At 38.6% G+C, this 72,089-nt stretch overlaps 4 protein-coding genes across 6 annotated transcripts in view; 2 read left to right on the top strand and 2 right to left on the bottom strand.

Annotated features, from left to right (window-relative positions):
- The window catches only part of LOC306869818 (A disintegrin and metalloproteinase with thrombospondin motifs 15-like), a 21,982-nt gene extending 11,728 nt beyond the window's left edge, over positions 1-10,254 (bottom strand). The window contains exon 1 of the mRNA XM_079416738.1: positions 9,128-10,254. Coding sequence (XP_079272864.1) covers positions 9,128-10,066 — 939 coding nt within the window. The 5' untranslated portion in view covers positions 10,067-10,254. The remainder of the gene's footprint in view (positions 1-9,127) is intronic.
- A 1,377-nt stretch (positions 10,255-11,631) lies between these two features.
- Positions 11,632-24,364, top strand: LOC306869936 (A disintegrin and metalloproteinase with thrombospondin motifs 8-like). Its single transcript, XM_079416896.1, has 9 exons — positions 11,632-12,574; positions 14,365-14,604; positions 15,235-15,367; positions 15,962-16,129; positions 18,112-18,410; positions 19,547-19,733; positions 19,906-20,078; positions 20,534-20,709; positions 21,908-24,364. Exons 1-9 carry the CDS (start codon positions 11,864-11,866, stop codon positions 22,641-22,643), a joined length of 2,823 nt encoding a protein of 940 aa, XP_079273022.1. The 5' UTR covers positions 11,632-11,863; the 3' UTR covers positions 22,644-24,364.
- Positions 24,365-24,850: 486 nt separating this feature from the next.
- Positions 24,851-53,983, top strand: LOC306869935 (zinc finger and BTB domain-containing protein 44-like). Of its 3 annotated transcripts, none has more exons than XM_079416895.1 (6): positions 24,851-25,196; positions 38,696-39,816; positions 41,818-41,902; positions 43,769-43,920; positions 48,088-48,171; positions 51,205-53,983. In XM_079416895.1, exons 2-6 carry the CDS (start codon positions 38,727-38,729, stop codon positions 51,228-51,230), a joined length of 1,437 nt encoding a protein of 478 aa, XP_079273021.1. In that variant the 5' UTR covers positions 24,851-25,196; positions 38,696-38,726; the 3' UTR covers positions 51,231-53,983. The 3 variants fall into 3 exon arrangements, with proteins under 3 accessions (XP_079273021.1, XP_079273019.1, XP_079273020.1); XM_079416893.1 differs by having other exon boundaries at positions 48,088-48,388; XM_079416894.1 differs by lacking the exon at positions 24,851-25,196 and adding an exon at positions 36,439-36,575 and having other exon boundaries at positions 48,088-48,388.
- A 17,784-nt stretch (positions 53,984-71,767) lies between these two features.
- LOC306869229 (mitochondrial import inner membrane translocase subunit Tim8 A-like) overlaps positions 71,768-72,089 on the bottom strand; it is a 1,279-nt gene continuing 957 nt past the window's right edge. Inside the window, exon 2 of the mRNA XM_079415903.1 lies at positions 71,768-72,089. This exon is cut by the window's right edge and continues 678 nt beyond it. The gene's annotated coding sequence lies outside the window, so the exon portion shown is untranslated.

Below are 72,089 nucleotides of genomic sequence, written 5' to 3'. Positions count from 1 at the left end.
AGAAGAATGTGCTTTTAATTGACATGGAAATATTTCACATTCCCAAAATAGCTCTAATTACTATTGGTATAAAATACAGTATCTCAGTCCAAAAGAATTTCCGACTGACCTATATTGTGTTACTACTTTTTAAAATGGATTTGCTCAAAATATCTGTTGCGCCTTACTGAATCAACATCATAATAGCAGGTTTGCTGGTCAACCTTGTCCCATGGTGCAACACCCTATACCAATTCCCAAAAAAGGACTAACTTTGACGTAACCTTAGCATTAAACATAGAGTTTCTCTCTGGCCACAACACACTTAAAGGGAACAGAAGCTTCACCACATTTAGGAGAAACAGTATAACTCATTTAACACACAAAAACACATTGTGCTCTCAGAACCCCAAAGGCTCTGACATGTTTGACTACATAAATCACAATGTCTAGGATGAAGCTCCAAGTCAGTGTGACATGTTACTCGTACATAACCATCAAAAAGGTTTTTAGTAAACACCCATGCGTACTAGGACACAGTGTTTCATCTGGTATTCTTATATTTTACTTCTCTAATTCTCTCTGCATTTCTTAATGTTATGTGAATCCAGCTGCTAACTCCCAAGAATCATCATGGGGCTAATCATAAAGTCTCCCTAGTCTTTTTAGACCTTTTGATGAAGGATACCTTGACATTCACCACATCCAAGTGCTTCCATGTAGTCAGCATATCAACATATTGGTCGGGAGTGTATTCTTAAGACATAATTTTGTGCGGATAACAATTGCAATAATATTTTTTCCCAAGACAAAATAAATTGTTAATGAAACAAACACAAGTCTGTAAAAAAGTCATCCACCAGTAAATTCTGTTTAGTTTAGTTTAGTTAGGCAAAATGTGACTCACTCTGAGACCTGACTCTACACTCACAGGAAGAAAACACAGCAACATTGCCAAATTTTCGAAATGTAGGCTTTTATTAAATGAAGGCAACATGATCTCTTCCCACAAATGCATGTAGCAGGAAAGGTGTGAGCTCTCTTTCTAAATAACTCTAGTCATCACTGCCTTAACACCAGCTGCTTATAGCACAAGAGTTTTTAACTTTACATTAGTGCTCATTACAAACGTACACAAACAAATCTAGAAGCAGATGGCTTGCTGATTGTATTACTAAAGAACATGGACCATTGTGGTTGTTCACAGCTATGGTGTTTAGGTTGTTACTTTGGTCATATGTAGTCCAGAAACTTCTAAACGTCTAGACTACTATCCAGAAACTATTACAAACATTCATGGACAATTTCATGAACAGTTCCTTTTTGGCCCAAACTCTGCATCTTATTCATACATCAACAGCAGTTCAGCTGTGAGGATAATAGTTTAATTTATTATTAGAATTTGGAAGTTCTTAAATCAAATGAAAATGACATTGAAATAACATGATTTTCTTCCCAGGTTTTGTTTAGTGGAAACATTAGAAATAAGAAACACTGTAGACCCGGACCCTGTCCTGACAAACTTGTACTTATGTGACCGGGATTTAAAATGTTATGCATTGTTGGATGGAATAGGAAGAAAAAAATCAGATGCGATTGATGTTTTTGTTTTTTTTCTATGTAATATATTTAGCAACTATTTAAGATGTTATCTGATCAATTTATTACTCCATTGTACCCAGTGAATTCATTTTACAATTTTCCACATTTATTCACTCCCTTCCCCCAGAGTTCAGACTCCAAATGTCTGATGACATGCTTGGGTTATAAAATAAGGTATGGGCCTTTTGGATTGTAGCCATCTGCCTGTGCCAGGTGGAGGAAACTGAATCAGACCATTTCAGGTTCTGGTTTAGCTAATGGTCCTGTGCACCGATAATGTTAGATAAGCAATGAGAGCAGACTTCCAAGTCATTTCAGTTAACTTATCTATCAATTGTTTTTTATCCAATCTCCATGTTTGGGAAGAAAGCTCTTTATCCTCTGCAAAACAGGAGGGGAAACTTGCCCATACTCTCCACAAGCAGCGCTGACCCAATTGGCATCCAACATAGCAAACATACGACTTTCATTATGCCTTTATAAAATCCAAACTGTTCCATATGTGCATTTCTCTCTTTTCCCCTCTCTCACTAACTCTTGCCTTCCTTCGCACTTTCTGTCTATATCGTTGTTGTACTTTCTCTGATAAACTATCTAACACTACCCCTGTGGGGAGGTAGTGGTTATATGGTTGGCCACCCGGGTAGATGTACACTTCCAGCAGAGTGTCTGTGCAAACAAGCACATAATTAAATACAGGCCGCATAGCAATTTACATTGTAGTTCTTCAGTATTTAAAAAAAATGAGATGTTTCTTCTAATGATTGCAACAATCTTTGAGGCATTTAGTTTTTGCAATCTTGTTATTTTATGCTGTTCCAACAAGCGCAATGAGAAAGTTTATTTCGAATTGTACCATGTGACAAACTTCAGAACCACATGAACTGCAAAAAAACAAACTCACATGGCAGTCAACAAGCCCCAAGCTAGTGATCATTTTCAAATCAAATATGTTGTTATATAAAAATAGGAGAAGGCTGTTGGTTACTTTTAGTTTGCCAGCCAAGGAATGTATTGAGAAGGCAGATTGTGCAAATGTGATTTGTTGCTGGTAACTTTAGTTGGAACTAGCATTGATATACAGTATTTTGCAAATAAATGCTATAGACTCGTTGTTGTGTCTGAGATAAACAGATGTGGTTGGGGGTCCTATATTTTAATTATTTTTTTTAAAAGTGAAGTGCTGTAAATGCTTAACTCTTAAAGGATAATTCATAGGCTATCAACTCAAATGCTTCATTATTTATTAGTGCCTCAGATAAAGAACAAATGCCTATGATAATGGCTGTATTTAGAAAATGCCAGTAAACTGCAGATGTGCCTTTCTGTCTCTGTGATGAACAGCTGAGTGAAACTTTTCAACTGGCTTGCTGTTCCCAATTACCTAAATTACATAACACAAGGATCCATTATAAAATACCAGTAATGCTCTACATGGAACGTCAAGTATATGATTATACATATATTTACAACCAAACAAAAGCCCTCAATAGAATGTGCAATTTGCATATTGAATGTACACAAAAAGCTAATTTTACAATATAAAGTAGATTAAATTACATCAGCTTGTTCAACGCCAAAGGAAGCAATATTTTCTGGGTGGCTAACAACGGTAGTTCATTTGATTCTTTGAAGCAGGTTCATTAATTTTTGATACTATGAATTTAATGCTATTACACATGAACACTGTGAACTGTATTTCTTGTGCTGCAGTTGCATGTAGAGCTTTGTAAATTTATCTTGTGTCACTGTTGTAATGGTTACATTTCATGTTGCCATAGCATGACTCTCGGCCTCTCTCTTGCAACAGTGGCCTAGTTACAATTCTTGCTCTGGTTTTTATTAAACATGAACTGTTGCATTTTTGCATGACTGGCCAGCAGTGACTCATTTTGAGACTTTTCTTGTTTCTTGCAACAAATGTACTTATTAAAAAACATATTTGCTGCCATAATATTTAATTGGTGATTAAAAATATGCACAATAATCCACTGCTGGTTTTGATGCCACTACATCATTTGACAGAAAATGAGGTCATTACTGAACAACCTGAATGGAAAGATATGCTGTTTTACTCTCAAGCTGCAGCTGGGATTGGAGCTCTGCAGCAGGTGGGCCTGGACACAGCGAGCACATAGGTTCTCTTCCAGGAACTCAAGCTGCGTCGAAACGCTAGGGGAACGTCTTCAGCGTGACCGCGCTCTGAATCACGTATGTAATCTGTCCAATGGAAGGGCGAGACGTCACGGGCGGGTGACGTAATCAACCAGGAAGCATAAAACCACGTGCGGTGGAACCGGCGTTTGCTTTTTGTCATTCAGCAACCGCTACTCTGTGTGTGTGTCTGTCAATCTGTGTTGTGACTTTTATTTAGTGTTGTTTGTCCCTAAGCACAATCACTTGAAATAAGCTCCACAATGGGCGAGTGTAGATCGCATTACAGTGTAGATCACACTTGGGCGAGTGTAGATCGCATTACAGGCTGTATGTTCCTCCCTGCAAATGTTATATCACTGCTGGGGATGCACACAGTCCGTGTGTGGTCTGCTTGAGTGCAGAGCACGCATAGTCAGCTCTCGAGGGAGGCACTTGGCGATGTGAAAAAAAAGCATGCCAAGCGTGTCTCATTGAGTCCTGCCTTGCAGGTTCTGGTTCTATCAGCCTGATCTTCCTAGGAATGATGCGGGTCTGAGGACCGTCGTTCAATAGGAGGTTTCAACTGAGGCAGTCCTGATGCTATGGCCCAGGACTTATGAGTGCAGGTCCCTGGGGACGAGCGGGTTACACCTCATTTTACGGTGTCCGTCTCCCCCAGTGCCCCCCGGAGACCAGTCTGCCAACCCTGCTAGAGTTCCAGGGTGCAGCTGGCTAAAGCGAGCGCTGCTTTCAGTTATTTCCGCCCCGAAGTGTAGCGGAGCTGAGAAGCTCGCCACCCCCGCAGGGGTCTCTAGAGCTCCTGGTTCGGCCGTCTCCTGCCGGTCCTCCTCTTCAGGGCACCGACTCAGCAGCTCTGAGTACATCAGAGGCCAGTCTCGAGAGACTGGTTCCCTTAGTAGGCCATCTGGCAGCCTGGAAACTACTGCTAAATGTGTCTCAGTGGGTCCTGTGTACTGTAGAGAAAGGCTATCGTATTCAGTCGGCGCTCTGCCGCCGCCTTTCAACGAGGTGATTCCCACCGTTGGTGGGCCCCGAGCAGGCTCTGGTCATGGAACAGGAAGTAGACACACTTTTGAGGAAGGAGGCCATCGAGGTGGTCCCTCCTCATGAAAGAGAGCCCGGGTTCTACAGCCGGTACTTCATTGTTCAGAAGAAGGATGGAGGGTTGCGTCCCTTTTTAGATCTGCGTCAGTTGAACCGCTCAGTCAGCAGACTGAAGTTCAAGATGCTCAAAACTCAAACAGGTAAGTATCTCAGATCAAGTCCGAGGACTGGTTTGTCACATTAGATCTAAAAGACGCATACTTCCACATCTCCATCCTTCCCACTCACAGGAAGTCCCTGAGGTTTGCTTTTGGGGGCAAAGCTTACCAATATCGGGTTCTTCCCGTTGGCCTTGCACTCTCACCCCGCACTTTTACATCAACGATTGGTTGATACTAGCTCAATCGGAGCAGTTGGTGATTTGACATCGAGGTGTCGTTCTCACCGGTTTGGGAGCGGTCATGAGTGGCCACCCTGCCCGCGGTCTGTGGAGTGGTCGCCATCTCAAGAGGATGGCAATGCTGGCCATGCTTCAAGCACTCAAACACTTTCCCCCAGACCTAAGAAACCACCATGGAGAGCAGACATCCTGTCGAGGCAGGGGCTGAGGCCCGGGGTCATCCAGCTCCACTGGGTCTGGATGCTATGGTACAGACTTGTCCGAGACTTCGTCTGTATGCCTTTCCCCCGATTGCTCTGCTCCCGGGAGTTCTGGGGAGAGTGCGCCAGGACGAGGTCAGTCTACTACTGGTAGCACCGTTTTGGCCGGGCCGAGTATGGTTCTCGGACCTAATTTCTCTCCTCGACGGCTCTCCATGGGAGATTCCTGTCAGGAGAGATCTCCTCTCACAGGCGGGCACTATCGTCCACCTTTAGCCACTCGTGGCCTTTTTTCTCTCGCCCTCGTTGTGCTCCTGAGGGACACACACAGGGCAGGGACTTGGAAGTCTGGAGGTGTGGGCATCTCGTTCCCCTAGCGTTTCGACGCAGCTCGAGTTCCTGGAAGGGAACGTCTCAGGTTACGTATGTAACCCTGGTTCCCTGAAGGAACGCTGCGTCTCGAGGCCATATTCCGGCATCCCTGCGAGCGGTTGCTTCATTCCTAGAAGCAAACGGCGGTTCTACCGCACGTGCTTTTATGCTTCCTGGTCGATTACGTCACCCGCCCGTGACGTCTCGCCCTTCCATTGGACAGATTACACACGTGATTCAGAGCGCGGTCACGCTGAAGACGTTGCCCTAGCGTTTTGACGCAGCGTCTCGTTCCCTTCAGGGAACCAGGGTTACATACGTAACCTGAGACGTTTTTTCTCATGCTTTTTTCATGCTTTTCCCTCTCTTCACCACCCTCAGCCTCTCCCTCATTAAATACTAGTAATGGGAAACAGACTGAAAGGGGGTAGGAGGAGAAAGAGGGGTAAAGAAGAGTCAGATCGCTTGCAACTGGGACTGTGGTTAGGGGAAGCTCCCCACGAAACTGGACACTTCCCATTAGTGTATCTCCCATAGTCCTGTATGAAACTCCCTTTACCTCTTTTGTATACATTGGCCTTGCTGACATAAACAGCTTAAAGAAATAGTTCTGTCATCATTTACTCACCCATTTGACTTTTTTCTTCAGCTGAACACAAAAGTGTACTGGTAACACTTTTCCATTAAAGTACAAGGCACTTTAAAACTTCAACAAGGATGCAAAATAACCATAATGTACAATTTATTTTAAGTCATTTAAAGTTATATAATAGTTTCATGAGAGGGCCAGTCCAAAATGTTAGTCCTCGTGAAGTCAAGAACTGGATCAATCTCATTTGTGATCACATTATTAAAAACCTGCTTTGTGAACCTGATCAACCGATTTATTGATGAGATCTGACTCAAAAGAATGTTTCGCTCACAAATCAGTACTTCTCTCTCTCATCAAGTCTCTCAAGAAGGTGAATAACAACTTTTCTTTTTCTTACTCGAAGCTATGTCTTAAGAAGACATGAAAGGCATGAGTCATAAGAGCTACTTTTCATGTCTTTTTGAGCTTTAAAACTGTCCCCATTTATTTTAATTGAATGGAAAACAGCAACTAGCACATAAAAAAATTGTCTGTTTGCTAATATTCCTTTTTAGCTATTTAATACAATAGGTTGCAGTGCATTAAATGAGTAAACAATGTGAATCTACATTTTTATATCCGCAATATATCTTAGTTTACATACAGTTTACTTATCTATCCATTAATTCATCTAACCAATCATCATCCATCCATTCATTCATTTGTCCATCAATTTATATGTGTAATTTCATTCATTTTCTCTCTGTATTATTTATGCAGACTTGCATAATCACACCATACTCAGATTGGAAACATTTATTTTATATAGGTTAGCAGATGTACAAGTCTAGCGCCTCTCCAACTCATCTTGAGTCATCCAAGACCACGGAGAAACCCGACAATCTCTCTCTGTCCGCAGGGAGTAATGAACATAATGAGTGGAAGAATGTAGGGAGTAACTGTGCTCTCTTGCTAAAATGCTTCATAAGTTCCCTTTGGAGCAGAAAGAATAAAACATTTACTCCCCTCAGAATGATTCACTACAGCTGTCATCCAGACTAGGCAGACATGACTGGTCTGGATGTCCAGCTCAGGTCATGTGTAACTGCAGCAGATTACAAGAGGATACAATGGTTGTGCTCATCTGGCAGTTTTGGAGCTGGAAATGTTTTCACACATATGAGTGTTCCTAAAAAACAGCTGACAGCATTCATGGGTGAATCGGTACAAAGCAGGGGTTTATGTGTGAGTAAAATCATAATCTGAGGACTGAATACTAAGCTTTGTGCAGCCATTCCTCAATATTGCCCTGGTCAATGTCACTGACAACCAGCTAATAACAGTACCAAAATAAATTGAAACAACTCACCATTTATTCTGTGGTGAGGTTAAACAAGGCCAGGAAGATGTCAATTTGAAGGAAGTTGATGCTATCAAAACTAATCAACAGAATTATATACAAATTTGGTGACCAGTAAAGCCAGTCAGTCATATCAAAATAGTGTATGGTTTAGTTTAATTTAAGCATTATTCTTCATTCTAGGTTTACTGGAAAACAGTGCCAGTGATTTTTCTGCAAAATAATATTGCATTGTTTCTTGTATGTTTTGCAACACTTTCAAAGTGTTTCAAAGTCCACTGAGTGCTGCTAAAAGTGTGTTCAGTTTTACTCTAAACAGATGAACATGAATCTGGCTGTACCAGGTGGGTCACCGAGCAAGTTTACTACATCAGAAAAGTCATATGGAGCTGGTCATGTGATGCAAATGTTGAATGTTTTAGTTTACAAACCATGCGCTATGGTAAACTTGTAATTTGTAATTTAATTTGTCCCAATAATCATAATGTGTAAAAAGGAATAAAGGTTGTTTGTTCAATGAGCCTATTTAAAAAAATATATATATTACTAGTGCACTATATTCGAAATCAATCAATCAATCAATCAATCAATCATATGGCTTCAGAACTATCCCTTTACCTCCAAATGATCACACTATTTCTGTTTACCTCCAAAAGAATCTTCTCAAACCTGCCAAAACTTCACTTTACTCTACATCTGATCTTGTGAAAATGTTGATTGCACTGTTTAAGCCTGTTTAAATGTTCTACATCCAATCTCAAAACTTTATAATGGCTAATCCTGCTTAAAACACTATCAATTAAAAATAACACTCCAAAAGTTCAATGAGATCAATATGCAAAATATTTTAGCACTCTGCTAAGTATTCTGCATACGTGAGTTGTATCTTTGATGATTCAGAGCACACATTCCTACTTGCAGTGCCGATACAAGACAATAGCTCAAAGGCAGGCCTGACCCATGACCTTAACAACACTAATAAACATGATGGGAAGCCTGTGGCAACTGCAGGTTAACTGGAGAGGCCACTCTTGTTGCAACCTGCCCATTACTCTGTGAGATACAAAACATATTTCAGAGTTTAACCACGCTTTATGTACCAGTGCTCGGATAAAAACTTTTAGGTTAGAGTAAAAGCACATTGAAGAATGTGTTTTTTTGTTTGTTTTTTTTATAAACACAATCAAAACACCATATTTATGCTTATGCAGTTCACCATTGGACTTAAAAGCTGTGATTACAGTGTCATCATAAATCATGTCTAAATTGGTTTGATTATTGGGTAAGTAAATTGCAGCAGCCTGTGTGGTGTTCAATTTTTTTTTTTTTTTCATGTTGCCAGCCATCTTGATATAATTACCAAAGATACATTAGCCGGATCATACTAGGATTCGTTGATTGTAATACTGCCCCCTATTGACGAAAGACGCATTACACATTACCTGTTTTGTGAATAGGATGGCCGTATCCCAATACTCCGCATGCTTGTCGCTGTTTTTGTTCAGCTTCTTCTGCCAGGTGCAGAAATTACGCAGGGTCATCGCCGCGTTCCCGGAAACCTTGGGTCCTTTCTCTTCCTCGTTAATCACCATAAACTTGACAACCACGATGTTGATAGAGTTAAGAATGGTGGGGTGTTTGTAAAGCTTAGCTGCCACTGACATTAAGGTCAGCACGTAGTGCTTGAGGTCATCACCGTGGAATTTGGCCATGGATTCATCGGCCACCACTAATGTCTCTACATAACGCGGAATGGAGACAAATCTCTTCGATCGGTTTTTCAGAACTGACATAGTGACGTTAGTCTTGTGTTGTTCCTTTAGGTGCTTAAACTTCGCCAAAGACTGTGCAACGGTTTGGGTCACACCGCTGTCCACGCCGCATCTTGACGTGGAGTTTCCACTCAGATTGGCGTTAGATCTGCGGCTGATGAGATGCGCATGCACACCGTGCCAGTCGGTGTCGTTCAAAGCCGGCTTGATGAAATATTCCCAGCCATCGTAACCAAATGCGCCCTGCAGCCCCTTGCACAAGCTGAGCGCTGCATAGGAATAGGAATCATAATTCACCTCACCGGCAAAAAAACACCGGCTCAGATCTTTACTGTGCGCGGAATTTTGAGCAGTTGCGTCAGTGTGCGTCCAGAAAGCTGGAGCAATGAAGCTGGAGTCAGACTGCAATTCGAGTACAAAATCTTGTTCAAATGCACTGATTTTGAATACAACTGTTTGCGGCAAAGTGTTGTCTTCAGAACTGACTAAATTGTTCTTGACATGATCCAGTCTGACAGGCACGCACAACTGACTCTGCATTGAATTCACAATTTCCCATTGAACATAGAACACGTTAACAAGAAGAACTGACCTTAGCAACAAAAACATGATTGTGCGCGAGAAAACTTTGATTCAAAAAGCGCAAAATGAGAAAGACTGCGAGATGTGAACGCAAGAATATTCCAGGAAGCGGTTGGACTAAAATGTTGCCTTTGCGCGTCCACAAAGTGTGAAATCCGCCGGTCTGTGATCCATGGCTTTCTTGTACCTGTATACTGAAGCGGCTCTGCTCATCTGTCGCCTTTATGCGCGCGCGGCAATTGTAAACGTCCAGCGCTTGCAATCAGAAGATTTTGGGGAGGTGCTCAAGTGCGCTCATTGGGTATGCCTTTTGTCTTAAGGTTAAGCCAGCAACTTGTGGCTCAGCGCGCAGCGCTCCACGAGCCGGGTTTCCCTCCCACTACATCTACAGCATCCAAACTGTGATTTGAGAGGGCAGCACATGAATGCTTAGCTATGGCTAAGGTACAAAGAGGGTACCTCTGGGGATGTCGTCCTGCTCACAAATAATTTCTCCATGATGCTTCTGTAAGGACTTCTGAACGTAGAAATTGTCAATTTGACATCCTTTCTCCATTGACCCCCATTCATGCACTGGTGTAAGAGCGACATCTTGTGGAGAAGCCAAGCCAAATGAAAACATTCCAATACAGCTTGCAAAATATTAACAGCCATTTAAATATTAAACTATACGACTAATAACAAAATAACGCCCTTCTATGCTATGTGCAAAAAAAATTAAAATAAAATAAAATCCTTATAGTATTGGACAATGTGTTTTCACATTGCAGAATCCCATTTGATCTCCCGTTAGATTGTTATATTGGTAGAAAAATGTCTAGTTTCTAACTTGATCCTGCAAATGATACAATGCTGCCCCTCAGCGGTAGTTTTCAAATCAACCTATTGTCCGTCTGTGTACGTTCCGCATGTAGATACTCAACACCACGCTGCAAATCTCTCACTGTGTATATTGTAAATAACCTATTATACATTCCTCTGTTAACTCCTAAAGTGTGTGTACTTCTGTTTGTTCTTTTTTAAGTTTAAAACGTGCTCGCTTTAACTAAATCAATGTCACCAATAGAGAGAGTGAGGAACTCAGGGGTGTGAGTCAACTACTTGAAATAACATGAAAAAAATATATTGCAATTTGATGTGCACCATACGTGATTTGCACGTAGGCTAAAACTTTTTTGAATGTTTTGATTTGTGGTTATAACCTCAAGCCAGGATATATTCAGATGTCACCTTTACAGCCCGATGCTATATAGGTATGAAGACACCATTTGCTCGTGGGTACATCGCGTTTCTTCCAAGATTTTCACTGGTTTAACACGCTATCTAGCATCTGGTTGACACTCAACACATACTTCGAGTGTCCTACAGCATTCCAGCCGGCTGTTATAATAATAGCTGTAAGCAAGACCCGCAGTAGTGAAAAGGGGCCGTGCCGGTAGCCCTATTGGATCAAACCAGCTTTTTTTTTTTTTTTTTTTTTTTTTTTGCTTTGGCGCACGAGGGGAGGAGAGAGAATGAATATCAAAAATAAACCGCGTACGCTGGAGAAGCCCAAGACTGTATAAATACCAGCGCAAGAACATTCTTCGCTTATACAGTGAGCCGGATGATGAGTATTTTCTTACAAGACTGTTTCTATGAACTCTCGAGACTTAAACTGAATTCTTATTAAAACAATACTGCTATTGTTTTTTTCTTTTATTTTTCAGTGGATTATGTTCATCTGTATCTTTGTTTTAAAACAGAACTAGCTATTAGTGCTTCCAGTGCCGTTTTATTATTTTTCAACATACAGTTTTGGATATTTCTGTATTCACCATTAAAATGGTATCCACAGTTGTTTGTTATATATTTTTCTTAGTAAATCTTATGTCTCAGTTAGCTACGGGTGAGCTAAACGAGGAAGAGGAGACCGTGCCAGTAAACCTTACATTTAGAAAAGGTGTCTTTTGGAGGAATGAAGACAGACAACGTTTTAAGATCAGTGCATTTGGTCAAATTTTCCTGCTTGACCTGACGCCGGATAGCAGGTTCGTGTCTCCATCATTAAATGTCCAGCGCGTAAGCGCAAAAAACCTCCCAGCCGTTCTAGACGCCTCCAGGAGCGGAGGTGTCTTCAGGGATGAGACCCAGTCCGGAGACAGCGGCGCGGACCTCAGAGACTGTTTCTACAAAGGAACGGTTAACTCTGATAAGGAATCGGTAGTTGCTGTCAGTTTATGTCACGGCATCCAGGGTTCTTTCATAACGCAAGGGGACGAGTACTTTATTCAGCCTAAAGCAAGTGCCAAGACCACCGGCAAATCTTTTCCGCAGGTGCACGTCGTTAAAAGGCCCAGCAGTCGCAGAGCGTCAAATATGGTCTTTGATCAAGAGAAATTTGATAGTTTTGTGAAAAAGAGCAACCTGAACTCTAATGAAGACGAAGATGGCAAAGCGAGACGCGCGAAAAGATTCGTCTCAGCTGCGAGATACATCGAGACCCTGGTAGTTGCTGACGCTTCTATGACACGTTTCTATGGAGACGAGATAAAGGTGAGTCAAGGTGACTCGTTTTATTTTGAAAGGCATGCGCAATTGCAATAATATTATTTGCTCCTTAGGGTGCACCAACTTTTTAGTTATTTAATTGATTCTGAAGCATGTAATTTAGCTACTGACCGACCTTTCTATTAATTTACTGAAGGCGTTTCACCACTCATCCGAGGGGCTTTGACAGACCACCTGGTGAAATCACTTATACAACATGGATAGCAATATATTTTACAAGCTAATATTTTTAAGTCATTGCCCAGTTGTTGTCCTTATACGGATAATTGACTGCGATAGCCTGCACAGAATATTTGTAGAAATTTTTACACGCGTTTTAACGGTTGCTTATTTGCTACACCCACCTTTAATAATAAGGTACCTAAATAGAGAATAATTCGTCTCACAAAGACCCATCAAGTCTTCTCAGTAAGTTCTCCAGGTGACATTCGATCTGACATCTCTGAGCACGCGCAAGGAAAGTGTGCGTAAAACTGAATTTACCAAGGAGGGCATTTTAGGTCAATATACTGAAGTGTTGTAGGGAGCAAGGATCCTGTATCGACAGACTTTTTGAAAGTTTAGGCATGGTTTCTCTCACAAAAGGTAGCGGATTTGCGTGATAGTTGCATGCAGGAGTTTGTTTTGGGAAGTCAAAGCGTCGGAGATTTATTTCTCCTCACGGTCGCTTGCAGCGGGTTTCTCTCATGGAGATAGAAAGCTTTGGTTGGAGTTGGATTGGAGTTACAGAACGCTTTGAACGAAATCTGTCAGTCCATTCAACCTACATTAGCCTATATAGTGCGGTTTTAGGGCTATGCGAAGCTTTTTGTAAATAGAAACATGCTAACTGGTTTAACAGAAATCCATCTTTCTGGATATGAATTACTTATTGAACTATAAAAAACATGTTGTTCACTGCTACCCTTTAAGAAGTAAACATTAATAGTAGGGAATAGGCTATGTGTTGATCCCTTTAACTGATGTGCCTATGAAAACAGCTGTCATATGTGCTGTTTTACATTATCAAGGATTTCAGAACAAAACTATCATTCAGAGACATTTCCTTTCCATTCTAGTCGGTCTTTATTCCAATGTAAAACTGCAGCTGTATTCACAAGTCGAACATGAAGTATCAATTTTTAATAAAGGCTAAAACGAATTAGCCCTTAATGATCGGTCTATGATTTAGACATGAAAAGTAACATAAATCAGGCAAACCACTAAAAACTTGTGGTTTGAGGGTGACGGGTTGGTTATACAGAGTGTAACATAATACGAAACGTGTCTGTGAATCAGTGTGGGAGAAGATAAAATACAGAGGGGGGAGAAAAGAACATCTGGAAAAGAAGGACATCCAAGTTGCTTGCGGCCCATTTTATTGATAGAAAGAAGAACAAATGTTTAAATGTCTTGGTCCCATATAGGCCTTCAGATTTGGGCCACCTCTTTATCCTCCACCCCACCCCCCCAAAAAAAATGTAGTGTCAAGTTTAATCAAGAAAAAACTCACTGAACAGCTGTCTTTACTGGTCCTACTATGGAATTTGTGACAGCTGTATTATTTTAAAGCTTGTATTTAGCATGGAACCTAAAATATTGTCAAGTCATAATCTCCCAGTGTATGAAACTGAAAACAGTCAAATCAGATCTAGTTTTATTGCCAAAAATACATCATGTTTTTGGTACTGTATATCCAGGGTTGAATATTTAGTATCTTTGAGGTTTGTTTATGCAGTGTATCCGCAGACCATGTTTGTTTGATTACAACATTTCTATTCTCTTTCTTTCTACAGCACTACCTCCTGACAGTGATGTCCATGGCAGCACAGATCTATGTGCATCCTAGCCTGAAAAATGCTGTTAGTCTGGTGGTAGTGAAGATGGTGGTTGTGGAGGATGAGGAGGTGGGACCTGAGCTTTCAAGCAACGGTGGTGTTGCCCTGCGCAACTTCTGCAGGTGGCAACAACTTTTCAACCCAGGCAGTCAGAGGCATCCTGAACACTATGATACTGCCATCTTGTTTACTAGAGAGGTGAGAAACACAGAACAGAGACGTTTTAGAACAAAGGAATCAAATTTAAATGAAAAATCAACATTAACTGACATGCTGTAGAAAGAAATTCATGTAAGTAACGAAAATTTTGCTGAGAACAACACAACAGAACGAAGAGAGATCTCAGTCCTGCTGTGGCTAGATGGAGAGACAGGTGGTTTTTACTTAGCGGAGGAGGTCTGGGTGTCTCTGGTCATCACACATGGCTTCCAATGAGACGTCTTCCCCAGTCAAGGTTATCCCTGTCTGGACAGGGAAGTGCTGGGCAGGACCTTTGGTCTACATGTGCTGTGTGGTCCAGCTATCTCACAGTTAATTTTCCCCCTCTTGCTTTTTTCTAGTTCGCAGTCTGCCGTGTATTTGCTTCATTTTACGATGGAAACACTGACAAATATGTTTTGCTGGCAAGAGCCTGCTTGGGGGAAAAAAGGGCTGTCTGGAACTAATGGAGCGATGTCTGGATATCAGTGTCTCAGATGTGTCCCCCTCTCCTCTCCTCTCCTCTCCTCTCCTCTCCTCTCCTCTATACTCTCACTTCTCTTTTTTTTGTCTCACATCACTCTGTCTCATTTGCTCACTTGTCTCTCTCTCTTTTTTTTTGGACCTCAGGATATTTGCGGATATAAGGATTGTGACACTCTGGGTGTAGCTGACATTGGCACTATGTGTGACCCTAAAAGAAGCTGCTCAGTCATAGAGGACAACGGCTTTCAGGCAGCTTTCACTGTGTCACATGAACTTGGTATGTTCACACACATAACCAGACTCCATGTCTGTAGTTAGACGTCTCAGCCTTACCGACTGTCTGAACAAGAGCATGTGTTCCAGACTGAGTCATTAATTAATGTAAGCCAGCTGTTTTCAACTGCTAAAATATACTGAGAACTTTGTGTTACCATTAGGCTTCATCACATGAACTTAGAATTCATCACATGATATGTCGACTAAATTCAAATGAATCACATTAATTTCATATCAATATTTAATTGTAAAATGGTGAATCACATGTCAAAATTTTGAAGAGAAAAAAGAAGATAATTCAAAGACCTGTAAATAATCAAATTGACTTACATAGACTGTCCGAGGTACAGTTCTTGTACAGTTCTTCTCCATTGAATATGCACCAAGTTGCAGTAGTAGCTGCAGTGTTGTTGTCTGTTTGAATGTTTGGTTGGAAATGACACCCTCTGGAAAAGCAAAAAACACAATGAGCACCAGTGATAAACATCAATGAAAGATATATAGAGCTCAGTCATATGGAGGAGCACAGCAACGTGGAAAAATTATTACACTGTACAGGTGCAGTACATCTTTCCATTTTCCTCTCTTTTTTCAGGCCATGTACTAAGCATGCCACATGATGATTCTAAAATCTGTGAGAAGTTGTTTGGGCATCTCAATGGGCATCATATGATGGCTCCTTTCTTCGTTCACCTCAACAAAACTCTTCCCTGGTCCCCATGTAGTGCACTCTACATCACAGAGTTCTTCGACAATGGCCACGGTATGATCCTTCTCTGTCTGTCAGGATGCTGTTTTAATAATTTCCCTTTTTTAAAAGTTACAGTATATGTCAGTGAAAAAGAACTCCCTGAAATGCAGAACCATTTGATTTGCTCCTGTCTTTCTGAGTGTATTTTTTAATGAACAGCTGGTTTTCTCTCGGTTAACATTAGGTTTTCAGTTTTTGTTTGGTTTTGGCCTTAGAGCATAATGGTGCATATTTCCTAGAGACTCCGAGAAAAAAATGCAATAACATTCAGTTTTGAGTTTTGAGACATTTTGCTAGAATTGTATATCTGTCATTCAAAAGTTAATGGAAACATGGCACAGAGAATCTACTGTATAATTTTGATCTTAATGCGCGGTGAAAAATCTCTATAATGTAGATGCCTGTGTTTTATGAATTTACTTTCTTTCAGTGTTTTGCACGTTTTTTGTTTAAATGCCACTTCTGTCTTAACTTACTCCCTAACCGCTAATAATGGACTGGTGGGACCACACTCTGTAATTTTGCTGAGAGTGTCAAAACTAACAGTCTTTGCAGAGTAAGCTCACTCTCACTCTATCTACTCATGTACGGTATAAATATATACACCACCGTTCAGAAGTTTGGGATCAGTGAGATCTTTCATTTTTGATGTCTCCTGTGCTCACCAAAGCTGCATTTATTTGATCAAAATAGAGTACAAACAGAAACATTGTGAAAATTTTTTTCAATATATTGTCATTTATTCTAGTCTGGTCTGCATTTTCAGCAGCCATTACTCTAGTCTTCAGCATCACATGATCTTTCAGATAAATTATTCTGGATTGAATGGGAAGTTAAAAAGAACAGCATTTATTTGAAATAGAAATCTTTCCATCAAGACTGTCCATTAGTGATGCCTAATATTAACTATGATTCAAATACAACAGAACAATTCACAATAAAGATGCACTCAGATAAGAAAAAGTGACAGCTCAGGAAATATGGTGGACATATTTTCTCCAGTTGATTTATTTCCGTCGATATCTCAGTCGACACACTCTCGTTCCCGCTCTTCCACTGACTCATCTTCAGTGACTCACACATTCCAGGTTTAACAACTGTTTTCCCTCACAGAGACAGTACGTGTAGCCAAGCACATGCTGTCTATACCAGTTGCACTGTTGCTACAGGTACTGTAGACTATGAACTGATGCGGCTTCAAGGCTTTTATTTTCCATTGTTGTTATGCCTGTATCCGTTTCACCAAAAGCCTTTCATTACTAAGCATTCATAACATTCATTTAGGTGTGTAAAGCTGGATTGAAACCTTTCCAAATTCTTAATACTTAAGATGTTAAGGTGTCCTCAATACTTTAAGCCTAATTAGATTTCACAGTGTCAATCTCAAAAAAACACAAAGGGAGTCAAGAAGTCTGCGTAATTGTTTCAAGGCATTATACTGTCTCCATATATTTATCCAGATGGATAAAACTATGTTTAGGAAGAATATTCCTTACAGTTAAATTATACTTTCTTTTGTTACAGATTCAAGTTTTTTTTAAGAGCGAGCTAACTGAGGCTGCACAATAATAGGTTAGATAATGGATACCTCCAGATGGAAGACTATTATGTATTACGCACATTGGGATGAGAGGAGGTACAGTGAGATCTCTCTGCAATGAAAATTGTCCCCTCAAGCTAACGTGCACACCTGTTTCAGACTTGCTGTACGTAAGAGATTGTTTTAGCTGAAGTAAACACTTGGTCAATAGCAACAGGCTTAAGGAAAACACTGCAAACCACCTTATAAGCATAATATCATTTACATTTATATACAGTACATGTATCCAAAGAACCTTATCTTGTATTCAAGGTGCATATTTTATCATTAACTGCTTTCCCTGGGAATCGAACCCGAGAACTTTGTGTTGCTCTGTTTAAGCTACCGGAAGATAATCTTCAATTTGAATTTGTAGCAAATAAGCTAACGAAAACCCTGTATGTGCATTCCTCAGGTGACTGTTTGCTGGATCCACCCGAGAAGAGCATCCCTTTACCTACCGAGCTCCCCGGCCATATGTTTGGTCTGGACCGGCAGTGCCAGCAAGCTTTTGGGGACGAATATGCCCACTGTCCCAATGCCCCTGAGGATCAGGCGTGTGCACAGCTGTGGTGTCGAGAGGAAGGAAAGATACAGTGCACGACCAGGAATGGAAGCCTTCCCTGGGCCGACAGTACTCCATGCGGGGAGGACAGGAGATGTCGTGAGGGCTCATGCGTGTCAAGTGCACTGGAGGAGGCGGGAGAAGAGAAGGTATGCATGCCCAGGAGGATGTGTGTATGTGCGTCATCCGGTTTTTATCACACTTTTACCTGTCAGCACGTATGCATCTAAAACACCCATGTACAGATTTACAGGCGCCACTATTAACAAATATCTGACACTGCAGGTGACGCCTTGCATATGGCCTCTTGTGCATCACCCTATTCTTCTTTTTAAAAATTGTAAACATTTGCGCATACTGTCTCAATGATCTCTTCTGTCTCTCTCAGATTATTCAAAACTGTTTCCCTTCCTTCGACATTAAAGATGACACATACTTTTTACCTTTTTACATACTTTTTTGTGTCTTAGAGTGCTTAGAGCCAGACCGTTCTTTTTTTTTTTTTTTACTTCAGAAAAAAAACAATTATTCCTCCTCTAGGATCCCAACCAGCTGAGCAGCTTAAAATAATCAATCTACTTTAAATTCAGTTTCTAAATGCCAGAAAGAGAGAGAGAGTTTATATAGAGGCAACCTTTAAAAAGCTCAATTATTTTTGAGCCTTCCATTAAAGATGCCGTTGCAATGTATTCAGCAAAGCCTCTTTAAAAAGTGTGATCTTATATTTGGTGTAGTGTGTTAAAAAAAACAAGCTTGTGATCCCAGACGGCCTGGCTGTTAGAAAGCATCCCTCAGCCAACTCATGAAAAACCCTGATAGAAAGGCAGTGTGGTATGCTCACATTCCGTCAGCACTACGCTTACTGGAAGTGATGTTTAGGAGCACTTTGCAAGGCAAAAGTGACAGTAAAGACATTTATAATGTTACAAAAGATTTCTATTTCAAATAAATGCTATTCTTTTGAATCTTTCCTCACAGTTTCCACAAAAATATTAGCTGTTTTCAACAATGATAATAATAAGAAATGTTTCTTGATCTGCAAATCAGCATATTGGAATGATTTCTGAAGATCATGTGACACTAAAGACTGGAGTAATGGCTGCTAATACATTCTGCTTTACCATCACAGGAATAAATTACATTTTCAAGTGTATTGAAATAGATAACAGTTATTCTAAATTGTAATAATATTTAGTAATATTACTGTATTTTTACTGTATTTTTTATACTAGGTGCTACATATTACAGTGAAATGTATATCTAACTGCCTCTATTTGTGTTCTAGGTGCCAGTCAATGGTGGCTGGGGAGAGTGGGGCCCTTGGGGGCCGTGTTCACGGACATGTGGTGGGGGTGTGGGGTTTTCTCACCGTGAGTGCACTGCTCCAGTGCCACAGAACGGGGGCTCGTACTGTGTGGGACAGAGGGTCAAATACCAGTCCTGCAATACTCAGACATGCCCAGAGGACCATGGTAACATTTTATAAATAAACCTCCATACACACACTGGGTGACATAGGTCACATTATTGAGGGTTAGAGAATGAGTGAGGGGAGTAAATGAGGTCAAGAGGTCAAAAGACTATGCATTTGTTATAATCACATTATTCTTAGAAGTGCACCAGTGACCATTATTTAATCCACAGGAAAAAGCTTCAGAGAGGAGCAGTGTGAAAAGTATAACACTGGCCGTTACTTGGACATTCAAGGAAACATGAAGCAGTGGATCCCCAAATATTCTGGTGTCTCTCCACGAGACCGCTGCAAACTCGTCTGCCGAGCCAAAGGGAGCAATGAATTCAAAGTTTTTGAAGCCAAGGTGCACATCCGTTAAAAACGTTTTCTAATTTGATCAGCAATAATGAGAAGTTTTAGTCTCTTTTGTGTATCTGCCTGCTCTAAAGCTTTACTAAGACGTCAGATGATCTCTTTCTTAGACTTCCCTCTTGCCACAGGCCCATTGATATCTTTACACTCCCACTAAACTCTCATGCATGAAATATTTTCCCTGTTGTAAAATGTGAAACCTGAGCACCCTAACCCTGCAGTCCAGCTACTTGATTAAGCTCTTGAGTGCACCTCTGTAACTGATATTTCAGATACAGCTGAAATGTACTTGGTTTTGCGTCATCCGCCCAGAGTTTTTGCTATTCCGCTTTATGTGGAATAGCCATTATGTTAGAACATAATACACTGGAGTGCTTAGGCTGCCACTGCAATAAAAGTGTTTTGTTTATGGTTTTCTGTCTATTCTAATGCTGATGTGCTGTGCAGGTCGTGGATGGCACCACCTGCGGGCCAGACACCACATCTATCTGTGTTCAGGGCCAGTGCATCAAAGCTGGTTGTGACCAGGTGATAGGCTCCAATGAAAAGCTGGATAAGTGCGGTATCTGCGGAGGTGACGGTACAAACTGTAGGAAAATAAGCGGCTCATTAAACAAAGCTGCGTAAGTATAGATTGTATGTGTAAGCATTACTAATACCATTTAAAATGATGGAACACACCGAGGAAGGTGTGAGCTACTGATAGAACTGAATCTATGCATAACAATATTATAATGTACATTATGAAAAATGGATATTGGATATTCAGTGGAGATAACCAGTGGAACAATGTTATTACATTATTCAGTTTTTATAGATTGTCTTTAAGTGAGTTTTAGTCTAAATGTAAAAAAGGCTAAATGATCATGTACAAATTAAGTATCCAATATAATACTGATGAATTAAAAAATTCCAAGATCCAGAAGGGGGTTTTCACAACGATATCATAGAAGAACCATTGTTCAATGAACAGTTCTTAAAAGAACGATTTTTGTCTTAAGGTGTGGTCACAGTAGTAAAATTGCAATGAAATTGCAAAAAAGGTCCATTGTCTATAGAGGGTATGCACATAAAGTCACTGCGGTTATGTCCGCTGAGTGCCAGCATTAGTGTTCAGCTTGAATGCATTGAAATAAAATGCAGTTTCTACAGAATATATTGAAACAACCAGAATATCCATTGGGGTTCTCGTCACTTTTAACATAATGTCATTTCTGCCTTTAACACGTTTTAGGGCTGTGTGATATGACAATCATAACAATGATCATCCAGATTTGCATCTAGCTATATGCATTTGTAGTGTTGTCTAGCAGATCAAGTATCCTCTATACATGGACCACTGGTTCCTTTAATTTAAGCAGTTAATACTATTTATACTCCCGTTTTCACAGTTCTGCTAGCGCCAGCCAAGTTGAAAAACGTGTTGCCACTCAGTCTGACTGAATGGGCATGTTCTGTCACGAAAGTGACATCGATGCATTGTCACTAACACAGAAATGAATGAAGCACCCCTCACACACAAGTCCCTTTCAAAACAAGCAAGTTTTTATTGGTCAATGCAGCAAATTCATGTTTTCACCCTCACATAAAACTTCTGATAGCACAGATTACTATTGGAACAGTAATTTATTCTATTAGAAGGTGGACCACACCTTCAGAGTAAAGAACAATGGAAAATTCTGCAATGGAAAGATTAAAGATATTTAATGGAACCAGAGATGCTAATAAAGCACCTTTTATTTTAAGAGTGTAATGTCACCCAATAACCAATATTGTACCGAAATTCATATGATACATTGTTTGCTTATAATATCTCCACAGTATTGGCTACACTGATATTGTTACCATCCCTGCTGGGGCGACTAATATTGACATAAAACAGCGCAGCCATCGAGGCATCGCACACGACGGTAACTACTTGGCAGTAAAGGCAGAAGACGGAACCTACATCCTGAATGGGAATTTCTCAGTGTCTATGGCAGAGCAGGACATCCCAGTGCCTGGCGCCATGCTTCGCTACAGCGGCACTTCCACCACTTTGGAGCGACTCCTCAGCTTTCACAGACTTCAGGATTCCATCACCATCCAGCTGCTGTCCACCGCTGGGGATACCTCACCCCCTCGAATCAAGTATACTTTCTTTTTGCCGAGGGATGTGCCTTTTAGCAAGCCTGGAACAGAGAGCAGAATTTCGCCACATGTCATCTTGCCCTTTGGGGGAGCTGACTGGGTCCTGGGTGAGTGGTCTGAGTGCTCCAAGAGTTGTGGTGCTGGATGGTCCAGGAGAAGCGTGGAGTGTAGAGATGAGAAGGGATCCTTGTCTTACCTCTGTGATGCCGACCTGAGACCGGCAGACATCCGGCCCTGTGGGGATCTGCCCTGTCCCATGTGGCAAATGGGGCCGTGGTCAGCGTGCTCACGGACTTGCGGAGTTGGACAGCGCCACCGCACTGTAGTCTGCATGGACTACACGGGCAAGGTTCTAGAGCATGAGAAGTGCAACCCAGACAAGAGGCCTGAGGTAGTTGTAGTGAAATGTTTTTACCAGGACTGCTAAAGTTGACATTGTGTGCAGTAGTAGTAGAGAATAAGGAGTAGTAGTAGAGAATGAGGAGGTGGTGGGATCCGTAGTGACTGAGAAAAAGCTTCAGAAACAAGCTAAGAAGTTCTTGGGGATAGAGCATTAGATTGGAGATCACTTGTCAAGCATAACCAGGACATTTGATATGAGTTATTATCTATATCATGGTTTAATCTAATTCTCTGTCTTTTAACCACAAAGGTAACCTCCCACGGAGATCTACCTCAGTCAATACAAGCTTCATAATGTTCACAGTTGTTTAGAGAGGAGTCCGTTGGAAAAGATTTGCACAAACCTGCTGAAATGAGTCCAAATTAAGGTACCTGTAGGTGGTCACATAAATGATTCGAGTTAGATCATTCACCTTTCTAGAACTGTCCACAACTGACTGCATTTTAGTATCTTTATACATGCTAGACTAATTGATTTCACACATTTATTTGAATTGCCAGCTTATGTTTTGTAGCATTGAGTCTGTTTCGTATGAGTATCTACTAATTTTAATACTGGTATCACCCTCAAAGGCTTTCAGATTTTTCATATTGCAACACTGGAGGAAACCGTTTTTGGAAGTACAGTCCTTTACTGGTCTCACAATATGCTGTATGTGAACAACGTACACAGATAAGAGCTGTTGGAATAGATACAAATATGCTAATTTTACCTTTAAAATGTTGCCTGGTTATGACTGTTGATTTGGATGAATGATTTTAGTTTGTAATTAACAATCAAAGTGGAATTGCCTTCTCTCACACACTGTTGGTCTTTCTGTACAAATATAAAGCCATGAGGAATTAAGGTATCCCAGTTTGAGAGCAACAGTGTAAAGACTGCAAAGTGTGCCTTTAATTAATTAACTTCTCTGTTGGCATCCACTGGTGCACATTACTTAAAAGGGATCATTTAATATAACCGATACTGGCATATGTGAGTTTACAGGAGAAAGTAATTTATTGCTAAATGCTCATTTAGAAGTGGATAATTACTGTATATTAATGGACACACATGTGCCCTCAAGATAACTGCAATGATTACTAAGACACAAAAAGAAAAAAAATAAATTTCCTGTGAAAGACACATTGATATTGCATGCATCTTTGCAATCTATACTCTGTTAATTTGTCCTTACACTTCCAAGCTTTAGTTGACACTGTATAAATGCATTTAAAAATCTATCACCCACACACCCATTATAAGAAAAAAGAGAAAAACTAATCTGAATGTTGTTAATAAATAATATTTTATTTAATGGGACAACTATAGGCAAACAGTTCTAACGCAGCAGTTCTGAGCAGACATGGCTGATATTTCTGAAATTTTCCCTTTAGCCGTACAATCACTGATATTTGTTGCAAGAGCCGTTTTACATATGGCAAAATTACATTTAACTTTATACTTGCAAATTTTCTTAGCCTGTAATGTAATTGAATAGAACCTGTAAAAAATTGAAAATATGAGTGAAAAGATTTGCATTCCATCTGAATCAAAAGTATGCAAGTTTTGAAATGGTGCATATTTGAAACTACAGCATTCTATCCCTTCAATGAAGGTCTGCACAATGCTATTGTTATAGCTTCCTTTTACAAGCTATTTATTTTTCTACCTTCAACACCTAATATTTTTTTTCTTGATGCTGCTGTCTGTCTTATACATGACTGATGTAAGAATTTAAATCAATTAAATGTGTCTACAATTATAAAATTCTTCTTGATTCATTTGTAAGGCCTCCATGTCAACACATTGTTAACCAGTAGCTACATTGCTACGTTAAATGTACAAATGAATTCATAAAACATTTCATCGAGGAACAGCTGTGCATAAAAAGTTCCAGACTAACAAAATATTGGGGACTAAGAAGGAACCTCAGGATGCCAATCAAAACAGAGAAGATGCAAATGTGGTTAAATAAGGAGAAAGTGTTAGATACTTTTGTGCATGTCTACTTATTCCAGTAGATTTTGTGAGGAGGAAGGTAAGTTTCCTTCTTTTTTTTTAAAGAATACATTAACTGCCCTATCATATGTAAAGTTATTTCATAATCTCAAAAAGGGCAAAGACAACACGTGACACGACAGCTTTCTAAAACCATTAACATATAACGCTACAGTCTGAAACAATACCCTATAAATGGTCTACAGAAATTAAAATCATGCTTTTATTTTGTGTTATTGCGTCATCACAGCGCTTTTGAAGTCATCAGTTAAAATGAAAGGTCAGTCGCACGAGCCCCGTGAAAAGCATTCTGGGATACAACATGTAAACATCAGCCTCAAACCTGTCAGAAGAGATACCAATGCATTTTATACATAATGAAATTTTGAATAGACTTCTTTTTTATGATTTTGCTATTTAATGCAAACGGGGGCACTCGACTTCGTGATTTATCGGGATGTGACGATGCTGTCAAGAAGCGACAGTACTTCTGTGCAAGTGTCAGGATGCTAGCGGCTAGTTAGCTCGCTGCTGGATCACATTCATGCGCTTATAGTTGTCTTACATTTCAACGGATTCGTCCATTCTTTGTTACCGGTGAGCTGCACAGATATACATCCAGCACAAGAAATGTTTCGTACGCTGTGTTGACACTGACGACACTGTTTAGTCGTCGTCGTCAGAGATTAGCGAGCTAGCCAATGAATGCTGCAGGTTAGCTGGACGTTGTTTTCGGACTCTTAAAACCGTAATGCATGTTCATTTCCTTGAGTATATTTTATGCACGAGTTTCTGGTAATGTCACATTGTTAACTCACATTTACTTACTCTCTAGTCTACACATTGCACAATAGCAGGCCACATCCAACTTGTCAAAACACGCAGTTTTTGGTGATTCAGAAATTCAAGTGTGCATCAGCTGCATCAATCTAAACCTTTGATTCGGCAGTTGGATAAAAACAAGTGAGAATTATACTGTTGTTTGCTATTTGATACATAAACAAAAGCAACTCGTGTGTAAAGCCACGCCCCTCTAACTTTCTCTAAGAGAGAATTTGACAGCCATCAATAAAATGGCATTGGCCCTTCCCGTAATTATTAATGGATGGATGATATCTGTAATTAAGTATTTTTGATCTTATTTTATATTGGTATGGTATTTATGATACGTTTCCCCTAAACGTCCCTTTCGAAAACGTTTTAAATGGTTAATTCACGGATAAATCTTCAATCGTTATATATTTTGAACCTGTCATCTTCATATTCGTTTTGGAAGCCTTTTAAAGGAATAGTTAACTCGATAAAATAAAAAAATCTTATTCACTTTTGTGTTTTTCCAAGCCGCTTTCTTCTATGTAATATATAATGATGATGATATGATGAAAAATTGTCAAATTTTCAGTTAGTAGTTGATTTATACTTATTTAAATACCTGTGCTATAATGTATATTTTCTATGTAAGCCCATTTTCACTAATTCATATTTACGACACAAGTCTAAAAACAGCTGAAACTGCCCGGTCCTGCAGATTTGAGAAGATCAGGCCGTTTCTCTCGGAACATGCAACACAACTCCTTGTTCAGGCTCTTGTTCTGTCCTGGCTTGACTATTGCAATGCTCTTTTGGCAGGTCTTCCAGCCAATTCCATCAAACCTCTACAATTAATCCAAAATGCCGCTGCAAGATTAATCTTTAATGAGCCGAAAAGAATGCGCGTCACACCTCTGTTCATCAATTTGCACTGGCTACCAATAGCTGCTCGCATTAAATTCAAGGCATTAATGTTTGCCTACAGAACCACCACTGGCTCTGCACCCCTTTACCTAAATTCATTACTTCAGACTTATGTGCCCTCTAGAAACTTGCGTTCTGCAAGTGAACGATGCATCCCAAAGAGGCACAAAATCACTTTAACTAACTTTTTCATTAGCTGTTCCCTCCTGCTGGAATGACCTGCCCAACTCAATCCGAGCAGCTGAATCCTTAGCTGAAGAAACAGCTAAAAGCACATCTCTTCCATCTTTATTTGACCCTCTGTATTTGATCTATCTGTCTTTTTTATAAAAAAAAAAAAAAAAACACATTTGACCCTCAATCAATTGCATATTTATTCTCTAACTGCTAGCTTTTCTTGTAAAACTAACACTAGCTTTTTTTTTTTCTTTCTATTCGGTCTACTTGTTTCTTATAAAAAACAAAAAACAAACATTAGGTTTCTCTTTTTCTATATTCTATCTACTCGTTTTTTAACCAAGCCTTGTAATAGCACTTGCATGTTGTTGCTCTTTTGTTGGTTTTGATTGCTTCTAATGTCCTCATTTGTAAATCCCTTTGGATAAAAGCATCTGCTAAATGACTAAATGTAAATGTAAGTCATAGTTATGACATGCTGATAGTTGATATTTTGAATCTGATATTTTTGTCATGATGTTGTAATTTAGCCTTTTTTTGTCAATCTTGCTGTTTTTGTGGCAGAAATGGGCTTCTATAACTTTCTTTGTTGACAGTACTTTTTGATATTTTTTTAGAATAATGTTGGTGTGGGATATAAACCTTTAAAACAAACTAATTTAATTTATTTACTGTTAATACGTTACTACGTTAACTTAGGGCTGCACGATTATGACAAAAATCATAATTGTCAATTATTCCCTTGAGATTGTAATTGCGATTATTAATAACGATTATTTTGAACAGATTTATGCCATTGTTTGAAGCTGCATGCCATATTTTTATATAAAATATATATTTAAAAAAAAAAAAAAAGGCTGAAAACTCTTCCTGAACTTTTACTGCTTTTCTATAGCATTGAGCCTCAAATGTCAACTGTGCATTGCTTTGGTTTCTTCTTTATACAAAAAAAGGTAAAATTATGCATGGTATAATGATGTTATACTAAAACTAAAAGAAAAAATGGTTTACTAAAGCTATATATTTCATTTACAATTAAACAGACGAAATTTCAAATTACAGTAACATTTTACAGTACAATTTATATTATCAGGGCTCCAGACTAACATTTGAGAGCAGTGGCAGCAGCACCTGATTTGGTAGCACTGAACATGTAATATTACAAGTTTTGTCTCTTAGTAATGCACATTAGAACAGGAGCTTGAGTTCAGAGTAGCAGGAGCTTGAGTTGGGATGCAGATGTACATTTGACAGTACCATTGTGAAAACTGTAACAGCCTCATCTTTTATACATAACCAAAAGTACAGCACATCATTACCATGGAAAAAAAAGCATCCTACTTTTCTGCCACTGTAGCATTGTTACCGTTGTTACTACAGTAAAACTATGGTAAATGTGGGTGATTTGTGGATTGAAACGTCTTCTAACGGGATCGTTGTTGCACTGTTTTTGCTGCTTTCTGCATCAGTGTTGATGCGAATAACAGCTCCGATTTATTGGATTTAAACTAGTTTAAATTAAAGAGATGTGATTTGTACTGAAGAACTCGGCACTGAACTCGAGTGCTTCTTACTTTTAATTTTTAATTGTTTGTTTATTTTTGTAATCGCGGCTTTGAACGATTATGTAATCATGGCATCCATAATCGTAATCACGATTAGAAATTTGATTAATTGTGCAGCCCTACGTTAACTCTAATATCCTTAAACGATGCATTTTATAAACATTTTCACAAAAAATGTGCAGTGGCAAAAGGGATTTATGGCTATTTTATAGCTCTACGCTTTCATTTGTCCCAAAATTGTTGTACTTGGCTAATCGATTGCTTCTGTCTGTCCCTGTCTGTCGTGCTGCTGAGAGGTTTGTGATTGTAGCTCCGTATAGCTTTGCTTTTCTGTTGAATCTCTATCTTACTTTCACTCTCTGTTGTTTAAATTGATAATATATAACTTAATTCCCACCATATTTCTGATGTAATGGCTTCTTCTCCTGCTGTTGTTGTTTGCACTGTTTGCCACATGTACAGTTTATCTCTCTCTGTTGGCAACGAGGGATTCACATGTGATAAATGCAGGGAAATGGTTAGGCTGACAGAGAAGATTTCAAAATTAGAGACACGCATCCAAACTTTAGTTGAAGACAGTAAGAATGTGAGGGCTGTAGATACTGCTTTGGATGCGACTAGCTCAGGGAGTCCTGTACATTGTTCGGTTCCGGTAGAGTCCGAGCAGCAGGGCAACTGGGTGACTGTGAGGTGGCATAGTCGTGGGTCAAAACACCACTCTTCCGTTCCGATCAAAACATCAAACAGATTCTCACCACTCTGTGACGCACCTGCTGAGAAACCTGATGAAAATGCTAAACGTAAATTGAGTAAGATTGTTATTCATGTCGGCTCTAATGATGTTTGACTTCGCCAGTCGGAGATCACTAAATATAATGTTAAAGAGGAAAGGGAAGGGGTGTGTGGCCAAGTATGGTGACCCATACTCGGAATTTGTGCTCTGCATTTAACCCATCCAAGGGTACAAACAGTACATACACCCGGAGCAGTGGGCACCCAATGCTGCGGCGCCCGGGGAGAGTTGGGGGTTCGGTGCTTTGCTCAAGGGTCTTACCTCAGTCGTAGTATTGAGGGTGGAGAGAGTGTTGATTATTCACTCCCCCACCTACAATCCCTGCCGGACCTGAGACTCGAACCCACGGCCTTCGGGTTACAAGTCCAACTCTCTATCCATTAGGCCACGACTGCCCTGGTGTGTGAACTTGCAAGTACGATATCAGACACTGTATATGCTCTGATCCGCTCCCTGCTTACCGGGGTGATGAAATACATAGCAGACTGTCGTCATTCAGTGGCTGGATGTCTAAGTGGTGCCCGCAGAATAACATGGGTTTCATAGACAATTGGAAGAATTTTTGGGGCAGACCTGACCTGTTGAAGAGATGGTCTTCATCCCTCTTGGGGTGGTGCCGCTCTTCTCTCTAGAAATATGGCACATAGTCTTAGAGTTCGTACTTGACTAACTGGGGCCCAGGTCAGGAAGCAGACAGACTGGCTAAACCGACCGTCCTCTAGCCGCCTCACATCACAGAAGTCAGTTAATTCTCAGCACATAGGGACTCTTCCACCTAGATATCACACTATAGAGACTGTGTCTGTTCCCCGAACTAGAAAATACAGAAAACATCCAAACAAAGTAAGAGTAACAATTTAATTGATGTTCAACAAATAAAAAACATATATAATACAGATAAACCAATGATAAAACTTGGCTTATTGAATATTAGATCCCTTTCTACAAAAGCACTTATTGTAAATGATATGATCACTGACCATAAACTAGATGTGCTTTGTTTGACAGAAACCTGGCTAAAACCAGATGACTACATTACTTTAAACGAGTCTACCCCCCCAAGATTACAGTTACAAACATGAACCGCGTCCAAAAGGTAAAGGGGGAGGTGTTGCCACAATTTATAGCAATATTTTCAGTATTTCTCTGAAATACTGGTTGGGTTTCAAGTATAATTAGTTCGAAGTAATGGTGCTTCATATAACGTTATCCAAAGAAACAAGTGTTAATGATAAATCCCCTGCGATGTTTGTACTGGCTACTGTATACAGGCCACCAGGGCACCATACAGACTTTATTAAAGAATTTGCTGATTTTCCATATGAGGTAGTGCTGGCTGCAGATAAAGTCCTAATTGCTGGTGATTTTAATATCCATGTTGATAATGAAAGAGATTCGTTGGGATCAGCATTTATAGACATTCTAAACTCCATTGGTGTTAAATAACACGTTTCAGGACCTACTCAATGTCGAACTAATACTCTAGATTAAATACTGTCATATGGAATTGATGTCACTGGCGTTGAAATATTGCAGCAGAGCGATGATATCTCAGATCATTATCTAGTTTCGTGTATATTCCATATAGCTAAAGCTGTAAAGCCAACTCCTTGTTACAAATATGGTAGAACCATCACTTCTGCCACAAAAGTCAAGTCAAGTCAAGTTGAGCTTTATTGTCATTCCACTACATGTGGGGACATACAGTGGAACCAAATGTCATGCCTCGCAGGACCACGGTGCTACATAAATACAGACATACAACAATGAAGTAAAAAAACACTATAAACCTATACACAACTAACCTACTGACAGATTTTAACTATAAGTATACTATATATATATATATATATATATATATATATATATATATTTACCCTATACAAACTAAAAAAAAAAATGATAAAAAATACAAACTATACAAATGCTTCACAAATACTGTACATGTGCAAAGAGAAACATTTTGAGTCAAGCAGCTGGTTAAAGACTACTTTATAAATAATCTTCCTGATTTATCTCAATTCCTCAGCATATTCAATAGCTCAGAACAACTTGATGACGTAACAGAAACTATTGACTTTCACTTTTCTAGCACTTTAGATACGGTTGCTCCTTTACGCTTAAGGAAGATTAAGGAAAAGAATCCAACACCGTGGTATAATGAGCACACTCGGGCCCTAAAGAGAGCAGCCCGGAAAATGGAGCGCAGCTGGAGAAAATTAGAGGTATTTCGTATTGCTTGGTGGGAAAGTACCCTGTCCTACAGAAAAGCATTAAAAACTGCTAGATCTGCTTACTTTACGTCTCTTTTAGAAGAAAACAAACACAACCCCAAGTATTTATTTAATACAGTGGCTAAATTAACAAAAAATATAACATCAGCAGGTGCAGACATTACCCAGCAGCACAGTAGTAATGACTTTATGAACTACTTTACTTCCAAGATCAAAACTATTAGAGATAAAATTGTAATCATGCAGCTGTCAGCCACGGTATTGCATCAGATAGTGCCCTATAGATCCCCTGAGGAACAATTCCACTCATTATCTTCTATTGGAAATGAAGAATTGTATAAACTTGTTAAATCATCTAAACCAACAACCTGTATTTTAGAACCTGTATTCTAGATCCTCTTCTGAATATTATTAACTCATTGTCATTAGGCTATGTCCCAAAAACCTTCAAACTGGCTGTTATTAAGCCTCTCATTAAAAAAACACAACTTGACCCCAAATAATTAATTAATTACAGACCGATCTTGAATCTCCCTTTTCTGTCAAAGATATTAGAAAATGTAGTATCATCACAACTATGTTCCTTCTTAGAGAAAAATGATATATGTGAGGATTTCCAGTCAGGTTTTAGACCATATCATAGTACTGAGACTGCTCTCATTAGAGTTACAAACAACCTGCTTTTATCATCTGATCGTGGTTGTATCTCTGTTGCAGTCCTACTCACCCCGCTCCGAGCGGGATTCAAACCGCTGTCTCCGGCGTGGGAGGAAGGCGCTCTAACGAGGAGGCTAAAGGCCACGGCCTCTAGCGTCAGTCGCTAGGCCTCTGCTACATATCTCTATTAGTGCTACTGGATCTTAGCGCCGCGTTTGACACTAGTTTTCGACCACAACATTCTTTTAAATAGACTAGAAAATTATGTTGGCATTAGAGGAAGTGCACTGGCATGGTTCAAATCGTACTTATCTGACCGCCATCAATTTGTGGCAATAAATGAAGAGGTATCATACCAATCACAAGTGCAGTATGGAGTACCTCAAGGCTCAGTACTTGGCCTCTTACTTTTCACACTTTACATGTTACCCTTGGGAGATGTCATTAGGAAACATGGTGTTAGCTTTCACTGTTATGCTGATGATACCCAGCTCTATATTTCTTCGTGACCTGATGAAACTTACCAATTTGCAAAACTAACGGAATGTATAGTTGATATAAAAAACTGGATGACTAGCAATTTCTTACTGCTGAATTCTGAAAAAACAGAGTTGTTAATTATTGGACCAAAAACTTTTGCATGTAATAGCCTAGATCACTGTCTAATACTGGATGGCTGCTCTGTAAATTCTTTGTCATCAGTTAGGAACCTAGGCGTACTTATTGATAGCAATCTTTCCTTCGAAAAATGTTTCTAGCATTTGTAAAACTGCATTTTTCCATCTTAAAAACATATACAGTGGGTACGGAAAGTATTCAGACCCCCTTAAATTTTTCACTCTTTGTTATATTGCAGCCATTTGCTAAAATCATTTAAGTTCATTTTTTTTCCTCATTAATGTACACACAGCACCCCATATTGACAGAAAAACACAGAATTGTTGACATTTTTGAAGATTTATTAAAAAAGAAAAACTTAAATATCACATGGTCCTAAGTATTCAGACACTTTGCTGTGACACTCATATATTTAATTGCTGTCCATTTCTTTGGATCATCCTTGAGATGGTTCTACACCTTCATTTGAGTCCAGTTGTGTTTGATTATACTGACTGGACTTAATTAGGAAAGCCACACACCTGTCTATATAAGACCTTACAGCTCACAGTGCATGTCAGAGCAAATGAGAATCATGAGGTCAAAGGAAATGCCTGAAGAGCTCAGAGACAGAATTGTGGCAAGGCACAGATCTGGCCAAGGTTACCAAAAAAATTCTGCTGTACTTAAGGTTCCTAAGAGCACAGTGGCATCCATAATCCTTAAATGGATGACGTTTGGGACGACCAGAACCCTTCTTAGAGCTGGCCGTCCGGCCAAACTGAGCTATCGGGGGAGAAGAGCCTTGGTGAGAGAGGTAAAGAAGAACCCAAAGATCACTGTGGCTGAGCTCCAGAGATGCAGTCGGGAGATGGGAGAAAGTTGTAGAAAGTCAACCATCACTGCAGCTCTCTACCAGTTGGGGCTTTATGGCAGAGTGGCCCGACGGAAGCCTCTCCTCAGTGTAAGACACAAAAAAACACCTGAAGAACCACAAGATGGTAAGAAATAAGATTCTCTGGTCTGATGAGACCAAGATAGAACTTTTTGGCCTTAATTATAAGCGGTATGTGTGGAGAAAACCAGGCACTGCTCATCACCTGTCCAATACAGTCCCAACAATGAAGCATGGTGGTGGCAGCATCATGCTGTGGGGGTGTTTTTCATCTGCAGGGACAGGACGACTGGTTGCAATCGAAGGAAAGATGAATGCGGCCAAGTACAGGGATATCCTGGACGAAAACCTTCTCCAGAGTGCTCAGGACCTCAGACTGGGCCGAAGGTTTACCTTCCAACAAGACAATGACCCTAAGCACACAGCTAAAATAATGAAGGAGTGGCTTCACAACAACTCCGTGACTGTTCTTGAATGGCCCAGCCAGAGCCCTCACTTAAACTAGGGCTGCAACAACTAATCGATAAAATCGATTATTATCGATTATGAAAATCATCGACAACGATTCTCATTATCGATTAATCGGGTCTGCCCACAGTGTACGTCCAACTTCAGCTGGTTAGTCAAATTACGGCACTGAATAATGCATTTCTATGGACAAAATGCATCTAAAAATAGTGGAGGAAACAGAATGAGATTCTGCCGGAGAAGCACGTGATCCAAGCTGCCCAAAACATGATCATTCTTTATTTTAAGCTTTAAGTTAATGCATAAGAGTAATGGCTTGCCCTTTCAGGCGCTTTGACAGATGCGTGTGCGTCCTCAGCGCAAAAACGTTCAGTTTACGGTCATATCCTTATCTATAAATGCCACAAATTCACGCGAGCATTTCCATTTTTGCATAAAGGTCCGTCCTGACAGTCTGTGTTAAGTTTAAAATACCGAATGAGCGCCGGCGCGGCGGGCGCGCGCACGCGCGTCAGACGGACAGAACACAGTAGAGAGGGAGACAATTAATAGGCTTTTCAGCGCAAACATATCCACTGTGCTGAATTATCTGTTGTTGAAAGTTAATTTAAGGTTTAAAAGTCAACATGCAGTGCGAATATTTTATGAGAGTAGGAACTTTAAAGGGATAACAGCGTGTAATTGTCTGTCTGAATATAAACATGAGACGCTCCATAACGGCCTTTTACAGGATAAAGAAATGACGAGGTGACTGTGATCAAAGTAGTTCCTGCAGAACATTACTCTTACCTGTTGGTTAACACTGAGTTTGTGTTTTTATTCGTCTTTATTATTATCTTTATTATTTTAATTTTTAATAGAGGTTTAAACTATATTCAATTTTTACAATGCTTAACAAATTTATGTAAGTTTAACAATGTGTTTATGTAAGGTTTGTGCCACTGCTGCTCTAAAGTAACAGTATTGGTGATAACCAAAATCATTTTTCGGCTTTCTGTACTGGTTAGTACTCCAATATGTGTAAGCTCTTTAGTAACAGTAGTAGGCTATTTTTAATGCTATAATATCATTATTGCTGTTATCTATGAAAGAAAACCAGAGCACTTATTTTTTTTTGTATTTTTTATTTGAGTATTTTTTTTTCGCGATGCCCAATTGCAGTCAAAAAGTACATAAACAATACCAGCAAGAATGCAAGCTGTTATGAGGCCATTTTTTATTATTATGTCCAATAAATGGCAATAACATTTTTAAATTTAAACAAATTTTTGACAAATTTCTAAAATATGTTTTCTCTTTATTATGATAAGTGGTCTAATAAATTAAGCACTGTATGTTTTCATAGCATTCAGTTGTCACGTTTGTTTGTAGAACATTGGGCAGAATGTGGAATAGTGTTTTTTTTGGTCAATATTTTTTAATCCGATTAATCGATTAATCGAAAGAATAATCGGCCAACTAATCGATTATCAAAATAATCGTTAGTTGCAGCCCTAACTTAAACCCAATTGAGCATCTCCGGAGAGACCTAAAAATGGCTGTCCACCAACGTTTACCATCCAACCTGACAGAACTAGAGAGGATCTGCAAGGAGGAATGGCAGAGGATCCCCAAATCCAGGTGTGAAAAACTTGTTGCATCTTTCCAAAAAAGACTCATGGCTGTATTAGATCAAAAGGGTGCTTCTACTAAATACTGAGCAAAGGGTCTGAATACTTAGGACCATGTGATATTTCAGTTTTTCTTTTTTAATAAATTTCCAAAAATGTCAACAATTCTGTGTTTTTCTGTCAATATGGGGTGCTGTGTGTACATTGAGGAAAACAAAATGAACTTAAATGATTTTAGCAAATGGCTGCAATATAACAAAGAGTGAAAAATTTAAGGGGGTCTGAATACTTTCCGTACCCACTGTATATAAATTACGACCTATGCTCTCAATGTCAAATGCAGAAACATTAATTCATGCATTCATGACCTTGAGGCTAGATTATTGTAATGCTTTATTGGGTGGTTGCTCTGCACATTTAATAAACAAACTCCAGCTGGTTCAAAATTCTGCAGCTGGAGCCAGGATGTATGACCACATTAGCCCGCTTCTGTCAACACTGCACTGGCTCCCTATTAAACATTGTATACATTTTAAGATCTTGCTAATTACCTATAAAGCCCTGAATGGTTTGGCACCTCAGTATTTGAGTGAGCTCTTATCGCATTATAGTCCTTCATGTCTGCTGCGATCTCAAAACTCTGGCCATTTGATAATACCTAGAATATCAAAATCAACTGCGGGCGGGAAATCCTATTTCCTATTTAGCACCCAAACTCTGGAACAATCTACCTAACACTGTTCGGGAAGCAGACACACTCTGTCAGTTTAAATCTAGATTAAAGACCCATCTCTTTAACCTGGCTTACACATAATACACTATTGCATTTCTATAATTCAAATCCGTTAAAGGTCCCATGACATGCTGTTTTTTGGATGCTTTTATATAGGCCTAAGTGGTCCCTAGTACTGTATCTGAAGTCTCGTTCCCGAAATTCAGCCTTGGTGCAGAATTTCAGCCACTACGAGCCAGTCCCAAAATGAGCTTTCCTTAGGACGAGCCATTTCTGTGTCTGTAGCTTTAAATGCTAATGATAAGGAGAGAGGCGGGACAAGGTGGAGGGTGGGTGTGGCCTGCAGCTTGCGGCCACGGTACCATGCGCTAATGTTGACAGTGGATGTATCGCAATGGCTCATAGACACGCAGTCCTTCAAGCTTTTCAGTTTGACCCAGAATCTGATCCGGATGGAGAAGCACCGGATGAAGAAGTTGCAACTCAGCGGCTACAGCAGGACGTCTCCGAATGGTTAGTTTAAAATATTGTGTCTGGATACGGTCAGTGTTTCCCACACATAGACTTTACCTGGGCGGACCGCAACAATATCCACCACCCGCTGCCATCAGCTCCCGCGTCTCACACACACGAGCGTAACTTTAGCACAATATTTAGTAACTTTCAGACCCTTTAGGCGGCTTTTTTCCCATAACGGGTACATACTAACAAACCTAGTGACTTAAAAAAACCTTATCATTCAGTTGGAAGATGTCTCCAATACTGCCCCGCGAGCGCGAGGACTCTCTCCCGGCGAAAATACAAAAAAACAGCGTTTCCAAGCACTTGTCGCTTACTGACTGTTTGGACTTTTAAATATGAACATAATTTGTCTGTTAATATGCGCAGTTTATTACTCAGACGCAAAACAGTGCTTCGCTCGTTTGCAAGCCATGATGTCTCTCGCTCTCCTCGCACGGTCGTAGCTCATTTTCTCATGGGCGGGCAAAGCAGAAAAAGGGGAGGTAACCTTTCCCCGTATGATGACATAAGGGTAAGATTCCAGATCGGGCCATCTGAGCTTTCATTTTCTCAAAGGCGAAGCAGGATAGCCAGGGCACGGTTTATCGCCATTTCTAGCCACTGGGGGACCATAGTCAGGCTAGGGGAACTCATATCAATGTTAAAAAACCTCATAAAGTTACATTTTCATGCCATGGGACCTTTAAAGGATTGTTAGGCTGCATTAATTAGGTCAACTGGAACCGGGAACACTTCCCAAAACACCTGATGTACTTGTTACTTTGTTAGAAGAATGGCATCTACGCAAATATTAGTCTGTTTCTTTCTTATTCCGAGGTCACCATAGCCACCCAGATCCAGACTGTATCCAGATCAGATGGTGGATCAGCACGGATGACCTCTACAACCAGGACACCTTTGCACAGTCTGAGTCTGCTTTAGCCTAGATTTAAACTGCTGATTTTGTCTGGCCAGAGAAGAATGGCACTTTCGACAAACTATTTCCCCGTCTAAATACTGTAAAGCTGATGTAAAGCTGCTTTGACACAATTTGCATTGTTAAAAGCGCTATACAAATAATATTGACTAGACCTGACTTGTCTTGTAAAGTCTCTGTCACTGTGGAATGCATCTTGCCGTTCTAAGAACTGAAAGTATTATCTTTCTGAGAATTAAAAGATTTTTCTTTAGCTGTTTCTTAGCTTACTTTATCTCCACTGCAGTTGCAAACGTTTAACAGCGTGAGTCAAGGACCAGAGTTGATCCCTTTCTCTCTAAACCCAGCCGGACTCATTTGGACATCCGTATAGTTTAGACATATCTGCCATCCCTCTGTTAGCTGGATCCAAGCAATGCAATACCAGTTTTCGGTAGATGTTACTTGAGGGACTTTATTTGGGCTTGGAAATGTGACAAAATCAGGATTCCTCAGCTCTGAATCATTCTAAGTATGTGCTTGTGCTTTGTCTCATAAGGACCACTGGAACTGAAAAGTGCTGAAGGTGTAAAGCTGTGTATCTTCAGTCTGTATAAGTAGCTTTGCTAGATCAGCAGTGAGGAGAAATATTCCTTGCCAGTGACATAAAAAATTTACAATTTGAAAAAGTCATTTTTTTGCAGGTACTTTTTTATTATTATACACATAAAAAAAAAAAAAAAAAAAAATTGGCTGTGTGTGCAAGATATTTGGAATTCTCATGTTTTTGCAATACTAATCCAATTAATTGATTGTTAAAGGGATAGTTCACCCAAAAATAAAAATTCTGTCATTATTTACTCACCCTCATGTTGTGCCAAACCTGCATGACTTTCTTTCTTCTACGAAAAATAAAAGAAAATGTTTTGAGAACAACATTCCTCAAAATATTTTACTTTTATGTTTCACAAAAGAAAGTCATACAGGTTTGACACTTTATGAAATTATGTAGAGTTAATGTTGACAGAATTGTAATTTTTGCGTGAACTATCCCTTTAATTGGAATGATTATGAATATTCCTGCAAACTTACATCTCTACTTCAAATATTCATTTACAGATTGTGTCATGTTTAGAACTTGTAGCTCAATTATATCAAACCTATAACTTGCTTTTATTGGCCATTTTGTTGCACTAAAGTTTCTTATTCTTTCCAGGCAGTCCAGACTCCTCTTCCTGCTGTGAAGGATGGGTGTGAAAACCTTCACTCACAACTCCCCCAACCACAGCCAAGAGCTTTTGGATAAGCTCAACACTCTACGCAGTGAGGGTCACTTTTGTGACGTTACCATCCGTGTACAAGGCCAGATGTTCTCGGCCCACAAGGTAGTGCTAGCCTGCTGTAGTGACTTCCTTCGAGCGAAGCTGTCTGGGAAGCCGGCTGAAGAAGACACTGTAATAGTAGGTGAAGATAACAAACACGTGCTGGATCTCCAACACGTGACGGTTGCAGGTTTTGCTCCTCTTCTGGAATATGCGTACACGTCCACCCTGTCCATTAGTACGGAGAATATCATTGACGTACTGGCAGCTGCTAGCTACATGCAGATGTTTGCGGTGGCCAACACTTGCTCTGAGTTCATGAAGTCCAGTATTCTGTGGAACTCGGCATCCTCGGGAGCAGGAGGTCCTGGAAGCACCCAGCCTGCAGTTTTACACAGACCCCAAGAGACCCCTGAAGGCCATGCGAGCTGCACCCTTGCCCCTGTAGATGCCCTCTCGCCATCTCCGGTATCATCCGAATGCAGCGTACCAGAGCGGCCCATTCCTGTATGCCGCGAGTCTAGACGCAAGCGCAAAGGTTTTGCGAGCCCACAACCAGCATCCTCAACCTCTCCACAAGTCCCAAATCCCTCTCCCTCCTCTTCCTCCTTCCCAGAGAGTTCAGCGCAGGCTCTGGAACCATCTCTGGCCTTCTCCTGGACGTACCCCTTTGGTGTGGACCGCCGGTTTGCGGCAGAAAAGTCAAAACTACCTGAAGGTCTCCTGGAACCATCTGGAGCGTCGGGGCAGGACTCTAGTGGACGGGCATTGGTGGAGTATTTGGCCTGCGAGGGCCCACGCGGCCTGGGTGTAGGAGGCGTAGCAGGGGTGGAGGAGGAGGAAGAAGAAGATGATGTACAGGTGAAGGTGGAAAGGCTGAGTGATGAAGAAGTGCACGAAGAAGCTTCTCAACCAGTCAGTGCTCCACACAGTTCTCTGAGTGACCAGCAGACGGTTCCTGGCAATGAACACACCCAAGAAGATCTACTCATCAGCCCTCAGTCCTCATCCATTGGTAAGGCTCTTTACTCTTTACCTAATAGTGATACCCTAAATTTACTTTGATATTTTGGTTATTTTGTAAAATATCATGTGGTGTAACTCTCGAAAACGTAATGACATTTATGAATTAATAATTCATGGTAAAAAAAAAAAAAAAAAATTTTACCTTGAAAAATACACAACTGTTTTTTGAAATGTTAGGTCAGTAATTTTTTTTAAAGAAATTAATACTTGTATTTAGCAAGGATGCATTAAATTGATCAAAGTGACATTAATGATATTTATAGTGTCACAAAATACTGTTAAAAAAATTAATGCTGTTTTAACTTTCTATTCATCAAATAATCCTGAAAAATAACAATGACTGTGCATTAATTATAATTTGTATTATTTTAATAACATTAACACTAATTGTGATAAGCTTTGCCATCAGATATGAGATAACAGAAAACAATTATTGTATTATTTCACAATATTAGTTTTACTGTATTTTTGGTCATATGAATGCAGCCTTGGTGACCAAGAGTCATCTTTCAAAAAATCTTACTAGCCCCAAAAATGTTCAATAGCAGTGTTAGGGGTGTCCTCGACTAAGGATTTTCATAGTCGAATCGGGATTTTCGAATCTTGCCGATAGTCGACTGATAGTCGATTCATATGTTTGGGGGCGGGGGCAAAATACATTACCAAGAGATAGTCATAATTACTGACGTTAACACACAGGGAAAATGTATACCGGACACCTCGCAGATACAAACGGGGTAAAAAATGTTTTATGTTTTGATAAAAAGATAGTTAACATTAAACGTCAGCGAAACCCTAAGAATTCACAACATTTTTTACAATAGTGCTCTCATTATAACATGCACAAAATGCCCCGAAAGAACGTGCTCGGCTCTGAATGAACTCATTTTGGGGACGCGCAACAATGTGCAGAAACACGGCAACTAAACTCTAAAAATTTACAGCGATTTATTATAATAGTGTTCTCATTATAATGCTATGTATATGACTGTGGCAGTCATAGTCATTAATATTATTGTTGTTTGTCCTGCTCGCGCTGCGCACCGGTTTATATATATTGTGTATATATATATACACAATATGTATATAAACCGGCCGAAATGTATAAATGCAATATATATAAACCGGCCAAAATTGTACCCTACCAGATCGGAAAATTCCAGTCTTTCATTCTGCCTGTGTCAGTTTGAGTCGGGGTAAAGTTTTAAATCCCTGCCGCCAAGATTGCTCCTCTGTCGGTCACGGATTATGGAAAGTGAAGCTTACATCTATGTTTGGGTGTTTGGATTTATTAACGCACGTTAAAATATTTATTTAAAGCTTCTTTATTTTCAGATTCTTATTTACCGCATTATCATAATAGGGTGTATATTAACTTATTGAGAGAAAACCGGTAGTTCTATGTGACATTTGAGCACCCCCATATAGCCAAACTGGGATGATCATAAAACCCTGCGAATATTCGACTGTGAGATTGGGAGTCGAATCAGGTTCCTCCTATCGAATTGTCGACTATTCGAGGTCACCCCTAAGCAGTGTATATTTCACAACACTTTTTGCAATTATGATGTGTTTTCGTGTTGCACATTACATTTAAGTCATTAAATTAAAACCTTCCTGAAAGTTCTTCCAAACCATAGGAAATCAACCTGAATACAAGGAGTACATTTATAAGAACCTGGAAAAAGCAAGTTTAGAACACGTGACATTTCTTTATTGTTATAACTTTCATGTCATTGACCCACGTGTTTAGTGAGTCAGTAGATCATCAAAGTCATAATTGCTGTTACCTTTTCACTGGATCAACCTTATATTTACTTAACTTTTAAATGTCACATTTACCTCATATTTATCACACTGTTACTCTTATTTCATGCGCTTTTGAGAATGTTTGTCTGAGGCTATATCTGTTTAAAATAAAAGTAGATGACAAAATATTAAGGTTTTACTAGAACAGAGGTTCAGAACCTACCTTCTGCTCTTTCTTTAGGCTCCCTGGATGAGGGGGTGACGGATGGTCTCCAATCCATGCAGGGCACTCCAAACACTACTGGTCACATGGAGGAGGATGAGAGGTAAGACCACCTTTGGTGTCTGTGTTGTTTTTACAGAGAATCCTTTTATGACGTCTCAATTTTATTATTGAACTAAAGGGCCCCTCTGAGGAGGGACATAATATTTTAGTCTTCTCATCATCATCTTTCCTCATGTATACTTGCTTATTAAGCAGAAGAGACTTCTGTGATATTGTAGTGGCTATTAAGATGGGGATTACTTTGCCAAGAGGCCAGAGAAGCTAGTTGGCAGACTCTCTGGAAACTTCTTGGACCTGAATTTGCCTTTTGGAATACTGGAAGAATAGGGAAATGGTATGATGCAAAACAAATGGGATAAAAAAGACACTGCTTTCCGTCTTAGCAGTGAAGTCTGCTTTTATATGACAACTTGATATACCTGACTAAATGTGTTATATTTTAGCCTTAAACCTATGTGGGGTGATCTCTGTGGATCTGTAGACAAAGGAAATAGTGGTGGTAGCATGAATACAAGTAAAATACTCAATAGGCAATTTGAAGACTAGTGTGACACATTCCTACCCAAATTTACATTTATTCATTTAAAGTGGTCATGACATAGAAAATCAAAATGTCCTATATATTTACACATATAAGAGGTTACTTTACAATAAAAATGTACTGCAAGTTTCATCCCAGTCACGACGTCATGGTTTTCCTGTAAATGCCGTAACGCACTAAACAAGGAGGTCTTGCCGATCAGTCATGAGAGCAATACTGTTGTCTATAGGATCGTCTAGCGTTGCCTAGATGTAAACAAACTGAAGCTTCAAAAACTCTGCCTTTCTTTCTTTTTTGGACCACAAAAAGCTTTTCCATATAATGAAAGTATATGGCGATCAACATCAAGCTTTTAAAGGGGTCATATGATGCTTTTTTTAAAGATCATTATTTGGTGTAACAGAATATGTTGACATTTAATGTTCAAAAAACACATTATTTTTCAAATACTGTACATTATTGTTGGTCCTCTATGCCCCGCCTCTCTCAAACACTTAGTTTTCTACAAAGTCCCTCCTTCCGACAGGCGCAGTCTGCTATGATTGGCCAACTGACCCAGTGCATTGTGATTGGCCGAACACCACAAGCTCTTGTCGGAAATGTAACGCCCCTTTCCATAATCGCGAGCTTCAGCTCTCAAAATAAAAGTAAAGACAGTTAATAATCTCCTTAGTTTTACAATCAGTTCAAGCCCGAGAGGGGAACAGAGTCGCGTGACAGACACAGTGATGATGTTCGTATGTATTTGCACCAAGCCGCGATTAAGACAGCTGACATGCTGTGATGTGACCCCCTCCCCCCCTCTCTCTCACTCACACACACACGACGTGCAAAACCCTATATGATAGGGTTTGGTAAGAAACAGACTGAAATTAAACATGACTGCGTCTGCGGTAACTCGCAACAAGAAGTTATTCAACTCGGTGAACAAATAACATATAGATACTTTTTAGGGGGATTTCTAGGCGTTGTTTTTTCATGTCCCATTTTTTATTTGTTACATAATATGTTAAACTTAAGTGTGTTTCTAACCAAACCCTGTTGTATACCCGCAGAACACTTGGAATATTCGGCACGTCTTATGTGACCACTCTGTGATGCTTTTGCATCTTTTTTAAAAGCTTGATGTTGATCACCATATACTGGCATTAGATGGAAAAGCACTAGCAGGACTTTTTTTTTTTTTTAAATCTCCTTTTGTGGTCTGAAAAAGAAAGAAGGGCATACGCATTAGAACAACACAAGGGTGAGTAAATGATGACTTAATTAAAATTTTTGGGTGAACTCTCCCTTTAATGACTACTAAGACTCTGTGTGCAATTGGCTCATCTAATTTAGTCTCTTGTCCTGTCACTCTTTTTCCAGGCTGGAGAATGTCCAGTACCCATACCACCTGTACATTAGCCCTTCCACTCGCCCAGGACTCAACGGTCCTGAACGGCCCTTCCAGTGCCCTACATGTGGCGTCCGCTTCACTCGAATACAGAATCTCAAGCAGCACATGCTCATCCACTCTGGTGAGAGAGCCTCTGCTATTATTGGATTCGACATTGATAAGGGCATTGCATGTGAAAAGAAAGAGAACTTTTTTACATTTTGTGTTTTTGAAGGGGACTCATATGGCTGGGCAATAAAAAAAAAATCATATTGAGTCTGCAATAAAATTGCATTTTAAGCCTATGGATTAGTCTAACAATCTGTCACACCGCAGAAATAAACACGACAACAGCAAATCAGTGCATGCCACTAATATCACAAATTTTAGCATCTGCCATCGCAATTAGGGTTGGGTATTGAGAAGCGGTTCCGTTTTAGAACCAGTACCATATTTCCAAGAACTGGGTACTCGATAAAACACGTGCATTTCAATTCAGCTTAACTATTCCTGCGTTCGCATTTTAATGTGATTTTAAACGGTTTACAAGCAGGAAGGGAAAGAACATGAGCACTGTTTGCGTGCAGCGCACACATCTGAAGCGCGAGCACAGAGAAAAGCAGACCCAGTGTGGGTTCCCAGCCTGCATCCATTCTTGAACCGTTCCGTGCATTTCCACTGAAGAAGATTTGTTCCGAGCCTAAACGTCTTTCTCATTTACCATGCACAAAAATACGTCAGTGTATCATCATAAACACAGACGTTTTTGTCTTAAGTGAACATAAATAGATGTGAAAGAAAACACGTGTAAAAAGTATTTTTAGATCCGCCCGCGTGCATTTGGTTTTAGAGAGGCAGCAGCCTAATAAACATGTGCTGTCTGTCATTAATGTTAATCAAAAAATAAAAGAAAATCATTCACTGATCTTGACTGAATAACGTTCATAACTTTATTGACAATTAATGTACAACCCGATTTCCGGAAATGTTGGAAAGTATTTTAAATTTGAATAAAATGACAACTAAAAGAATTTCAAATCACATGAGCCAATATTTTATTCACAATGCAACATAGATAACATAATAAATGCTTAAACTGAGAAATTTTACAATTTTATTCACAAAATGTGCTCATTTCAAATTTGATGCCTTCTACAGGTCTAAAAATATTTGGGACAGGGGCATTTTTACCATGGTGTAGCCTCTCCTCTTCTTTTCAAAACAGTTTGAAGACGTCTGGGCATCGAGGTTATGAGTTTCTGCAGTTTTGGAGTTGGAATTTAGTCCCATTCTTGCCTGACATAGGTTTCCAGCTGATGAAGAGTTTGTGGTTGTCTTTGAAGTATTTTTAGTTTAATTATGCGCCAAATGTTCTCTATAGGTGAAAGATCTGGAATGCAAGCAGGCCAATTCAGCACCCGGACTCTTCTACTACGAAGCCATGCTGTTGTAATAGCTGCAGTATGTGGTTTTGCATTGTCCTGCTGAAATATAAGGCCTTCCCTGAAATAGATGTTGTCTGGAGGGGCGCATATGTTGCTCTAAAACCTTTATATACCTTTCAGCATTCATAGTGCCTTCCAAAACATGCAAGCTGCCCATACCGTATGCACTTATGCACCCCCATACCATCAGATGCTGGCTTTTAAACTGAATGCTGATAACACGCTGGAAGGCCTCCCTCCTCTTTAGCCATGGGGACACGGCATCCGTGATTTCCAACAAGAATGTCAAATTTGGACTCGTCTGACCATAGAACACTTTTCCACTTTGAAACAGTCCATTTTTAAATGAGCCTTGGCCCAAAGGACACAACGGTGGTTCTGAACCATGTTCACATATGGCTTCCTTTTTGCATGATAGAGCTTTAGTTGGCATCTGCAGATGGTATGGTATTGTGTTTACCGACAGTGGTTTCTGGAAGTATTGCTGGGCCAATTTAGTAATGTCAATGACAGAATCATGCTGATGAGTGATACAGTGTCGTCTGAGGGCCCGAAGACCACGGGCATCCAACAAAGGTCTTCGGCCTTGTCCCTTACACACAGAGATTTCTCCAGTTTCTCTGAATCTTTTGATGATGTTATGCTCTGTAGATGATGAGATTTGCAAAGCCTTTGCAATTTGACGTTGAGGAATGTTGTTTTTAAAGTATTCCACAATCTTTTTACGCACTCTTTCACAGATTGGAGAGCCTCTGCCCATCTTTACTTCTGAGAGACTCTGCCTCTCTAAGACATCCCTTTTATAGCTAATCATGTTACAGACCTGATGTCAATTAACTTAATTAGTTGCTAGATGTTCTCCCAGCTGAATCTTTTCAAAATGTCTTTCTTTTTCAGCCCTTTGTTCCCCCGTGCCAACTTTTTGAGACCTGTAGCAGGCATCAAATTCTGAAATGAGCACATTTAGTGGAGAAAAGTGTACAATTTCTCCATTTAAACATTTATGTTCTCTATGTTCTATTGTGAATAAAATATTGGCTCATGTGATTTGTTAGTCTTTTAGTTTTCATTTGACTCAAATTTAAAAAACATCCCAACATTTCCAGAATTTGGGTTGTATATAATATTTATGAAAAGAAAACTAAAAAGAAAAGTTTTTTTAAACTTTTGATTTCAATTTCTATACCTGAAATTTGTTCAGTTGTATTTATGTATGCTATTGCTAATTGATTTGTTTGTTCTTATCTTATTACTGACTGTTTACTTGTCTTTAACAATTTAATGTTTAAAATGTATTAGTCTCGTTGCTTTTGCTGTGGTATTTTTTGTTAAAACCATAGGCAAATTTTGTGTAAAAAGTGTAAAAGGCCTGTGTTCTGTAAGTTGCTTGTTCATGTTATTCAGCTGCTACAGAACACTTTGTAAAAAGACAGAATAAGTGTTTAACATCTAAATGTTTCACTTAAAAAATTATAAAAAAAATTTTTTTTTTTTTATCTTGTTGGAATCGAACTAGGAATCAATGAGAATCGGAATCGATTATCGGAATCTAATGATACCCAACCTTAATCGCAATATAGCAAGACATGAACACATGAACTTTAACTCCATCAGAGCTGTTCTGAGAGTCAATTCACAAGCTTTTCACAGTTATATTTAAGAAAAACTACTGTCAACGACAACCCATCAAAATAAAGGATCAGTTCAACTTGAAGAAATTACAGAAATATATTAGTATTATGTCTGAAAATGTGCTTCTTGAAGTAAAAATAATAATATTCATAATATTATTATTTTTATTCAGTATCATACATACAACCCAGGTATTTTTTTCATCCATGTTTCAATTAATGGTGAATGAATATTGTGATTAAATATGGATATCGTATGAGGTGGAGAAAAAAAATTAGTACAAATATTTTTGGCCGTATCGCCCTACTTAAAGACTAAGCCAGGATTAGGCCATTGTTCAATTAGGACATTTAAGTCATTTTTATAAACGTGCCTTTGAAAAAAAACTACTGGCGTGCATCTAAAGACAAAAGTCAAGTCAAGTCACCTTTATTTATATAGCGCTTTTAACAATACAGATTGTGTCAAAGCACTTAACAGTGTCAAATTGGAGGATAGAGTGTCAGTAATGTATAAAAATAAGAATAAACACTCAATTTTCAAAGGCACTGATATGTTTTAAGATCAGTCAGTGCAAGTTTCTTTCAGTTGAAACAGCTCAGACTTACATTTTAGTCCAGGACTAGACTTAATCCTTGTTTGTGAAACCAGGGGTATATGACCTAATAAGATTATAGTGGCTATAATATAGTGTTTGCAGTCCTTTGTGGATAACTTCTGTCTATGTGCATTTTGCTAATACATCAGCTACTAAAACTGTATTGTTGAAATGTTTTAGGATAGCTGACATAAGCTTTCACACTAGAACATGGAAAAGCTTAATATCGGGCCCTGTATTACATAAACGTCTTGTTTGGAGAAGACACCATGATTCAACCTAATCTCTTTGTTAGTTGAATGTCCAAACAGAAGTCCTCATTACAGCGATTAGTTATGGACTGGTGAAAGCGATTGTATGCAATTGGTTTAGATGTGGGTTAAATGAACAACATACCTAACTTGACATATTGCTAGATTGAAACTTCACAATAAACATTATTTGCATGAGCAGAATGATGTGTTTGGTTATTTTGTCATTTCTTAGCAGGTGTAGCTCAATCAGCACACAACCTACTAAAACAGACACACATTCTTGTTACGTTCCTTTCAGTCTCATTCAGCTTCAGTATTTGCTAATTATGTCCTGTTTTCTGATATAGGAGACTATAATCTTTTACATCTTTCTTCTGTAGGTATTAAGCCATTCCAGTGTGACCGCTGCGGGAAAAAGTTTACGCGGGCTTACTCTCTGAAGATGCACCGGCTGAAGCACGAAGGTAAACGCTGTTTCCGGTGCCAGATCTGTAGCGCCACTTTCACTTCCTTCGGTGAATATAAGCATCACATGAGGGTGTCTCGTCACATCATCCGCAAGCCTCGGATTTACGAGTGCAAAACGTGCGGCGCCATGTTTACCAACTCCGGCAATTTAATCGTACACCTGAGGAGTCTCAACCATGAGGCGTCAGAACTAGCAAACTACTTCCAGACCAGGTGAGGAGGAGCTGAACATTCTAAGAAAATATAGTACAAATTTAGTTTTGTACGGTCGGCCGTTCATCCCATGTTGAGGTAGCAGATGCGTTTTTTTTAATTGGGGGTAGAAATTATTTAACTGTATTGAAGAATATGTATATTAGGGAAAATTAGAACACTTTACAATAAGGTTAAATTCGTTAATCATAGTTAACGCATTAGGTGTCATGACCTAACAATGAACAGTAGTTTTACAGCATTGTTAATACTGATTAATGTTTAATTTACAAATAAATAATGGTCACCAAGTCTAAATTCATTTGATCAAAGACGGTAAAATAGTAATATTCTGAAACATTATTACAATTTAAAAGAACTGTTTTCTATTTTAACGTATTTGAAAATCTATTTCTGTGATGGCGAAGCAGCCAGTACTTCAGTCTTCAGTGTCACATGATCCTTCAGAAATAATGTTTATTCTGATTTGGTGCTCAGGTAACATTTCTTATTGTCAAAATGGAAAAAAAATTATATTTTTGTGGAAACCGTGATGCATTTTTTTCCCAATATTCTTTGATGAATAGAACGTTCAATTTATTAGTCATAAGACATTTTAACAACTTAAAAGTCTCTCATGTCACTTTTATGCATGCTTGCTGCATATACATATTAATTATTTGGCAAAATCTTACTGACCGCAAACTTTTGGACAGTAGTGTACATTTTTAACATTTCAATTTACAGTATATAAAGTAATTAATGTATTATGAACATACCTGTACATTAGTAACCAATGACCAAATAGTTTATATTATAAATTATTTATAAATTAACATTAACCTAGATTAAACAGTTCTGTAATGATTGTTAGTTCATGATACCTAATGCATAAACTAATGTCAACCAATTGAACCTTTTTGCAAAGTATTCCTGGTAAAACATTGTGTATTTTCAAAGAGAGTTGAAGATGACAGGTTTTTCTCGTTTGAGGTGTGATTGACAAAATGCATCCATCAGATGAAATGTCTTTCCTGCTTAGTTTTAACAGGTTTACCGCAGTCCAGGGTAACACCCAGTTGCATTGTACTGCATTTGGCAGAAGTTACTCGATGAATAGAGCTTTCAGGAAATCACTGAAATCTCCTCTATTAACTGTCCTGATTAGTATTATGAAAAGTACAAGGTTTATTTGTTTCTGACTAGCTTTAACACATGGGCATACACACCCTTCAGATTTCCTTAACATCAATTCTATTCTTAAACTGGCACGTGTATTCTTCCTAGATGTGTTCTCCAGAGAAAACCAACTAAGCGACTTTCATTTGAAAACAAGTATTTTCTAAATGGAATAATCATGGCTTTGATTCCATTTTGGAAGTAGCGAGAGTTGGACTGTGTATTAGGAAAAGAAGCACTGAAATGTAAACATTTGGAGTGAGCTGGGAAATCAATCCTACGTCAGCTAATTACCGCTGAATAGGTTTTTAAGTTCTCAAAAAAGCTCAGTGGAATCATTGTCTATATTTCAGAGGAGACTCTTCTGAGGTAACCTTCATGACGGTAGCCTTTCATTAAAGCAGAGGGAAGGGAGTCAGGTGCTTTTATGCATCGAGTTCCTTCTACACATAGACTACCTTACTTCATCCAACCGTTTATTTGATTTAAGCCCTCTCTCTTAGGATCTGTGTTCTATTCATCTTTGTCAAGCACAAATAAACAGTGTCTATGCAAGTTACAGTGCTGAGGCAATAGTTTGCTGGCATGTGCTTATTAAGAGAGGGAGTGGTCGTGTAGTGGATCCCGATGAAGTTTTATGTGTTGTGATTGCAGCCAGAATTGCGGCCATAGCTTTCAAAGAGCTTTACTTTCAGGGAGTTCGTTTCTAAGTATAATTCTGAGATGTGCAAAAACACACAAATTGGAAAGTGCTAACTGGGTTAATTCGATGTCTCGCATAAAAAAAAAATCTATATTTTAAATGAATTTTTGTAAAAAAAAATGTAATACCAGTCAAAATTTTACTTTAAAGTTTCTGCTAAGTACGTTGAATTTGGAAATCATAGTGTCAAGAGTGCAACGACTTGCTGTGAAAAAAAATAGGAAATGATGTCATTATCTAAATCCTATTCATGGATTAAACTATCAGTGTTTGAAGTGTGATTGCTTGCTATATCACTTTTTCTGCCAAGCCACAATCCTCAATCTAGTTTTGAATTTTGACTTTCGTTTAGATAACTACAGTGTTTTGCCAGAGGACATTTTGCCAAAATGTATTGTTTGACTTGAACATGCTTGGACTGGCTGCCCGTTAAAAAAAAAAAAAAATATATATATATATATATATATATATATATATATATATATATATATATATATATATATATATTTTGTTTTTTTTTTTTAATTTTTTTTTTTAACGGACAGCCAGTCCAAGCATGTTGATTCCATTTTGGAAGTAGCGAGAGATATATATATATATAAATATATAAATAAAAATCCAAAGAATCTTAGACTCATATACCAAACTTGAAACACAATCTTGGATGAATCATAAACACTTTTTTTGACAAATAACTTTTTGAACTTGCGTCTGAGTGGTTTGACATCCTCAGATTGTGGCTTCACAGAGGAGACTGAAAGCAATAACTTTAACCTACTTTTGTGTTTTAGTCCCATTAAGCAAGTATTTTTCATGAAAAAGTTTGAGCTTATAGTGCTTAGAAACCAATGAAGGTACTACGATTCTAAAAGATGATTGTAAAGATCATTAAACTTGTCTTTTTACCTTAACCCACTTTATGAACATTGGCCCTTCTCTCCCTTTTTTGCCCTAGTGAGTTCCTCCTCCCAGACTACCTGAGTCACATGCAAGAGGAAGAGGGGCTGGGACACTTTGAGATGAGTGAGCAGACCTTTGAAGCTTCTTCCTCCTCTTCCTCAGTCCAAACACCAGTTATCTCTCAAGTTTCCTCTACCATGAACTATGACAACCACACTTCTGCACCTCCTTCCCAAACCCCAAACCCCAGGTCAGGGAACGGAGAGGAGGCCGCACAAGGCGATCACCCGAAGTCCACCGCTGCTGTTACCTCTCTGCAAGACCCAGAGGAAGACGAGGGAGAGAAGGAGAGAGGTGGAAGAAAGAAGAAGAGACTAGTGTCAATTACAATTGAGTGAAAACGTTCCATACGTGTAAACATGTATAATAACAGTCAGTGTTCTGTTGCACACTCAATACTTCTGTTGTCGACGGTTTATTATATTCTCAGAAAAAAGGTACCAAAGCTGCCATTGGGGTGGTAGCTCTGAAAATGGTACACCTTTGTACCTTATTTATCTATAAAGAGTGCATATTAGTGTCTTAAAAGTATTAGTACCTAAAATGTATATATTAGTACCAAAATGGTACATTTTAGTACCTTCTGAAAGGGTACCACCACAGTGACAACTTTTGTACTTTTTTTTTTCTTTTTTCTGAGAGTGTATGTTTTAAAAGCTTGGTGTTATGCCTTTTAATTTGTGGGGGTTACTTTAAAATTGTTGTAAAATCACATTTGATTTGGATTTACATACAAATCTATCTGAAAGATGATCATGGTTCTAAATAAAAAAAATAAAATAAAAAAAAAACTTGAAATAAAAAATGTCACCTTTTTTATTAGTAACCCATTAATATCGGTGACTATAATGAATTTGTTCCATGGAAGCACATTTTTTTAATTTAATTATATTTTTATTCATAATATACAATTGTTTAACCGCTGTGTGGCGGTCTGTCAATAAGAATCAAATTGTATACTTTTTCTTTTTTTTTTGCATTATGTTCAGCTAAGACTGATCTCCTTTTATTATGCGACTTCCTTTTCTCCTATTTCATGTCTGCGCCTTAACTATCGCAAACTGCCCCTTCTGACTGTAAACAAACCTGTTACAAACTGGGAAGCTTCAATCCTCTGAGGACCGTTCCGAAAAATGTGAAAGACTGTGTTACTACTTCCATGTGTGTTCAGAGCGGAAACAAAACACTGAATCTGACTTGCACAAAACAACCATGAAACCCAGTCAATGGGTTGTTGTGCATTGACTGACTAATCTAATGCGCTTTAGTGTGTTGTTTTGAATTCGTGTATATGTGAAGAGTAGCCCTGTTTTCCTAGCCCTCTTTTCTGCTGTATGTGTAATGCTGCTAAATTTTGTAAACTGTGCCTCTTGCCCAGCTCTCCGAATCACTCGTCAATTCTATCTAAAGAGCTGTATGTGAATTCTTTGGGTTTAACATTCTTCTTTTGATTGTGACATATGGAAGAATTGTCTAATGGGTCACGTTTTAATAGAGTGGAAGGAAGGTGATATTTCCATAGCCTTTCCCATTTTATTGCTGTTGGAATTATACTATGGAATTTTCTCATAGCTTGATGCCATAGTTGTATGTGCCTAATATTCTCCCAAACAAAGTTAATGAACACCTTGTGACTATGGCATGAGCCTTGATCGAAGATGTAACTTGATTGCGACTTTGGAATATGTAGCATTTGTTTTGTTCGGTAGTTGTAACGATTGCATATCTTCGCTTCCTTCGTGTGATATTGCACCTGGCAATCAGTCTCGAAGCTGCTCCATTCAAATATGATTTTGTAGGGAACAAAAAGTTTTAATAAGCGTTGTGCAATATTGTTTTGGATGATTCAAGTGGTCCAAAATTAAAATCTTTTATACTGCAGTGGACAATGAGCTGAATGACTGAAGATAATTAAATACAGGAAGGGGGCTAGTCGAGAGAAAAGGCTAAAGCATGTTCCCTGCGATAAACCATTCGTATGAATTGTTAGTGTACAAACAGTGAAAAAATCACATTGTGTTACAAAAACTAAGTTGCAATATCTTTCTCTTATGTCATTTCCCTTGAGACGGACTCCCGCTTATCTTACTCTCTCCATTTTTGCAACCGCCGGCTTTAGCTCAAACTCAATTACTTCATTGTCTGAGAGTTTGTAGTGACGCATTTATCCATAAGACAATATTGGCTGTCTGTCCCAGATTGCTCTTTGTGCTACTTGCATGTTTTCCGTGCAAAAAGAAATATGGGGGGGAAAAAACAATATAGCATGGGTTGATTCGTTTGTTGGATGTCGTTTCAGATATGTGCAACTACCATTTTGTATACAATATTCAATCTTTGGTGTTCAGTTGTTTGAGCAGAAAGAAAACGTGACATTTCAGTAGTCATAATGCTTTTTTTCCAGATTCCATGTATTGATGACAGTTACCTTAAAAAGTGTCAATTTGTACATTTGTAATATCAGTGTGAGTGTGAGTAGTTATTTGACTTGAGCCTCGTAGTGTTCGCTTTGGTGACCATGTCTTATTGATATACTCTATATTCTTTTTTTAAAGCCTATAGTTTTAGTCGTATCTTGTGCCTTTGGATATTGGATCTGTATTGTATTTTAATTGGCATAAACATGCATTGATATGAATTCATAATGTTTTGTAGACAGAATGCTGGTAGACTTCAAATGTAGCTTGAAACTAAAAATATTTTTGAAGTGCTATTCGACACATGGTTTAAACTGTATGTTTTGTGTTTATTTTCATAAAGACAAATGTATTAGTCGTTTTGTATTCAAGTGGTTCTTATCATCCGTTTCTGTGCCAATTCAGATTTATTGAATGATGTTTTGTAAAAACATTACGTACATTAAGATTTGCAGTAAATGGTTACAGCCTAACACCCCATGTTTGCTTAAATTCATTGCTTCCATTCTTATTGCTAAATACTCATTCTGGTTTGTGTATTTGCCATACAATATTCCAAAACATATACACTAATGTTCAAATATATATTTGAGAAATGAATACTCTTACTCAGCAAGAATGCTGTTCTTTTTAAACTGTCTATTACGCAATTAACCCTGAAAAAAATATATATATATCAAGGCTTTCCAAAAAAATATTAATAATAATATTCAATATTGGTAATAGGATATTTGATTTCTGAAGGTGACACTGAAGACTGGAGTAACAGCTTTGCCATCACAGGATTACACTTTAAAATATGAATTCTATATTTGATTATATAGATATAAAAATAGAATAGTTACTTCAGTTTTTAATTATATTTCATTGCTGTTTTACTCATTTGGCAGCATTTTTGAGCATTAAAGACTTAAAGAACTTACCATTCCCAGACTTTTGAACTATAGTGTATATTATGTGCACTATTATTTAACCAGGCAAATAAAGTTGACCTAAAACATACATATTTGATCTTCGAGTGTGCGTATGCTAAAATCCATGTCAACGTTCAGATTTATAAAAACTCCATTCTCAAGTCAACGATTTGGATGTTGACTGGGCTCTTTTATGTAATGATAACATTAATTAAGGGGTGTTTACAATGCAGAGATTTAAAACATGTTATTAGCGAGGCCCTTGGTTCCTCTGTACAGGTATGTGTATGACCATGTTTATAAACTGCTGAAAAAGTTTTTGCATATAACAGTTTTCTATCTCAGAAAAAAAAAACACATGTGTGAGAGAACAGTAGTAAGGAAATTCTTGGCAAACGGGTGCACAAACACATGCTAAAAGAAACAATGAGAGGCTTTTAATTTTGCCTTGGCATTCTAGATGAAGTTTTTGTGACATAGCACAGTATTTGCAGAGTCCAAGCACCTGCTTGTGATTTGGTGTCCTCCGGCTGCGTGACCCACATCAGCCCTGGAGGGGTGGTTAAAGAAAGCCCTAAAAATGGGTCAAGTCAGATAAAGTTCACAAAATGAAGGGTTTTGATGAATCTTAAAATGTCAAAAACTGGTCCAGAATCTATTTTATAATGATGTCCGTGACACTGACAATGACCACTTTCAGTTTTCCACTGCTGTTGGCCACATCAGTGCTTCAGGCACCATGACCTAGCATCGCTTTAATTTACTGTGAAAGAAATCAATGATTCTACCGGGCATAAATCTAAGGGCACGTCTTGTGCCAAACCTTTTGCCTTCTACACCTGCGACATTAGTCAAATGAAGTTATACAACAACCACCTTTTGTCTACCTTTTATCTATTTTGTGGTGCTGGATTAGAGTTCTTCAATATGGCCCCACAATCCTTTTTATTCTATACCAAAGCACATCAAAATTGAATGCAGACTACTATACTTCTGTGTAAACAATGTCCTTTCAATGTCCTTCCATTCTATTGACTTCAAATATTGTTTGCTGTACTTGTGAACTTGAGTTACACATGGCATTTCTGTATAAACCCAATCTTGCATTAGACATGGCAGCTACTCTTCAAATTGCTTTCTTTAATGGACCTAAGCGCTGTGGGTTGGATAAAAAAAAATACAAGACATGTTTATTATGATTTATTTTAAGAAGAACTAGTTAAGTCCTAAAGTGATTTCAGACATTTTACTCATTTCTGGCACTTTGGTCATTTCAACAATACTTCCAAAATCCTGCATAAGCAAGGGGCCATTCCTGATCGGCTAAAAAAACCACAGTCGGCTCTAATAAATCTTTTTTGCTGCCGAGCCTGGGATTGTCTTATAAGTTTTGAAGATGATCATCTGCCAGGTAGGGACATTTTATATGTGGTATTCCAAAAAACAGCTTACAGCACCTTTATGTCTTCATCATCGTTAATGACATTTCAAATGTATTTTGAGTAAAGAGGACTGAAAAGAATTTGCTCCAAACTGGTCAGTCTTCACAAGGAGAGCTCCACCGTCACCACTGTTATGTAATGGTCAAACCGAAGAGAGTAATTGGAAAGTGTTTCAATATGGTTCTTGTTCCAGTGACTGCTATTTCAAATAATCCCTCCTTTTTTATAAACACCTTGATCAATTCACTTCTCTTCTTTGCCAAAGACTCTTAGTCAAGTAGAAAGGTTCCAGCGATGGTGAAATCATATTTATCAAACAGGATCCCAAAAAAACAACAAAATAGATATATGCGAAATGTTCTCCAGATGCAGAGGTTGTTTAAATATGATATAAAAGCATCTGAGATGCAGAGTGCTTGCTTTTCATAACATTTATCACATAATGAATAAACATGGGTCCAAATAGCATAATTTATTTCTCTACTGATGATGCTCCATTTTGACATCTGGCACTGATTTCATTAACACAGCAGATTTGTCATAAACCATTGACCAAGACCATAAGCAAGTACCATTAGTCTTTCCGATTCAGAACTTAAATGCTTCGGTGACTTTAATTTACCACCAGCCAGATTCTAGAGGCTGTATTTATTTACTACAAATATAATGTTTCTTTTGGGAACAGGTAATACTGACTAAGCTTAACCCAAAATGAAGATTGTAACACGGTACGCTCCCATTTTTCTCTCTCTCTGCCACATTGAGTTTACAATCATATCTCTATCTGGAGGTGATCCACCTGTGCTGGATTAGGCTGCATAGTTACTGTTCTTGTTATGTCAAAACAACAAGAAAGCCACAAATCGTGCAGTAAATTTATTGAAACAGATTCCAAAACATGAGTTTAGGTCAAAGGGTCATAAAAGAAAATGAAATTTTGTGTGTAACTTTAGTTAGACTCTGAAATTTGCCGGCAACTACTTGCATAACTGAAAATGGAAAGAAACCAAGGTCAAGTTATGTTTATCCAAAATGTTTGACATAAATGTTTCAGCTTGATTTGTCAAAACAAACACTCTTCTTGTAACACATGCGAATGCGGTGCAATGGAAACCTTTATATTTGTTTAACAACTTCTAGTGGCAGAGAAAGGAAAAATGAATGGAAGAATGAAAGGAGGGAAAACTGACTTTGCAAATGATAGATTGTTCAAAAAGCAAAATACAGGCCTGTCAACAGATTATATAATTATATCTGATGTGAATGAACAATTTCGTAGCTGACTACTGTTGCTTATGCAAAGTAGATTCAGCTAAATTTTTTATAAATTTATAAAATAGTGAAAATAAAAAGCACAATAAGCATTTCATTATTCAAGTGTTAAGTGAAATAAAATGTAATTATTAGATTTTTTTTTCTTTCACCTGCACAGAAAATGCATCAACCCTGTTTAATTAAAATAAAATGCAGTTGATGATTTGACATCTACACTACAATTTCAATTTAATTTTTCTTTTTTATTTAGTAGTTTTTAAAGTTGCCCTGTATATAAAGTCATTTATTTAAATTAATAAGTACTAGTGGGGCTCATGTTTGAAAGTTTGGTATTGTTCTATTGTGTTAAACTTTCCTGGTTGCAGTTGCTCTTGATATCAACACTGACACTAGCAAAAAACTTCTGTCAATGCCAACGCATGTTACACTGCACAATGCCATTGTTCGCCGGATAAACAAAGTGTGCAAGTTCAAACATGTTTTATTAGTTTTACTTTTAAAGTCAAATACAATACTGGCCATTGAAATGTACTAGAGTGAAAGTAAAACTAACATGTAAGCATTCAAGTATGGAACTTGAAAATCTACTTAAACGTTACATAGTAAAGCCATAAAATCCGTTTGTGGCTGTAAAGTTAAAACCACACTGTCAGGGAAAAGAATGCTATGCTTTTGAGATCACTGCCATATACAACAAATCAAACATCATGATCAGGCAGGCTGCAGCATTTCAAGAAGCCAAGAAGTTGATATAACTCCTCAGGTGCACTTATGAATGGGGTGTTATGCCAACAGATTGTGTAATGATAGGTACGTCATGACAGAGCACTGTTTAGCTGTTTCTCTCCAATATGTCTGTTGAAATGGAGTCTGGATTTTTAAGAAAAATCCATTTTATTTTGATGATTAACACATCTATACCGGATGATCCATAATAACAATGGCAGCTAATATTAAACACATTAAGTGACAGAGAAATGTTTGATTTTCTTTTCTCCCTTTTTGCATGATATGAAATTAACATTCCAGGTATCTGGCGACCAGAGATAACGTTTATTCTGACTCATTTTTCATTCTGAGTGTGTTTTTGCCTCAACAGAACAGTTTCTTGGCACGTTACTGAACTGTAATATACACTCAGACATACTGTCATCTGATGTTTGGTGTTGTTGCCTAGGAAACAGTCCACATAGCTCTGCTTTGGAGCGAGTGGAAAGAGTCTGGAAGCAGGAGTTCATCTCCTTCATGTCACTGAAGCAGCAGCCCACAGATGAAATGATGAAGAGCGCTACCCGTCACAAATGATGATCTAATCCTGTTGTCATTCAAATATACTGACTTAATCCTACATAGATGTGCCAAACTCAAACTGACACACAAGTTCAAAACTTGCTTTTAGACATACCGCAGCTCAGGGTTTTAGAGATGTCATTCAGGAACAAGCCCAAAGGTTAGTATAAACAATATTTGCCTTCTGGAATTTCTCTATTTGAGACTTACTTTTTCTGTTATCCTTCTTACTTTGTGCCCGTGTAGAGTAGTAGTGCAAATTAATGGTCAAGTGTGTAATTTCTTTCCACGTGGCACCAGTCAAATCTGCAAAAGTCCAGTCAATAATGTAAAATGACAAGATTAAACACTCAATTTTCAGTTAAAGGCATTTCATTATTGAACTCAGTGATGTCATCGTCCAGCTCAGTTCAGTTAAAATAGTGTCTGTGCAATCAGGTCGACGATATCGCTGGAAATGAAGTGTCCCCAACTGAGCAAGCCAGAGGCGACAGCGGCAAGGAACCAAAACTCCATCAGTGACAGAATGGAGAAAAAAACTTTGGGAGAAACCAGGCTCAGTCGGGGGGGGCAGTTCTCCTCTGGCCAAACGAACCAGTAGTTTGTTCCAACTGCCGCAAAGTCAGATTGTAAGGGCTCAACTGGTACCAGTGGTCTTTTTCTGATGGCTGTCTAGGTGGCGGGGTCCTCACTGGGGATCTGTCTCTGGGGCTCATATAGGTGTCCTGGTCTCTGCTGACGTTCAGGGCTGTAGAGGTCGTCTCTGGATGCTGACCCACCATCTGATCTGGATACGAACTGGATCTGGTGACTGCAGTGACCATCTGGGCTGGATACGGACCGGATCGGGTGGCTACGGTGACCTCGGAATAAGAGAGAAACAGACTAATATTAGTGTAGATTTCAATCTTCTTACGATGTAACAAGTACATTGTATGTTATGGGAAGTGTTCCCAGTTCCGGTTGACCTAGTTAATGCAGCCTAAAAATCCTTTAACGGATTTGAATATTAGAAGTGTATTAGTGTGTTATGTGTAAACCAGGTTAAAGAAATGTGTCTTTAATCTAGATTTAAACTGACAGAGTGTGTCTGCCTCCCGGACAGTGTTAGGTAGATTGTTCCAGATTTGGACGCTAAATAGAAAAAGAATCTGTGCCCCACAGATGATTTTGATATTCTAGGTATTATCAAATGGCCAGAGTTTTGAGAACGTAATGGACGTGGAGGACTATAATGCGATAAAAGCTCGCTCAAGTACTGAGGAGCTAAACCATTCAGGGCTTTATAAATAATTAGCAAGATTTTAAAATCTATATGATGTTTAATAGGCAAAACACGACTGTTTTTAAACACTCCCCCGGTCTGCCACTGCTTGGACAAACAAGTATCCTCACACCATTGGTTGATCAAATATTATGATGTTGCTCAGATTGCAATTCCATTTGGTGCCACAAATAGCACAGAAATTACACGTCACCTTAGTCTTTCTTTTTTTCCATAATTTTTTTTTCCCATTATTTAATGAGAATGTGTCCAGTTTTTTTATTGCAGTTTTCCATTGCATGTTGGAAAGTAGATGGAAAACTCAATCAAATGCAAATGACAACATTTCAAACATAACACGATAAGAGTGATATTTTCCAGAATGGTAGAATGTCAGTAAACTGGGAGTGTAGTAGATGGGGAAAAAAGATAAGATCTGCATCCATGTGACAGTAGTGCACACACACACACACACACAAATAGTGGTGGTGAAAAAAATCAACTACATGTTTATTAGATTACAAATGACTTGCTTCTTGACAGACCAAGGCTGTATCTCATTACAAGATTTACTTGATCTTAGTGCTGCGGTAAACAAAATAGATCATGACATACTCATAGAATGATAACAAAACTATATGGCTATTCAAGGACAGGCTTTACGATGGTTTAGATCCTACCTGTCTGACCATTACCACTTTGTTTATTTAAACAGGGAATCATCTTATTTAACACAGTAAAGTATGGAGTGCCACAAGCATCTGTCTTAGGCCCTCTGCTATTTTTATAATGTACGTGTTGCCCCTTGGTAATATTATTAGCTTGCATTATGCTGATTATACTCAACAATATATTTCAGCAACACCAGATGAAACTTCTAAATTATCTAAACTATAACAGATTGTTAAATACACTTAAAAATAAAGGTGCTTCAAAAGTTGCACAGCAACAGCAATGCCATAGAAGAACCTTTTTTGGTTCCATAAAGCCAATTGGACATGAATAGTTCAATTTACCTTGATTACATTAAAAGTCCTGTGCAGTGGTTCATCTACAATTGAACATTGAGAAGACAAGGGAACTTTGTTGTGGGAACCAAAAGAAGACAGGTTCCTTTAAAAGGTATAAAGGTAGAACAAGTATTCAATTTTAAATATTTAGGCACAATTATTGATGGCAAATTTTCATTTCAGGAAAATGTGGACCACATACATAAAGCAAGATGGCGTTTAGGTCTGCTCAGGAAGTTAAGTAATCTAAGTGTCAATGGGAGGATTTTTGACTATTGTTTATAGATCGATGATTGAAAGTATTTTAACATACAATATTGTTTCGTGGTATGGTAGTTTAACATTCTGGGTTCCCACTCTAAATCAAATGTCAATTTCCCTGACTTTTCTCTGACTTTCCATGATCTATAATGATCAGAAAAACAAGCCGATGTTGTGTAGATCACTTTTTTTTTTTGCTTTTTACCGTTATATGCTCTGTTATTTTTTTATACTTTTTATTTTTAAACTCTGTCTTTGAAGAGGTCACATTTTGTAGCCAAAGCTCCTAAAAAATTTAATTTTCTGGCATATTTACTTAGTTAACCGGTACAGCCTGGTGACTGCATTTGACCAAAGACTAGAATACCCAAGACATGTCACTTGCATAGTTATGAACGGGGGAAAATGCAACGCTTCTGAATGAAAGAGCCAATCGCTAATCGGTAAAGTCAGGCGTCACTGCAGCTGCTGTTAAAAGTCGCGGTTGCTATAGAAACAGTCAGCTCTCTGAGACGCGCGCTCAGGACTGCGCATGCGCACTGGCTGATCTAGCCTGAGTAATAAGCTTTTTATAACGCTATTTGAGCAAAAGAAACAACATTTATGACACAGTTGTTGTCCGATTTCATTGGTGATTTCAAACATGAAATTTAATCGTGAGCTTAGTGAACAGTTTTTGAGAATTTGATGTTTCCCCATACAAAGTGATAGGAGCTGCACTTGGATGCCCGAGAGTCGTTTCAAAGATGGCCGCCGAGTGACATGACTTGTCTTAAAGAGACTTTGATTTGACTTAGGGATTGCCAGTTGACAAGCAGGAATTGAATAAAATGGAGCTGGGCTCAATGCTAAGGATTTTTTCAGTGGTTAAAATTATTACTTGCCCTGTTAATATTTGCACTAGCCTTGCCACAAAAAGCTTTATAAAATAGTTGCTTTTATCAACTTTGATTTTTGTAGCCTATTCTAATAAATAAACTTGACACCAATATTTTAGATACCAATAAAATCGTACAATTATCAATTTCAATGTTAATACCACAACAAAAAATAAATAAAAACCACTAGCCTAACTAATATAAAGTTCAAACATTATTAAACATAAGTGACAGCCAGTAAATAGGAACAAATGAACAAATTGCAAGTAATAGCAAAATTAAATATATTACACAAAGATAGAAATTTAATTTTGCTTAAGTTTTTATGTTTGTAGGTGTTCAAGTAAATTAATGAAAATGGCTTAATGAAACAATGCTCCCAAAGCCCGCTTTCCAAAGAGATTCAAAAACTGATTTCTTTTCTTCATTACTCTGTCTCTACACAATGTCCAGAATGAGTTTTAAAGCTCCTGTAGTAATAAAGTAAATCTGAAAAAATAGCATATGCATTAACAGTTCCAGCACGTATGCTGAGTCACTTTAATAAGAGCAGATATTTTTCTATTCTGTGTGATCCAGTAGGTTTGACGCAAACCGGGAACCTCTCCTCCCTTCCAAGGCTATGTTTGTTATCACGGCAGCCAAATGCTGCTCTGAGACAGTTGGAGGAGCATTCTTCATCATTTCACAACAACAAGTAGACAGCAAGAACTCTTTGACATTTCTCACCAATAAGAAATGAGTCCCAACAGACAGAAATATGCCATTCAGTAAACTAAGTCATATGGTTGATATTCTGAAGATGTGGTGTCACAATTCAGATCGTTTTGTGGTAAAACCTCGAAATCTATAGGGAAAAAAACAAACAAATAAATGATCCTCTCAAAAACAGTCTCAGCCCTGCTTTCCACTATTGCCCTGTGATAAACATCACTGGCCCAAAGTGTCTGGAGCAAAACCCAACAACATCACGCTAGGAAGTGAATTAGCCTGCCCCTCAAAAAAAGACACAGAAACGGTGTCCAACTAAGTGCGGCCCTTCCCATCATAAATAAGAAAAACGTTTGAGGAGAAAGAAAGGCCGCACTATGATCGATTGCTTCTGTCTGTCCCTGTCTGTCGTGCTGCTGAGAGGTTTGTGATTGTAGCTCCGTGTAGCTTCGCTTTTCTGTTGAATCTCTATCTTTCTTTCACTCTCTGTTGTTTAAAGTGATAATATATAACTTAATTCCCACCATATTTCGGTATTAATTTACACTTTTTAAATCCATTTGCGTTTCTATTCGCACCTATTATTGTTTTATTTTTTCTCACTCCGTTTTTCACGAGTTCATCAAACAACAGTGGTAAGTGGTAAATTCTTCGTCATCAGTTAGGAACCTAGGCGTACTTTTTGATAGCAATCTTTCCTTCAAAAAACACGTTTCTAGCATTTGTAAAACTGCATTTTTCCATCTTAAAAACATATATAAATTACGACCTATGCTCTCAATGTCAAATGCAGAAACATTAATTCATGCATTCATGACCTCGAGGCTAGATTATTGTAATGCTTTATTGGGTGGTTGCTCTGGACGTTTAATAAACAAACTCCAGCTGGTTCAAAATTCAGCAGCTAGAACCAGGAAGTATGACCACATTAGCCCGCTTCTGTCAACACTGCACTGTCTCCCTATTAAACATACATTTTAAGATCTTGCTGATTACCTATAAGGCCCTGAATAGTTTGGCACCTCAATATTTGAGCGATCTCAAAACTCTGGCCATTTGATAATACCTAGAATATCAAAATCAACTGCGGGCGGGAGATCGTTTTCCTATTTAGCACCCAAACTCTGGAACAATCTACCTAACACTGTTCGGGAAGCAGACACACTCTGTCAGTTTAAATCTAGATTAAAGACCCATCTCTTTAACCTGGCTTACACATAATACTCTATTGCATTTCTATAATTCAAATCCGTTAAAGGATTGTTAGGCTGCATTAATTAGGTCAACCGGAACCGGGAACACTTACCAAAACACCTGATGTACTTGTTACATTGTTAGAAGAATGGCATCTACGCTAATATTAGTCTGTTTCTTTCTTATTCCGAGGTCACCGTAGCCACCCAGATCCAGACTGTATCCAGATCAGATGGTGGATCAGCACCTAGAGATGACCTCTACAGCCAGGACACCTAGATGAGCCCCAGAGACTGATCCCCAGTGAAGACCCTGTCTCCAAGACGGCCACCGGGACAAGACCACAGGAACCAGATGAGTCCTTTGCACAATCTGCTTTAGCCTAGATTTAAACTGCTGATTTTGTCTGGCCAGAGGAGAATGACACTATTTCGACAAACTATTTCCCCGCCTAAATACTGTAAAGCTGATATAAAGCCACCCAGCTTTATATCAAGCCAATGTAAAGCTGCTTTGACACAATTTGCATTGTTAAAAGTGCTATACAAATAATATTGACTTGACTAAAGCCACCAGGAGGAACGACTGATGGCACTAGCATGTGTTCACTTCCTCCCCAGTTGCCTAAAGCAATTGTGATTGCTTTCACAGACAGCAGAACCCAGGCATAGTCCACCCACTGACTGTCTGACCTTTATATAAGCTTAGATGTGGGAGGAACCCTCCGTTTTACACTCACAAGCACAAGGTGGAACATTTCAGAATACAGAACAATGGAGTAGAAGAGAAGTTAAATACAATTGTATGTGCAAAATGACAAAAAGGAGTCAATTACCAACATCAGCCACAGCAGCATCTCCCATTTCCACCTAAAACATTTTCTCTAAATACACATCTTGCTTATTATGTCACTTCCAGATGAAGGAAAACTCCACAGAGTCACTCTGTCTAAAGGTCTGGATGACAAAATTAGTGTTTTAACATTCTAAGACCTACTGTGGCAAAACTGCAACACTTGTTTATACTGTATTTAGCAATCACAGTACCTGTTCATCACATTAAATATGAGCTGAAATTACATATAACAGCAGCTCACACTATGAAATATTTCATAGCAACCAGTTTGGCAGGAAAATAATTGCCTATGTTGTGCCTACTGATACCATCGCTGCCTACTTTGTGTAAATATTAAATATATATAATACTACATTTTAAACATGGCAGAAATTAAAAGGTGGACTTTTTAACCACCAACTTTAATGCTATATAACAGAGTGCATTTAGTAAACTGTAGCTAAATATTCCAAATGATTTTTTTTCTTGTAGTCTAATGAAATTCTGGCTGAACATACTTAAAAACATACTAAAGTTTCAGCCTTCTAGCGTACCAGGAAGGGTTTATAGTGGTCAATAAAACTGTACTTCAGGCCTCTAAATATGCATTTTCAGGTATTTTACAGGCAAGTAAATTGAGGTTTATAATATTTAAAAAAAAGGTGTTTACTTGCTGGCTACTTGTATGGTTAATTATAATAATGGTAAAACATTTGCAACCTTTAAAGCCCAGCATTACAATTTTCCAATACTTAACTTCACCACAAAACAAAATATGCATAAACATCATGACAAAAAAAAAAAGTACATTTAAGGGGGGAAAGTAATACATTATCAATATCAGTGCTTCACTCCCTGAGGATTAAATGGGAGGGAAAGATATTCACAAGTTGTTCTTTCACAATGTCTGAATACAGACACATAAACAGATGAAAACAGATACTTATGGGTATGATTTCTTAAAGATTGAAGAGATGAGGAATGTGCTACTGAATCTAACACACACAGACACGTTTATGCACGCTGGACAATATTCTACTTATATCGTTCACATCTGGACACCAATCCTCAATCACCCACACGGCAGGCTCTGCAAACACAGTGGAGTGAAGTGAACTGTATCAAGAGAACAGTGAGTTCAGACGGCCTCCTTCAGCCAAAATATCATCCCTCTCTCTCACACACACACACACACACACACACACACATGCATGTAAACTGCCATGGATCTTTGTTTCTCATCACAGTACCATGGCTCTGCTTATGACAATAAAATAGATAAAAGGAACAAAACCGAGTTACAGAAAGGAAAAACAACAGTGCGAGAGGAAGAACGAGAGGAGAGCAATGAAAGAGAAGAGGATTGTTGTTTACGACTTGCAAAGCATAAATCTTTTGGCGAGAAAGATGTGGATTTAGAAACCGTGTGGACTTTGTAACACAAGGCAAGCTCTAATTCCTCCTCGTCTTCTGAAAACTGGCGCTGTGTCCATTAGAAAAGTTTGCTATATTCTGCAGTATGGTACACCTCTTTGCCCACACTTCCTTTTTTCCCCAGGGTGTGCCGATGTTCTTTCATATAATGGCAAATATGACTTGAAATAGCCATAAACATCTGTTTTCAGGAACCCTGTCCTCTCGGATTGACCATTTAGAGGTTGCAACATGCTGGCAAGTAAAGATGGTAAAATCATCAAGCATTCTACACATGTCATATAAGTTTAAATCTGCTCTGAGGAATGAAAGGAATGTTGTTAAACTCTAAACTGTAAGTGCTTGGTTGACCAAGATAACTGCATCGTAAAGTGCCACATCATTAATTTTTTAATGAGTAAAACACATTATATTAGCCACCAGGGACGAGCCATCAATCCTTTCCATACTGTTATGCTAAACTATTTGAGTGAAAATAAACCAATGAAATAAAACAGAACCATACGCAGAGAAAAGAAGTGAGAAAAAAACACTGTTGGGATTAATGATGAAGTTATGATTATATTCATGCTGCTCCTTATACAGTCCACATGGCTGTCCCATCTGAACAGTGTCTGTAGTCTAAATATCCATAACTTAAGTGAATTATATTGTCAACACAACTGTCAGAAGAGGGTTTTTACGACCTCGCAGGACACAGATGCTTTCAGGAACAGTGACTCCTAGTGGTAACATAGACAATTATATATGTGTTGCACATATTCTGAGGTGTTACGATAAATACAATTCCCTGCCTGGAAAGCAGAAGTGCTGAGTCAGTTCCTTCAAGACATTTATACTGCCGAGAGGCATTACAACACATAGAAACACATAACAAAATCAAACAAAACCTGCTCACCTGCTGGGTGGAGAAGCCCTGAAGCAATTAATAGCTTTAATAATGACTTCATCCTCTTCATGTGCTCAGGTGAAGTCATCCATAACAAAGCACCTACAGCAAAAACAGATGAATGAAAGGAGTCAAGGATATGAGCATCTGCCCTAGATAAACATAAGCCCTGGTCTGACCTCAGGTACAACAGGTTTGTCAACTGTATTTAGGAATTGTCAGCATAAAGAATGCCTTTAGGGTACACGCTATCTTTTCATTCAGGGAAATGTTGCCATATATCATGGGAATCTATCTGTCATCTGCTGTCAGAAAGTACACGAGGTGATGAATGGTGCAATGACGGCAGCTTCTTTAGAAGACTTGTGTAGAAAGGAAATCGCTGCAGTTACTGTTGTTTTCGCCATAATAAGTGCTCTAAACTGTAATTAAATCTGTCGCAAATGCGACAAGATATTAAAATTTAGTCAGGAAAATTTCGTGTGCGTCCATAACTGGTTTTTCGTAAGTCATTTATTGAAAGTAGGAGCTACCCGCGCGCAGCGGCGGCGAATACAGCGCGAGCGCCACCGATGTCTGATTCATGAACAAACGACTCTTATGAAACGATTCTTTTTAACGAGTCATTAAACAGCCTCGAGCTCGATGGTGAGTTTAGCGGTTTGAATCAGCCTCAATCAGTCAGTGAATCGGTAGAAATCGTTACTGAGCGAGTTCACATCTGGCTCCCTCATATTGAACTGCGGCTGTATTTGGCCCAAGTGTTCAAACCATACATATAGGATTTTATTGTTTAAACAAATGAGAATTAAGTTGTGTCGCTTCCCATCATGCCTTGTTCTGTGATGGTTCTGCACAGATTTGCTCATCTCATTAGCCTACTTCAAAGTCTTCATATGAGAACGAGAATTTATAAATACATTTATAGATGCAGATTCAGATTAATTTGATGATTATGGCTTACAGATACTGAAAACCCAAAATTCAGTGTCTCAGAAAATTAGAATATTACATAAGATCAATAAAAAAAAGGATATTTTAAACAGAAATGTCAGGTTTCTGAAAAGTATGTTCATTTCTATGCACTCAATACTTGGTTGGGCCTCCATTTGCATGAATTACTGCATCAATGCGGCGTGGCATGGAGGCAATCAGCCTGTGGCATTGCTCAGGTGTAATGGAAGCCCAGGTTGCTTTGATAGCGGCCTTCAGGTCATCTGCATTGTTGGTTCTGGTGTCTCTCATCTTCCTCTTGACAATACCTCTTGAAAAGTCTCTATGGGGTTCAGGTCAGGCGAGTTTGCTGGCCAATTAAGCACAGTAACACCATGGTCATTGAACCAGCTTTTGGTACCTTTGGCAGTGTGGGCAGGTGCCAAGTCCTTCTGGAAAATGAAATCAGCATCTCCATAAAGCTTGACAGCAGAAGGAAGCATGAAGTGCTCTAAAATTTCCTGGTAGATAGCTGCGTTGACTGTGGACTTCAGACACAGTGGACCAACACCGGCAGATGACATGGCAGCCCAAATCATCACTGACTTCAGAAACTTCACACTGGACTTCAAGCAGCTTTGATTCTGTGCCTCTCCACTCTTCCTCCAGACTTACTTTCATCTGAAAAGAGGAATTTGGACCACTGAGCAACAGTCCAGTTATTTTTCTCCACAGCCCAGGTAAGACGCTTCTGACGTTGTCTCTGGTTCAGAAGTGGCTTGGTAGCCCTTTTCCTGAAGACGTCTGAGTGTGGTGACTCTTGATGCACTGACTCCAGCTTCAGTCCACTCCTTGTGAAGCTCTCCCAAGTGTTTAAATCAGCTTTGCTTGACAGTATTCTCAAGCTTGCGGTCATCCCTGTTGCTTGTGCACCTTTTCCTACCCGAATTCTTCTACCAGTCAACTTTGCATTTAATATGCTTTGATACAGCACTCTGTAAACAGCCACACCTTTCAGTAATGACCCTCTGTGACTTACCCTCTTTGTGGAGGGCGTCAATGTTCGTCTTCTGGATCATTGCCAAGTCAGTAGTCTTCCCCATTATTGTGGTTTCAAAGAACAAGAGATACCCGGAATTTATACTGTAGGGATGGTCATTAATTGAAACTCAAATGTAAATATTCAAATATTTTTAGATATTGATTTTTGACTTTCATGAGCTGTAAGCTCTAATCATCAAAATTAAAACAAAAAAAACTTTTGAAATATTTTACTTTACATGTAATGAATCTAAAATATATGAAAGTTTCACTTTTTGAAATGTTACAAGAAAAAAATTAACTTTTTCATGATGAATTGTTTTGAGATGTACCTGTAATCACATTCACAACATTTATATTTGTATTTATAACATTTTATTTACTTAGCTGTGTGAAGCACTGATGGCAATGTTACATGACCTGATTGACACAGGGTTCCTAATCTCTTAAATACTACAGATTTCAGAGGAAATAATGAACAAATCATTGACAGCAGCACTCTGACAGAGAATGGAGAGGGGCCAAACCAGGATGGATTTCCCAGACGGCCCCTTTGCTGTCCAGAGCAAACACAGGTCCCACTGTCCCTGAGGTGTCAGGCTCAGTATGTACAGTGAAGCTTCAGACACTAGGGCTCTTTCAGACTCTGTCAGACTGACACAGGAAGAGAGATGGCACAGACACAGACACAGATCATGCCAGATTTAGATCCTATTATACACAAGTTTTAATTAAGAAGTTGTTGATCTTGAAGCTTCAGCCTGGCACATACAGTGGGTCTTTGTGAAGGCTAGGGGCAGGGATTTATTTTCGTCATATAATTAAAAAAAAAAAAAAGATATGAGGATTTTTCACAGTATCAGATACTGTTTCCTACATTAACCTATTATATCCGGATGTTTTGGGTTTTTTTTGCAATAGATTTATTATCACAAAAGGATAATACATGAAAGTAACCATATGCAAAGTCAGAAAAATGGAAAAGGGGGTAAAAAGTTTTTTTCTTTCTTTGTAATTTTACGAGTCAACCATTCTAAAAATACTCTTTGATCATTCTTCTGCATATCTTGCCACAACGACTGGTATTTTTCTTTCAAAGGGTTCTCTTTTGAAGAAAGTGTTTGAAGAGAGAACTGAGGCATAGTAGGCATCCATGATAAGACGGAGACTGAATCCTACCTACATCACAAGCCAGTGTTCCCGGTACAGTCAAATCTTTCATCACAACATAACTAGAGCATCTGAAGATTGAGCCATCAAAGCTAACTCATCTAGTGTTCATTTCACACTGAAGAGATGGCCTTTATTCTTATGTTCAAATTAACGATTAAACACAAATATATGGATCTTTCGCAGTTTATATTTATTTGCTTTGAATAATCAAAAACTAGCTTACTTACTAAAAAGATAACGCCATAATAATAGAAAAAAAACGTACTATAAATGCTATAAATTCAGAGTTTCAACTTCTTTAAGACTAAACAACAATCTCAGCAGAACCATTATTGTTGTCTTAATTTGTTTTCCTGATTAAATATATTTTTTAATCACAATGGTGTCTACTATTAAAAACTTTATTCATCATATTGAGATAAAAAAAAAAGTATAAAGCTACATCTAATCCCATGTAATGTATGGACATATTTTTGCTGTTAGATATTTTATAATATTAAGATATTTTTGTTTTAATAGTACAGACACACACATACAGTGCGTTTGGGACAGTGTCCAGTCCGTTTCCTTCAAAGCATCAAAGGCTCTGCTTGAGAGGACCCTGTAGGCTTCCTGTATGCTCTGATAATCAAGTTAGGGCACTAATCTAACCTATCTGCTTCCTGACTTTAATTAGAATGGCTGAAAGCAGCCCTGCCTGCAAGATTTACACACACTGCTCTATCAAAGGCCACTTTGTACTGAGCACACTAAACAACAAAGAAGGGCAAAGCCTCAAAGCCAAGAAGCAGACCTCTGCGGCCCTAAAATTAATCCTGTCATAAGGAGTCCTCTTACAATATCGTATTGTTTTGGATTAGAGGGAAAAACCAGATATGGGGTTTTAGAGTAGACCAGAAACTATATTCAAAATCTAAGTAAACAGATTTTTAGCTTTGTAAGAGTTTTTAAGAGGTTGTGTATAATAAAGAGCTACACTATATTGCCAAAAGTATTAGGACACCCCCTTCTTTTGAACAGAAGAAGGCACTTCCAAAACTGTGGCAACAAAGATGGAAGCATAATAACTGTAAAACTGTATTTCCATCTCTGTTGCAACAGTTTTGAAAGTGTCTAAAATGACTGTATCCATATAAAAGTTAGTGGTGTTTGGTGATGAGTTTTTGGCTCAAGGTCTGCATTTAAAGTCACACCAGAGATGTTCAGCTAAGATTAGGACTTTGCTTTATGCAGACCAGTCAAGTTCTTCCACACTGACTGAATCAATCATTTCTTTTTGAACCTTGTCTTATACACAGAGGCACTGTCATGTTAGAATAGAAAAGGGCTCTGTCCAAACTGTTGCTATAAAATTAGAAGCACACAATTCCCTAGAATATCATTATATGCTTAAACATTAAGATTTGTACTCATGGAAATTACTAAAGTAGAACCTGTTCATTAGAAGGGGGTGACCTAATACTTTTGGCAATATAGTGTATCTCATGCTATTGTCTAAGAGTAATAGTATAGACCACTGGTGAAAATCAAAAAGACAGTCTTTGTAGGAAAGTATTTGGCAAGCGACACTAATGAAGTCATGCTACAACAAAAATCTTGACTTTTTCTATCACACATTAGTATTATGAAATTCATTATGACATCAGACACAAGAGTAGAGTAGATTTTCTGAAAGTTAAACAGTTGTTGGACAGGTAAACTGGTTCATCACCTGTGTTTTGTTTCTTAATGTATATCACTGCTAAATGTCAAAAAATATATAGGATAAAAGATACATATGAAATCTCAAATAAATTATTCAGAATATTAGGGATTCACTAACTTTGAAATCCATTACCAGCAATCAGTAAATGATAAAAAAAAAAAAACTCTTCAAAAGAAAGAACATTTAAAGGGATATATATTTGCCGTAATATCTAA

Source organism: Barbus barbus (genome assembly GCF_936440315.1).
Source record: "Barbus barbus genome assembly, chromosome: 5".
NCBI lineage: Eukaryota > Metazoa > Chordata > Actinopteri > Cypriniformes > Cyprinidae > Barbus > Barbus barbus.
The sequence above is the reverse complement of the archived record's forward strand: the minus strand, read 5'-3'. Positions and strand labels throughout refer to the sequence as shown.

What these genes read in the sequence shown, in the direction of transcription:
- LOC306869935 (XM_079416893.1), top strand. Translation starts at nt 38,727, where the DNA reads ATGGGTGTGAAAACCTTCACTCACAACTCCCCCAACCACAGCCAAGAG. An exon ending in GCACATGCTCATCCACTCTG is followed by an intron (nt 43,921 to 48,087) that starts GTGAGAGAGCCT and finishes TTTCTTCTGTAG; the next exon opens with GTATTAAGCCATTCCAGTGT. An exon ending in GCAAACTACTTCCAGACCAG is followed by an intron (nt 48,389 to 51,204) that starts GTGAGGAGGAGC and finishes TTTTTGCCCTAG; the next exon opens with TGAGTTCCTCCTCCCAGACT.
- LOC306869936 (XM_079416896.1), top strand. Translation starts at nt 11,864, where the DNA reads ATGGTATCCACAGTTGTTTGTTATATATTTTTCTTAGTAAATCTTATG. An exon ending in CACTGTGTCACATGAACTTG is followed by an intron (nt 15,368 to 15,961) that starts GTATGTTCACAC and finishes CTCTTTTTTCAG; the next exon opens with GCCATGTACTAAGCATGCCA. An exon ending in GGCTCATTAAACAAAGCTGC is followed by an intron (nt 20,710 to 21,907) that starts GTAAGTATAGAT and finishes ATATCTCCACAG; the next exon opens with TATTGGCTACACTGATATTG.